The following is a 71,732-nucleotide window of genomic DNA, read 5'->3' as shown; positions in this document are numbered from 1 at the left end:
AATAAGGAAGTTCCAACAGCGTCATGGAGACTAGTATGGCACAGAGCCAGACAGTAGGATTGAAGCACATCTCTCTGGGCTGCCTCAGTTTTATCACCTGTAAGATGAAAGTGAAATGATCTACATTTCTAGAGTGCTGTAAAGTCAGGAATATCATTGGCAGCTGGACATAATCCGAGTTGTAGTGATTTTAAATCTGTTTGCTGGAGGAAAGACAGCCAGTGTTCTCTAATCAGTACAGGACAAAGTATGTATTTGTAGCCTTATTTGAGGTTGACTCCTCATCCTGTTTCCTCACAAGGACCCAATGCTAAGGAGTGGCCTCGGCATCAGATGAGGAGACTGATGAGAGCCAACAGGTTCCTCATAGTCTGTTCTCCAGGCTGAGAGACCCAAAGCTGAAGAAGAGGAAAGGCCTAGGCTGTCGGTTTGGATATGGCCCTTAATAACTACACGGGATCCTTTGGACATAAAGAGAGCCTGGGAAGTTCAGAGGTGTGGATAGGACAGAAAGTAAGTCCCTGGCAGAGCTAAGACAGAAAGGTCTTTCTCCCTGGGGTCTGCCACCCCCTGGGTCCTTCCAGGGCTAGGCTTTGACCAGTTCAGTAATGGTTCCAGCTGGCAGGACCTGGATATGTTTCTGTGGAAGTTGGGGGCACACAAAAGAAGGAAGGGAAGGAGGCCAAGCCCAAACTAAATTAGCCACATCAGCAAGAGCCTGTTTTCCCATAAACTGTATCAAGTGAGCAGTCCAGGCAGGCTGGACCTTCTACATGCCAGGAATGGAACCTCATCATGGCGCTGAAGCTGCCACATCAGTGTTCAGTTGCTCTTATGGTTGCATAAATCCAACTGCATCCTGGCAGACATGTGTAGTGGCCACATGAACCAGAATGCATAGTATAGTCATTGCCTGTATGCAGCCCGTGAAAGCCTGAGCCTTCAGTCTCTAGGTCTTTTCATGCTATCAAATGTGAAAACCTTGGACAGTCCCTCTCTTCTTTGCATGAAAGCAAATGTGCCCCTGCCTGTTGGCCCCTCAAATTGTACTACGCCTTTTTTTCTGTCTTATTTTCTGTAAGGCACCTCAGGGACATACTCCTTTCCAAGACCCCAGGGACTGTGGCCACTGATTTCCACAAAGGAATTGGGCAAACAGGTGAAGTTCATCCCCACTATAGCAGCCATATCCATGCTAGCATCAAACCCAGAACTTGTCAGTTTTCCCCTTGATAAATCTGATAGCCATGTTGTCTAGAAGTTTCTTAACATATTAGAACCACTTCTCAAATTAAGTCACTCCCCAAGCAAAGAACTGGGGCTGGTGTTTCCTTGTAACCAGCTTTCCCTCAGATCTGACTACATCTCAGAAATCCAATTCCCCTTCTAATAACAGTAAACCTGAGAGGGCCTAGGAATGTAGTGCAGTTGGATCAGTACTTGTTGAGCATCTGCAAGGCCCTGGGTTCCATTCTCACCACTATGTAAATTCCTGTATTCTTAGCACAGGGGAGGTGGTGGCAGTAGGATCAGAAGTGCAAGGTCATCTTTGGCAACGCAGCAAGTTCAAGTCCAGCCTGGGTTATTTGAGATTCTCTATTGAGAAACAACAAAGAAAAAGACCACTGCTGAAATAGAATGAAGACTAGGGCAGCTCACGGGAAGAGCAAGGCTAAGATACCCCAGATTTGCTCATAGTCTTAGAAACTGAAGTTGGTACTAGATGTTAATAGAGATTAACTGGGAGTGAGAAAGAAGCAAAGCCTTTAACATTATATTGTTTTCATTCATTCATTCATTCATTCTCCCAGGCTGGCATCCATCCATCCATCCATCCATCCATCCATCCATCCATCCATTTTCCCAGGCTTGTGGCCTTAACTCACTATTTAGCCAAGTATGACAGCTTTTTTTCTGTCCACTTGCCTACATTTCCCAAGAGCTTCAATGTAGACAAGCACTCCACCAACTAAGAAAAAAATCAATAATTATTTTAGTGCAGTGAGACAATGAGAGGCTGCTTAAGGAGATAGGTGATGGGGTTTGTTTCCATGTTTGTGTGCTAGGCACTGGTCTGAGTGCAAATAAGAGTGCAAGAGGTAGGAGGGAGAAGAGCTTCATTCCTAAAGACAAACTGTGATACTTCATGCCTAGGAGCGGAGAGGAAGCCCAACTCCACTTCTCCAAGCATGCAGACCCTTTACAGGGACTAATCTCTGGCTTTGTCAACAGGGGCCCTGAGAGCAGCCAGGTTTACAAATCATACTACAGTTCTGTTTCCTAGTACAGAGTCCATATTTCAGCCCTGGATGGACTCTCTAGCTATGAAAAAACTAGCAGGATAGAGGAAGAGCATGTGACCCAGTGGCTAAATGCAGATGGATCAAGTGACATCTATATGAATCCAATTAAGGCTGGTATTCCCACAGTAGGTGCCCAATGTCAGCCTGACATGGGGACATCTTATAGAAAAGATTTGCCTACAAACATTTTTGTGTTGTTTGGAGGCAAAGGCTCCACCTGCTCTCACAGAGGGAGACGCTTGGTCATAAGGATAGCAGTAAAGTAGTGCTAAGCTCCAGTCTCCCAGAAACTTGCTGTCAAAGATGGATGAAAGCAGCCAATGCTAATCTCTTAGATGGGCACTGCTTGGAGTCAGGAGCAGTCTTAGAGATTCAGTTGGTCTGTGGGAAGAATAATGCATCCTCAAACTACCTCAATCACCCTGGGTAAACCCTCCTCCCCACATAGCACCTTGCTCTCTCCCCACCATGTATGGGTGCAGGACCAAACTTGAAAAAAATCAAAATCTGCAAGGGAAACAGACCCCTGATGCTATAGCTGTCCTCTATGGCTGCCCTGCAAGAGCTTGGTTTGGGCTCTACAGTTCTGAGTATCTAAACTTCCTGAGTCCCAGAGCTGGCCTAGTCAGATTAAGGAGCTCCTTGGCCAGAGTACTTCCACCCGTCCCTTCTCGCCCAATCCAACCTATGCCAACAGACAAAGGATGGCCTTAGGGAAGCCATGTTCTCAAAATGCACCTGAAATCTTGTATATTTTTCCCCCCTGGGGAAAGCAGAGGCTTTAGAGCAGCTTCTCTTCTCATCAATGGAGCCCAAGACTCCAAGCTTGCTGCTTTGTATGTGGTAGAAGGCCAGCATGTTATTGAAAATCTTGGCTGTGGCAGTCTCCCTCTAGAGGCTGCAGAGGGAAGTGCAAGGATTCGCAGGTATACTTGACAGGAGTATGAGGGGCTAAGAAATGCTAAAATTCAGGAAACACGACCTCAACACCCCTCCCCCACCACACACACACATTCAGCATACTTAGCTGTGCTTGTCCAATCCCTTCTCAAGGAATGCACTTGGCCCACAAACTGGACCTAGGCTGACCTAAACTACCACTCAAGCTGCCAACTTCATTTTCCAGGCCAAAAGGACTGGAATGATGAAATGTTCCATCTGTGAAAGAGGTTTTCCATGGCCAGGTTTTGTAACCCTGGGCATTCAGATTCCCACTGTCCTGCACTGGAGTCTCAGCATCAGTCAGCAAATGGATTGCTTTCCAACTGTAAGGAGCTAGCAGAGACACTACTGTCGCTGGTCCACGAGGTGCGGAGATCTAGTTGCAAGTGATTTAGAGACCTTAGACAGAGTTGGCTCTGACAGAGCAAAGGCTGAGCAACAGCTGGCTCTACTCTGAGCTCCTGAGTCTGCTGCTCAGTTTACAGGTCCCAGGAATTGAAGGCTGGGCCCCTCTGGCAGGAGTGTGGCCTGTCTGCAATGCTGGAGCTCCAGCCTGCAAGCCAACAAGGCAGCAGGAAGGAGGTATACTATGTGGAAAAAAAAGTTGGAAGAGACTTGGGTTGCAGAGGGAAAAATGTAATATGGAAAAAAGCAAGCATGGTGGGAGGGGTAGTATTTGTAAATGTGCTTTACAGGTAAATGGCTTCTGCATGAAAGTCTGGAATTTCACCTCCCATCATCCCATCCCCAAACCCCAGATTCTAGACTTCTTGACATCTATGCTAGAGGAATCCTGGGAGGAAGATATCTGAGGCAGGCCAGGTCCTTTTCAATGGGGTAGGGAGCTGAAACCCCAAGGAGGAAGGGGTACTCTTAGCTGTCTGCCATTCCTAAAACCCTAGAATCCCCCGATTATCATGTATCCATTTTTTGGCTCTCAGAGGGATGTATTAAAAAATGTTTGAAGATGCTGGACAAATCCAGGGGTGCCTACAGGACCACTAACGGTGGTGGGGAAGGGCTCTTAGAGATGCCTTTGAGGTATCTGGGTGAGGTAGCCTGCTGAGGATAGTGGAAACCATCTTATTTCCCATATGAGCTATTTTTATTGTTACTATTGTTACCTCTGCAGCTATCCTGCAAGAAAGGGCACAGAGGAACTCCACAGTCCTAGGCACCACTCTCATATCTTTACATCACAATGGTTATTTCTACAACCTGAAATCCAAGGTCTCAAGCCAGCCCTACCTACTCTCTCAGAGATGCTATCTCCATCTGCACATGGACATGTCACGAGGTCAAAGGGGCCGGGGATCCTGGAACCAACATCCCTCCATCCTTCATGAGTATCCCTAGTCCTCACAGCTGCCACCTGCTCGTCCTTTTCCAGAGCACACATGATGAAAGGAACTCAGCCCCACTTGTTCCTAACTTTGGCCAAAATGCTTTTCTCCATCTTGAAAGTGATCCTCTACTGAGGATGAAAAAAGAACTACCCACCAGGCCCTCTAGCACCCAAAAATGTTTCTATTTACAGCCTTCTCCCCACCAAGCCCTCTATACTCTCTCTTTTACTTTCTTGTCCATCTCAAGCCCAAAGTCTCCTTCACTTCACCCTTGATTCTACAACTATGTCCCATTTGGGGATAAGCCAGGAGAGGAGAATGCATTTGCCCAAGGTCACATTTTCTTTTCTGCAGCAAGCGCCTATAGAAAGGTACTGATCAGGCTAGGTACTGGGGAGATAGACAAGAGTCAGAGGAAGACAGACAGGCCCCGTGGGCTCTGCCAGAGTGCTGCATTTCCCAAGTGGGCACCCTTGGATCAGGTCCTAAACTATAAAAGAATGAGTAGGAGCTGAGTGTGTGCATGATCAGAAATGGTGAAGCAAGGTCTGCCTTTTGGGTTTTGTGGGTTTTTTCTCTCTTTATAGGCTAAACCAGGCAATGCCTGGTGTCAGCATTTTCAACCTGAATCCCCATTCGTGTGACTGGAATCCTGGTGCCTCCTCTCTCCATAGCAACCTTCTGCCACATCAAGCTCTCTGGGAAAGTGACTTAGTCATCAGAAAGTAGTATTCTGAGCCAACCACCACAGGGATCAGCCCAAGGGGGCTGAACCTCATGCCTGGGGTGTGCCCACAGATGAAACTAAAGACAGGGACCACCAACAGCTACCACCAGTAGCTTGGGTTTGCTCACCACTGGCCCCAGGGGCCAAGGCTTCTCTGACTCTTGGGTGTGTCTCCAGCACTCCACAGCCTCCTCAGGCCACCAGCAGTAACCTCAAGGGCAGCTGTGCAAGAAGAGTGGCTACAAAGCAGGCATTAACAAGTAGGTAAAAAACTGCTGTATGTACTCCTCAAATTCCCAGCTTGCCGTCAAAACTTGCCCACAGGAAAAGACCAGAGAGTGTTTCTGAGAGCAGCCCTTTAGTTTTTTCAGCAGATACATTCCCCAGGGACATCTGCTTAAGCTGTAGATTCCTTCCACTCTCCTCACCTCTGAGTTTGAGTTTGCACATCAGCCCTGGAGAACAACACGCACAGCGCCTCTAGGTCTTGCATTTTCCAGCTTCTTTTCTACCCAGACCCCCCCTTCCCTGCCCACACCCTCTTGCTTTGATCATTCTAGCAGGGGCAGTGAGCTGAAAGACCTGCCAAATGTTTCCACGTGGATCCACAGGAGAGGGTAAAGGGCCTCCATTCTGAGTCTCAGTTTGTCTTTGGGAAAAATCATGGAGAACCAGCTGATATTAGGGCTAGGGCAGTATGCTAAGGGGACTGACAGCAAATCAGATGGACTAACTATCCAACATATCACCTGTAGCAGGGTGTATGATCAGTAAAGACAGTGACCACACTGAGTTCAAAGACCAGCTCAGCAACCATCTACTTGGACAGACCTGAACATACCACCCAACCTCTTATGGCTTTGATTTCCCACCTTGTATTTAAGCAGCTTGATACAAGGAGAGTGTTTAACTTAGGATGGTATTTTCCTCCTCAACTGTCATGGGAGCAAGAGGTGAAGTGGGGCCTACTTTTGGAGAAAGAAGCCAGACAAGTTGTCTGCACCCAGGCCCAGTACCAACCATGGGTGCCCAAAGTCTGTAGTGTAATAGAAGTTTCTCCAAGCACCACATCCCTAAAGAGTAGCTCCCCCAGACCATGAGTAATGATCCTGTTCCATGTCACTATAGGGCTGGCAATGACGGAGGCCTCAGGGTTTGGCAAGCAGAAAGAAAATCAGTGTTATGTGTGACCAGCATGATATAGGCTATGACTTGAGGCAACATCTAAACTAAAGGGATCAGTCACATATGGGGTCTTCAATGAGAAGGGAGAAAGGCAGGCTTCTGTCTTTCATCAAACAGAATTCTACATCAAAGCCAGAATTGGGGGTGTTTTTTTGGCACACAGCTGAAGACAATTCAGGGAACATGTGCCAATGCCCGCCTTAGCCAGGTCTCGAGGACTAGGAAACCAGAGTCCCTGCCCTATCAGGCCTTAGAAGGCCTGAGGCAGTTTGAGGAAGGACTTTGCTACATTCTAGTTGTTCCTGGGACCACTACTCTCAAGTTGGGAGGGTTTGTCCTGTTATGATCCAGATGGCAGCTCCTTCTGGAATAGCCTATCTCTCTAGAAACTTCTTGGTAAAATGTATGGCTGATTTCTCTCCTATCCCTCTTGACTTGCTCAACTTTCAAAGTTTCCCTCCTCCAGGGAGCCTTCCTAGTCTTTCCAGCTTGGGTTACATCCCTGATCCAGGTTATTAATGCCTTTTGCTCTCAAAGCTTCAGCACCCTCTATGGTCATGAGCCATGTTTGTCACTGTCTCATGAGTGCCCAGAGGAGGAAAATGAACAGATTTTGAGCATCTGTTGTATGCTTGGCTTTGACCTAGGCACCTGCCATCAGTTCTGCTCCACTGAGTGCGAGCAGGTCAGTTGGGATCGTTCTGCTCCTTCCAGTCTTATAGTGAGTGGGCTGAGGGTGGTGAACAGCACATTCTATAAAGCCCTCCAGCAAGTTGTACTTGGTGTGTGCACCTGTGCCCTGGAGACTTGTTGGCACCCAAGCTGGCACTGTTTGTGCAGAAGAGCCAGTTGAGGTCGTGGGAAGATAAGAACTTCATAAACCTCCTACTGCAGCTCTCCGATTCAGAGCCCCTCACCACTATTGAGGTTTATCAGCCTGTGGAAAGCCTGCCCCAGTCTAAGCAGGATGACTAGAAATCCAAAGAACCATGAAATCAAGACATGACCAAGAGCAGGTGTCACCACCTGCCTTAATGTCAATACTCAGTACAAATGGCTTGTGGAGAACCCAATTCCCAACACACTTTATAGACTTGGAGGGGAAGGTGGGTCTGGTAGGCTTCTCCTTTTCATCAGTGGCACTGCCAGGTGCCACAGTGCAGAAGGAAGTGGCAGAGTCGACAGGAGGGTCTGAGTTTTCAGCCTTTCTCAGAGGCCAAGTTATCACTAAGCAGTTCCAAAGAGGATGAGGCTCTTGGCTCCCCCTACCCCCACACAAACAATCCAGTCACAGAGACTGTGCAGGGCAGATCCTGCTGATAACACCAAAGTGACACTTGATTCGGCGCCTTCCGTCTGAGTATGAACAGCTCCCTCCCAGCCCTGAGGTCACCCAGTGCTCGATACACGTCTATCACAAAGCACCATCAAGTCCCACTGCTCAGGCCAGTGAGGGGATTCTTGAGTAAGCTTGCCTCTGTATCTCAGTTTTCTCATCTACAAAATGGGCACATTTTACTAAGGATGTGGGATTCTGTGATGCCTGCAACAGACCAACTCTATGATCACCCTGCCCCCTCCCCGCTGGCAGTCTACTAACAATTGGTCTCATCCGCAAATGTGTAGGTCAGAGGGACTAGGCCAGCCAGAGAGCCACCTGCTTTTGTTGGTCACTCTGAGAAACATTGCCTGTTTCTTCACTCGCGGTGAAAAGCAGAAACCGAGGGTACTACCTCCCTGACGGGAATCCCAAGAGGGATGCTTGGAGCGAGTATGAATTATTGGTAGGGAAACTGAGGCCCTGGTTTGTGTCCAGAAGGACACAAACTGGGTGCTCCTTGTTGCCTCCCGATGGTCCTGCCACTTCTTTAGGACGGCGACTAAACAACCCTACCTGGTACAGGTGCCCAGCTTGTGTGATGGACAGAGGGTCGGGCAGGCGTGGTGCGCGGGCTCCCTCGGGTGGGCAGCGCTGGACCCAGCCGGGCCGCGTCAGCGGGCGCAGGGAGCGGGGGCGCAGCGGGAAGCGCGCGGGGGAAAAGAGGAGACACCGACTGGGCTCCGCCCGCCCGAGAACAAACAGGTTTTCTCCGGCTGCCCGGAGCCTCGCCCCTCGCCCCTCCCCTTGACCGGCCCCCTTCCTCTGCCCTCTCCTGGGGTAGGTAGATGCGCCTGGCACATTCCGCACATTCTCCCGCCAGTGTCCTCGGTCCTCCCACCCCTTCCCTGCTCCGCCCTATGGAGCTGCTGGAGAAATCAAGGCTGGGCTCCCCTCACCCGGCTCAGAGCGAGCGCCAAAAAGTTTTGCCGCCATGGAAAACTTCCAGGCTAATTCCTCTGGGCTCCCAGCCCTGGGGCCAGGAGGACTCCACCAAGTGAAGGGCCGCCGCTGACTATTGGCGTCCCTGCCTGCGCCTGGAGAGATCTGGCACAGACTCTGGGCCAACGACTTCAGCAGATGCTGGCGGGTCAGTTCTGTCGAGAACTACTGTGCCTAGATCCATTTTACAGATGGAGATCCCAGACAGGGGCGGGGAAAGGACCAGGCTGGGGTGGGGGGTGCCGACTGATAGCTGAGATCATGCAGGAAGTCAGGCATAGGAGAAAAAAGTGAGCGAGAAGCTTCTATCTGGTGACTGGGAAAACTTGCACCCTAGAAGGTCATTCTTGGAGCCAGTGAGGCAAAATAGGACCACCTCTCAGGGCAGGCCAGAAGACTCACACATTCAGTTTGATAAATGACATTCATTTATGTTTTTTGGATACTTATATGGTGAATGTGTGCAAGGCACTAAGTGTGAGGATGTTGTAGGGTGTCAAACTTAAGAATTGGACATCCAACTAAAGGCTCCTAACTCTCACTGTGAGGTCAGGGAAGTCCTTCCAATGGAGGAGATAGTTAATCCAGCATAAGCAAAAACCTATCAGGATAATAGGCTAACAAAGAGAGAAAGGAAGAAAGAAAGGAAGAAAGAAAGAAAAAAAAGAAAAGAAAAAAGGGGGGGGAGTCCTGTTACTGATTTTACAGCAGTCGCCCTCAACTCTCCCCACTGCTGTCCTTGCCTGTACTTATCCTCCTTCCCATTCCAGCCAGCACACAGGAAGCACCTTCACTGGGTATATGACTGGATGCTAGCTGCTTAGAGCTCTTTCCTATAGCTTCCTGTTGCTCTTGGAGTGAAAGCAGATGCTGTGAGAAGGCCTAATGTTTGTGTTCAACCTCCAAATGTAACCCCAGCACTCCACTGTAAGCTCCCTGGCTTCTCTGTGTCCTCTGAGTACATCTGTGCCCTCACACCTCAGACCTTTGTTCCTGCACTCATACCCTATGCAGTACTCTCCCTATATCCCTCTGCCACTGAACTCCCAGGTGGTGAGTTCTGTCTGATTATCTCTGGATCACAGAGACCAACCCAGAAGATCTGAGGGCATTTACAAAAGGAAGGTATAGAACAGGGATTGCAACTCTGAAACGAGGGCTCTTTGTGGGTATATCAGACAGAAAGGAAGTGCCTTGTGTGTTCTGGAGGAGGGGTTAATCTTTGTCTCCTGCCAACAGGTGTTTTTTTCCTTCCAATTTTGTTAGTCCCAGGCCAGTGGCCAGCATTAGATAGTGCTTCTTCCCCTTCCCCCACCAAGGCTACTGATGGCCTTCCATTTGGCTTGGCATCCTAGCTCCCAAACATACTAACTGTATGGCCTAGGATGGATCACAAGAGCCCTTTGGACCTAGCCCCCTAGAGACAGAATGTAAAACACAAAGTGATACACTATGGGTGGGAGGGAGTAAGGTGGTAGCAGTTGTCTCCCAAGGCCCTCCAGAAAACAGAAAGCTCTGCTGAAGAGCCTTGAATCAGGATGGGCCAGCTGTAGAGCATGAACAAGAGTGGTGTCCAATAATACAACTGGCCATTAAGAGCTACACAAGACTTCAAGCTCTTTCCTTGTCCAAAGTGACTCAGGATCTGCCTATGACAGATCCCTCATGGCAGCTCTAGCCAAAGAGACCAGCTTTGGACTCCTCCCTCCTAGGCCCTAGGCTCCTGCCAGGCCCTGCAGCAGATCTTGCCTGCAAACGGGTTTGACTCGAATGGTAGGTACTGTGCCCTGCCCTGCCCTGCCCACCTATTCACTGCCCCAACAGAATCTTCCAATGATGCTTTCCACCCCCACCTCTTCCAGGGCTACCTCCAGTCACCCTAACCAGGCACAATTTGGGGGAGGAGAGAGAAGAGTGCTATATAGCCCATGTTGGCCTCAGATTCACAACAATCCTCTTGCCTCAGTCCCCTAAGTGCTAGGATACAGGTATGTACAAGTGCTATGCATTCAGATAAACCAAGCCCCTTTGTTTGAGATGACATCTCTCTCTAGGGATATTCGGTTATCTTGTATCTATTTTCAGCTGCCAAGTTGTTGTCTCCATGAACCTTTCCTTGGATTCCCCTTAAGTTCTACCCCAGGGTTTTTGGTGGATACTGTCTCTTAGACACAACTGTACCTGTGCCTGACCTGAGCCTGTCCCTGTCCCTCCTTTCCACTATTGTGCCTTAGCCCCTGACTCAGCTTTAAGACTAGCCAAGAAGCTAACCCTTTTCAGAGTTTCAATCTTCCCCTCCACCCTTTCCTTCTGGCTCTGGCACCCTTCCAGTTTGGGTAGTAGTGCCCAAGAGGACTGGGCAGCAGCCCCCAGGAATGCCACCAACAAGGCATTGCTTTGAAAGCAAAGAAGCTGGTTCTAAGTGTAGAAGGCTTGAGGAGCAGGCTAGACTACCAGGAACCAGGCATGGCATGGGAGGTGGTATTCCTGTTCAGAGGGACCACAGCTCAGGAGTAGGTAACCAAAACAGCTTCTCTGGCAGGCCAGACTGAAGCAAACAGATGGGCCAGAGGACAAGTGGCTGTCTGAGAGAATGGGCCAGCGGGATTACCAGACTCCCCGGGGTAGCCCTTTCTCATCTGCAACGCTAGAAGCAGAGTTCAGACAGGCTTATTAAGCTGAAGAGTTCCCAGGCTTGGAAAGGAACAACAGGAGGTACGCTGAAAGCTAACAAGACCTAGAGGTGGAGCAGGCAGGATTCCTCTACCAGAAATGGAAGCAGGGAGAGGGACTGTACCTAAGGATCCCACAAATAGTCTGCTGTAGGACTCCAGAGGCTCCGGGTAGACTGTGTGTCCAACTAGCAGAAACTGGGGTGCTCTGGGTTTAGGGAGTGCCAGATTCTTGCTTGTACCCTAATGCCCTGCTTCCCCTCCCTCCTCAGGTTCCGCCCTGCTGCCTCATCCTGCTAAGCTCTTCAACCAGTTTACACTTGCTGGGTGACTGCTGACTCTCAACAGGGTGGGCCCCCTGGGGCTAGGGGTCCCCAAGCTAAGCAGAGCCACACCCAGGAATGGAGCCCTGAGTTTCTGATCCTAGGTTTCTGTGTTTGTAATCAGCTCACCTGACAGGAGGAGGCCCGGATTCTCAGCATTTGGGAGTGAGTTCCTTACCTATAAACTTTTGCCTTCAGTGACCCCCAACAACTCCACTATGAAGTTGTGCGTCTTCTCCAACATGGACAAACACTCATACTTGTCAAGAGCTTCCACTATACTGCTACTTGTATCTTGCCTAGGAAAAGGTAGCTCCAAGTCTTGTGGCCAAGGCAGAACAATCCCTTTCTGAGGAGCAACTTCTGTGCCTAGGAATTGTTTGCTCCAAAGGTTGCAAACCTGCTGGGAGTCTTGAGCTTAGGTTCCTGTGGTGGGACTGGAATGGCAAGTGCCTCCTGAAATGAGCCACTTTCACATGCCCTCCAGTCCTGTACTTGGGCCTGTGCTGTCCTGCAAATACACTGCTTTGAATAAGCAGGACACTTTATACCAGCAGTCTCTGTCTGCAGGACCTGATGCCCCAGAACAGACTCTGCCTTTTCTCTCTGGCTCTGAAGCTGCCCCAGTCAGGCCTCCTGAGCACGAGTGCACAAGCTGAGCCAAGGGCTTGCTGGCAGATAATCCCCACATGCCCTGAAGAATAGCCGTTTGCTGCTTTAAGAATCATCCACAAATTGGAAAAAGAATGTTCTAATTGGAAAACCTCCCCGCCATGGTTTTCCGGAGTTTTAGTACAGTTGGACAGCAAGGAGGCTCCTGGGATGAGGAGGAAGGAAAGTCATGAGGAGACAGTGGGCTTCTTGCCCAGCGCCCCCTCATCTCCTGAGCTCACTCAGCCACTGCTGCCCAGCATGGGGCCATGCTGAGTGCTTGGGCTTGTCAGCCTTGGGAGTCCAGAGCTGTCTGGCTTTAGCTGAGAGCTTCTTCCCGGAGGCTACCCCAAGCCAGCTCCCAGGAGGCCCCATTATTGCCCCAGAAGTGTTTTGGTCTCTTAGGACCCTATCATAGGAGTGATGCCTATTGGGTATTGGGAACCAGTGCCTGGAAGAGGAAATATCTGGCTACCTGCTCAGAAACAGGAAGAAGGTATACTCCATACTGGGTTCTGTGGGGCCCCTGCTATTAATGGGCCCTGCACTAGGAGGCCTGGCAGCCTGAACTTGAACTTCTGAATGGCACCATCTCTTGCAGGAAGCAGAGGAAGAGGGACCTCAGACTCTGGGCTGACAGAGCTGTGGCCACAGCTACTAGAGGTGCTCTCATGTACTCAAGCTGTGGGTTTGCTCTGTTAGGTTGAGCAAATCTACAGCTTCTTGTACTTGTAGAGCACAACCTGGAAAGGGAAATGCAGCACACCCCTGAGGCCACAGTGTCTCTTCTGCATCCAGGAGGGGGCAGGTTATTGTGGCTTACTTCTTGTAGGCTATAGAGTTTCTGATCTTTCTCAGAAACCTCCCTGGATGCTTAACTGCTTTGACTTCCCAGGGAGTTGGGAGGAGTAACATTTGGGAGAAGAGAAGGAAGAAGTGTAGGGTTTTGCTCCTTATCCATCTGAGCAGAATTATTACTCCACCACCCCATCTTTCAATTGAGATGAGTATCTTTTTTCTTCTTGTCCAAGTTGGTCCTGGCCAGATTCCTGGCCACTACATGGAAAAGCAGGCTCGGGGCAAGGGACTGGCTCTCATCATAAAGTATCAGACAGACCTAGCTGGGTATGCCCTTGACTCCTGTTCATGGCAGATAGTTTAGTAACCTGTATCTGTGGATCATGAACTGAGCATACGGCTCTAGGCTGATATTGTACCTTTATGCTTCCTCTTGTCCCATCCTAGGCCTGGGGGTCTGTGATGATGGAACTTGAAACAAGTTCTATCTATAGAGCTGTAGTGACTAAAATAGGCATCATTGGCCATTAGGGGCAGCGGTGTCCATGTGATGATCCCTGACCAGACAGAAGTCCTGGGTTGGGAGACCCAGCAGAGAGCTACAGAGTGCTCACAAATGCTCATTTCTAAGTGGCTGTATCTGTCTTTTAAGGGGCAGCAGCTTGGACTCAGGGGTCCTTCTATTAAAGTTTAAATGAGTCACAGTGAAATACTCTTGGAAATTCTGTTCTTCTGTCATCTGGCCACATTTCAAATGGGATTGGTGGCTGCTGTGTTAGAAAGCACAGACAGAAGCTACAGCCAGCATTAACGATGCTGCTCTAAGTGCCCTCCCCTCCTTGGAAGGATCTCTCTACTTCATTCTCAGCTAAAGCCTTTTCTTTTTTCTCTTTTTTACTTTTTTCTTTTCTATATTCTTTGTTTACATTCCAAATGATTTTCCCTTTGCTGGTTTCCCCCTCCCCAAAAGTCCCATAAGCCCTCTTCCCTCCACCTGGTCTCTGATCAGCCCCCTCCCACTTCTCTGTCCTGGTACTCCCCTACAATGCTGGATCAAGCCTTCCCAGGACCAGGGCCCTCTCCTTACTTCTTCTTGGGGATCATTTGATATGTTAATTGTGTCTTGGGTATTCAGAGCTTCTGGGCTAATATCCACTTATCAGTGATTGCATTCCATGTGCATTCTTTTGTGATTGGGTTACCTCACTTAGGATGATATTTTCCAGTTCCAACCATTTGCCTAAAAATTTCATGACTTCATTGTTTTTAATAGCTGAGTAGTATTCCATTGTGTAAATGTACCACATTTTCTGTATCCATTCCTCCATGAAGTCTTTTCCAAGAGAAGCTCCCCACACTCATCTTTCTTGAGATGGGCTAGACTGTTCTGGAATGAAAACTTAGGTCTGCTTTGTTTTGTAGAAAGTGGGGGAAATAACTAGAGAGCAACCGTAGGCTAATAAATATGGGACACCAGTCACTCATATCTGGGAACTGGCTATCCCTAACCTGCAGGCTCCCAATTTTCCCTACCTCTATGTTTCCAAAGGCTCTGTCAAATTCACTTCAAACACCTGGCATGGTGTCCAACTGCTAGAATCTCTAATACAGGCCTTTATTTTTACAACTTCCTCTCTTTCTAAGGGTTTGTTCAGTTGGTTCAGGACTAATATCCATGAAGCTTTGCAGAACTCCAAACTTGATTTCTCTCTTGCTTTCATTCATTAGCATTTCCTTCTTTGTCTCCCAATCTAATGAAGTCCACAGTCTGTGTCCTTTCAGCCACAGTGTCTCTTTTTTTGTTTGTTTTTTGTTTTGAGACATGGTTTCTCTGTGTAGCCCTGGCTGTCCAGGAACTCACTCTGTAGACCAAGCTGGCTTCGAACTCAGAAGCCTGCCAGCCTCTTCCTCCCAAGCACTGGGATTGCAGGTGTGCGCCACCACCGCCAGGCTCAGCCACAGTGTCTTACAACATCCTAATCCTTCTCTGTTGCCTCTACCACCCCTGTATCAGCATCAAATATGTGCAAAGTAAAACACCTGCATTTTTTGCAGTCAAACGCTCTACCACTGAGCCATACCCCCCACCTGCATCTTTGAAATACTTGTTCCAAGTCAATGAACAGGGCTGGCAAAGGTCATACACCTGTGTAGAACAGTGTCTTTTCAAAGACTTTTAAAGGCTCTCTGTTTGTTTGTTTGTTTGTTTGTTATTTATTTATTAAGACTGGGTCTCACTATGTAGCTGTGGCTGGTCTGGAACTTGCTATATAGACCAGGCTGGCCTTGTGTTCACAGTGATCTTCCTGCCTCTGCTCTAGAGTTCTAGAATTAACGGTATCACTATACTTGGCCGTTTTATTTTTTGAAACAAGACTAATAACTAAACCTGAAGCTTGTTGGATCAGCTAGACTAGCTGGCCAATGAGTGCCAGGACTGTCCCCTCCTGTCCCCACAACTCCAGTGCTGAGATTACAGGTGTATATAGAGGCACCTGCTTTTTAAAAAAAATTTTTAAAATATAACAGAGGTTATAGGGCTAGAACTTAGGTACTCATGCTTATATGGCAAACAGCTTGCTGACAGAACTACCTCCTTACCCCCATAGCCATCTTCTTTTCTTTTGTACTATAACAATGTTTCACTGGGAATGCAGTTCAGTGGTAGAATGCCCACTTAGCATATGCAAGGCCATGAGCTCAATCCCTAGCACTTCAAAAGTATCACCCATTTTATCTGGAGTATTTCTCATCAACATTATCATCATCATCATCATCATCATCATCATCATCATCAATCAGTGAACCCCAGTGCCACCTCTACTTCCTTTTCTGGACTGATTGCCTCTACTTCTCCCATGCTTTCACAATCTCATTCCCATGAGGATTTCAACCCTACCACTTGCTTAAAAATCACTCTTGTCAGCAATTCATATTGCCAAACTCACCATTCATACCCCTGCCCTTCATTAGGTACAATTGACTGTTCCTTCCTTCTAAAAAGACTTGTTTTGTGTGGCTTCTCTGACAATCCACTTATCAGGAGATATGAAAGTTATATTCACTTTCTCTGGAACCAGATGATGGGAGTACAAACACTGGATATGCAAATTAGTCATTTGGCTAAGACAGAGCCTCAGCATTCTTTGTTATTTACTCTTGGGAGGGAGGGGCCTAGTAATCTGGTGAGATTTTGGGACTTCCTGAAGCTGTTTCAGTTGTTTACTTTCTGTTTTAAGGAGGTTTCCTAGGAGATAGGATGCTTCAATCTGAGATTAAACTTCTCAGAGAGTGCCCTGTTGCCCTCCAAAGCAATCTTTTCTCCCTCACTTCATTATCAGAATGGCTCCTCTACATTCAAACAATCAGCAAGCCCTGCTACAGCTCTACCTTCCAGGGCTTCTGATTCAGAACTGGTGCAAGCTACAGCTACAGCCACTTGCTCACTGGGTTCATACTGGATTTCTGCTTGTTCACTTCCAAGACTTATCCTATCTCCAAGCTTTAGTGCTGACTGACGTCTCCCTCACTTGCCTTATTACCACTCTCAGGTTTCAAGGCAAGTTCATTGCTTCTAGCAAGAAGTTGTTCTTTTTTTTTTAATTGATTATTTTATTTGCATTTAAAATGTTATCCCCTTTCCACATTTCCCCTCCAAAAACCCCCTTTCCCATCCCCCTGCTTCTATGAGGGTGCTCCCCCACCCACCTACTCCCACTTCTCTGTCCTCGTATTCCCCTATATTGGGGCATCAAACCTTCTCAGGACCAAGGGCCTCTCCTCCCTTTGCAACAAGACCATCATCTGCTACATATGCAGTTGGAGCCATGGGTAACTCCATGTGTACTCTTTGGTTGGTGGTTTAGTCCCTGGGAGCTCTGGGGGGTCTGGTTGGTTGATATTGTTGTTCTTCCTATGGGGTTGCAAACCCCTTCACCTCCTTGGGTCCTTTGCCTAGCTCTACCTTTGACGTCCCCGTGCTCAGTCTGATGGTTGGCTGAGAACATCCCCCTCTGTATTTGTCATGCTCTGGCAGAGTCTCTCGAGAGACAGCTGTATCAGGCTCCTGTCAGCAATAGTGTCTTCGTTTGGTGTCTGCATGTGCGATGGATCTCCAGGTGGGGCAGTCTCTGGATGGTCTTTCCTTCAGTCTCTGATCCAATCTTTGTATCCATATTTCCTTTAGACAGGAGCAATTCTGGGTTAAAATGCTTTGAGATGGATGGGTAGTCCCATTCTTCAATTGGGGGCATGCCTAACCTCTGGATTTGGTCTCTACAGGTTCTCTGTCCCCTTTGTGGGGTATTTCAGCTAATGTCATCCCCGTGGGGTCCTGGGAGGCTCTTGCTTTCCTGGCATCTGGGACTTTCTGGTGGCTACTCCCAGTTCCCCATCCCCCATTGCTACACACCTCTGTTCAATTTCCTGACACTCTGTATATCTCCCTGTCTCCTCCCACACCTGATCCTACCCCCCCTTTCCTCTCCCCTCCTTTTCTCCTCCCAAGTCCCTCCCACCATCTCCACCCTCTACCTCCCACCACAGGAAGTTGTTCCTAACCACTAAGATCCAGGGAAAGATGTCTTCCATCTGCTTTGTCATAGTACTTACTACTTGGCATGGTCACTGTCTTTCTCCACTATTTCCCCTTCACCCGTGCCCTTTGACCGAGTGAGACCTTGGTATACCATACCAGAGTGAGCACACAGGAACATCCAGCAAATAAGAAGGAAGGAAGGAAGGAAGGAAGAAAGGAAGGAAGGAAGGAAGGAAGAAAGGAAGAAAGGAAGGAAAGGTTCATTTCAAATGTAGGTTATGACCAAAGTAGCACTTCAAATCAGTGCATTAAAAGTATTATCATCCAAGAAATCATGTTGGAACAGCAAGCTGGGTTTCCCACTTCATACTACACATGAAAATAAACTCCAGATGGCTCGGAGATTTAATGCAAAAAATGAAACCATAAACGCACTAGAAGGAATCTTGGGGTGGGGACAGCCTTTCTAAGTATGTCATGAAAACCAAAAACCATAACTGAGATGGAGAAATGAAATGAAATGATGGAGAAATGAAAAACTTCTGTACAGCGAAACCCACCATAACTGTCATTACAGAAATGACAGATGAGCAAGATTTGTTTGCTCTATATGAGAGCACAAGCTCTCATCTTCTTAAAATTAACCCAACAGGAAAATAGGTCAGGAAAGAATGAGACAGATGATAGGAAAAAAGAAGTCATCAATTGCCAATTAACACATAATGTAAAATACCCAGGAGTACTACCATGTAGAGATTCCTTTTAGTATGTGATATAATATATACACATTTATATATTATATAAAACATGATGTGTATAAATATCTATTCATGCCAGTAGCACTAGCTAGGGACTTCAGCCTCTGTTCTGGAGCTTGGGTATGACCTGTCCTGACTCAGATGAAAGGTCTCTTTATTGGCTGTACATCCCATTTCCTGCCACATAATACACATCTTCCTTTCTCTTTGGTTAGCAACTAGCCCCTCTTAAACAGGCCATTCTGAGAGTGTTCTGAAATTCTCACAAAGGAAGCCAGTTTTCTCTTGATCCCTATCTTCCCTTCAGGCAATCATCTACATTTCCTGCTTCTTTTCTTTTTTTTCTTATTTCTCCATCTATGGTGATTGAGAGTTTTTCTGGGTATAGTAGTCTTGGCTGACATTTGTGTTCTCTTAGAGTCTGCATGAGATCTGCCCAGGATCTTCTAGCTTTCATAGTCTCTGGTGAGAAGTCTGGTGTGATTCTGGTAGGTCTTCCTTTATAAGTTACTTGACCTTTTCCCCCTTACTGCTTTTAATATTCTTTCTTTGTTTAGTGCATTTGGGGTTTTAATTATTATGTGACGAGAGGTGTTTCTGTTCTGGTCCAGTCTGTTTGGAGTTCTGAAGGCTTCTTTTATGTTCATGGGCATCACTTTCTTTAGGTTAGGGAAGGTTTTTTCTATAATTTTGTTGAAGTTATTTACTGGCCTTTTAAGTTGGGAGTCTTTGCTCTCTTCTATACCTATCCTTAGATTTGGTCTTCTCATTGTGTCTTGGATTTCCTGGATGTTTTGGGTCAGGAGCTTTTTGCATTTTCTTTGACTGTTGTGTCAATGTTTTCTATGGTATCTTCGGCACCTGAGATTCTCTCTTCTATCTCTTGTATTCTGTTGGTGATGCTTGCATCTATGACTCCTGATCTCTTTCCTAAGTTTTCTGTCTTTACTGTTGTTTCCCTTTGTGATTTCCTTATTGTTTATATTTCCATTTTTAGATCCTGGATAATTTTGTTTAATTCCTTTACCTGTTTGGTTGTATTTTCCTGTAATTCTTTAAAGGATTTTTGTGTTTCCTCTTTTAGAGTTTCTATTTGTTTACCTGTGTTCTCCTGTTGTATTTCTTTAAGGGAGGTTTTTTTTTTTTTTTTTTTTTTTTTTTTTTTTTTTTTGTCTTTAATTTTATCTTGGATTTCTTTTCTTTTTTTTTTTTTACACAAAATATATATGCATATATTTTTTATTTACATTGCAAATGATTTCCCCTTTTCTGTGTCCCCACTCCCCGCAAGTCCCATAAGCCCTCTTCCGTCTCCCTATTCTTCCATCCACCCCTTCCCACTTCCCTGTTCTGGAATTCCCCTATACTCTTGCACTGAGTCTTTCCAGAATCAGGGGCCACTCCTCCATTCTTTTTGGACATCATTTAATTTGTGGATTATGTCCTGGGTCTTCAAAGTTTCTAGGCTAATATCCACTTATCAGTGAGTGCATACCATGATTGATCTTTTGAGACTGGGTTACCTCACTTAGTATGTATGATGTTCTCCAGCTCCATCCATTTGTCTAAGAATTTCATGAATTCATTGTTTCTAATGGCTGAATAGTACTCCATTGTGTAAATATACCACATTTTTTTTTGAGATGGATGCTTTGAGATGGATTCCTCCGTTGAAGGACATCTAGGTTCTTTCCAGCTTCTGGCTACTACAAATAGGGCTGCTATGAACATAGTGGAGCATGTGTCCTTATTGCATGCTGAAGAATCCTCTGGATATATGTCCAGTAGTGGTATAACAGGGTCCTCAGGAAGTGACATGCCCAGTTTTCTGAGGAACCGCCTTCACAATAGCTACAAACAGCATAAAGTATCTTGGGGTGACTCTAACCAAACAAGTGAAAGACCTATATGACAAGAACTTCAGATCTCTGAAGAAGGAAATCAAAGAAGATCTCAGAAAATGGAAAAACCTTCCATGCTCGTGGATTGGCAGGATTAATATAGTTAAAATAGCCATCTTGCCAAAGGCAATCTACAGATTCAATGCTATCCCCATAAAAATCCCAACACAGTTCTTCATAGAGCTAGAAAGAGCAATTCTCAAATTCATCTGGAATAACAAAAAACCCAGGATAGCTAAAACTATTCTCAACAGTAAAAGAACTTCAGGGGGATTCAATATCCCAGACTTTAAACTCTACTACAGAGCAATAGTGATAAAAACTGCATGGTATTGGTACAATATCAGGCAAGCGGATCAATGGAATAGGATTGAAGACCCAGAAATGAACCAACACACCTGTGGTCACTTGGTCTTTGACAAAGGAGCTGAAAGCATCCAGTGGAAAAAAGATAGTCTTTTCAACAAATGGTGCTGGTTCAACTGGAGGTCAGCATGCAGAAGAATGCGCATCGATCCATTCTTATCTTCTTGTACCAAGCTCAACTCCAAATGGATCAAGGACCTCCACATAAAACCTGACACACTGAAACTAGTTGAAAAGAAACTGGGGAAGACCCTGGAGGACATGGACACAGGGGAAAAGTTCCTGAATAGAACACCAATAGCTTACGCTCTAAGATCAAGAATTGACAAATGGGACCGCATAAAACTACAAAGTTTCTGTAAGGCAAAGGACACTGTCAAAAGGACAAAAACGTCAACTAACAGATTGGGAAAGGATCTTCACCAACCCTAAATCTGACAGAGGGCTAATATCTAATATATACAGAGAACTCAAGAAGGTAGAACCCAGAGAACCAAATAACCCCATTAAAAAGTGGGGTACGGAGCTAAACAAAGAATTTTCACATGAAGAACTTCGGAGAGCTGAGAAACACCTTAAGAAATGTTCAACATCATTAATCATTAGGGAAATGCAAATCAAAACAATCCTGAGATTTCACCTCACATCAGTCAGAATGGCTAAGGTCAAAAACTCAGGAGACAGCAGGTGTTGGCGAGGATGTGGAGAAAGAGGAACACTCCTCCACTGCTGGTGGGATTGCAAGATGGTGCAACCACTTTGGAAGGGAGTTATTTATAAATAGTCCTTCCAAGTTCTCTCTCAGAATCATGAGATGTGATTTTAAATCCAACTATTGCTTTTCTGGTGTGTTGGGGTATCTGGGATTTGCTGTGGTGGGAGAACTGTGTTCTGATGTTGCTAAGTAGCCTTGGTTTCTGTTGTTAGGGTTCTTGTCCTTGCCTTTCGCCATCTGGTTATCTCTGGTGTTAGCTGGTTTTGCTGTCTCTGACTGGAGCTTGTCCCTCCTGTGGGCCGGTGAGCTGGGATCTTAGGTGTGTCTGCACTCCTGGGGAGACCAGCTCTCTCCTGGGTAGGATTTGGGTACAGAGGGCTGTGGGACAGCCTTAGTTCCGGGGTGCAGATGGAGACCAGAAGGATCCTGTCCCCATCTGCTCTGTGGTTCCCGTGCCCTGTGTGCTCCTGGCAGGTCCCTCTTTGGTCAGTTATTTGAGTTGAAGTGTGTGTGTGTGTGTATGTGTGTGTGTGTGTGTGTATACCAGATGTGTAAAGTGCCCATGGAGTCCTCCTAGAACTGGGGTTATGTGGATTGTCATGTGGATGCTGAAGAATCAAACCTGGGTCCTCTGGAAGAACAACCACTACTCTTAACTACTGAGCCATCTCTCTACCCCTTCCATTTAAAAAAAAATTCATTCCTGTAATTCTAGTACTTCATAGGTAGACAAAGAAAGATCTGGAACTCAAGGGCATCCTCAGCTACCTATAGAGTTCAACATCCAGCTGGCCTGGTCTCCATGAAACTTTGTCTCAAAAACAAAACAAAAATGAACACCTCTCTATCAGTTATTAGCCAAAGAAGTCTCAATAGCTCCCCAAATCCTACAGGATACAGCAATTGCTCTTGGTTGCCCATTAGGACTAGAGGGTAAGTACCTATTGGTTAAGAAACCACCCATTTTCAAGATGAAACTGATTTGGAAGTTTCTTTCCTGGATTGCATAGTGCCAGGATGTTATGTGCAGGCTGCTATGGAAGAGTACTCATTAGTGGTTTTACGCAGCTGTGGATCCTGTATGCTGACCTGCCAGGCAACATATGATCACTGGTGCAATTATCATATGACAGTTTGGAGGGTAATCTCTTTCTGATTAGATTTGAGGCCTGGTCTATAATGGGCAATATGTGTAAAACTGATCAAAAGGGAAAATCGAATACCTTAGGGGACAACATACTATTGATGCTTTGTTTTTTTTTTTTTAAGATTTTCATTTATTTATTATATGTAAGTACACTGTAGCTGTCTTCAGACACCCCAGAAGAGGAGGTCAGATCTTGTTACAGATGGTTGTGAGCCACCATGTGGTTGCTGGGATTTGAACTCAGAACCTTCGGAAGAGCAGTCAGTGCTCTTAACCTCTGAGCCATGCCTCCAGCCCCCCTATTGATGCTTTGTTAATTGGGCATGTAGCCAAATTTCATTCTAAGTACTCATGATTATACCTACAGACTAGCATTACTCTCCACTATGGGCAGAGAAGTATCTTTTTCTAATGGGTGGTGGTTAGTGCAGAGACTCATGACTGGTTAAAGTGCTGAGAATAAGTGACAGTTGAGTTCTCAGCCCTTAACATGACACCCATATCACTCTTTCCAGGGCCCAGGTAACATTGTGGAAGAGGGAGCAGAGAGAATATAAAAGCTTCCAAACGGAGAGGAGTGATATGCAATGTTTTCTTCTTGTACAAATAGGAGAAACTAGGTTTGAATCCTTAGAACCCTTGCAAAAATCAGGGCCTGGATGTGCCTGTAACCTCAGCATTGTGGAGTACAGAAAGGCATATTCAGGAAGCATACTTGCAGCTAGCCTAGGTGAAGCAGTGATTCAGTGAGAGACTCCATCAAAAGGGGAAAGACAAAGAGAGCAATAGAAGACACCCTAGGTGCTTCTCTGGCCTCCACATACATACATGAACCTGAACATTCACTCATGTGTATGCAGAATGTACTGATGAATAAATGTTAAGCTGGGTAAGAGCATTGATGAACTTTCTTCCCCATCAGCCTGCATATAACCTTCTGGCAGAAAGCTAGTTACCAGCAAGGATCAATTACAATATTATTTCTATACATCCCACAACCATTCTGCCATCTTCTCCAGTTGCTCTGTGTTCATGACTGCAATGACCATGTCATAGCCAGAAGACAGTAATTCACAGCTTTCTTCTTCATTCTCAGGCCCTTATATTCTTTCTACCCCTTTTTCTATGGCCCCACATACCCCATATGAATACCACATACTCACCCCACACACATACCCTCCACACACATAGCACATACGTATACACCAAAAGGAAGAAGAACAAGAGGCAGAGGAGGAAGAGGAGGAGGAAGAGAAGACACTTATCCATGCCTGTTCAAGATGTATACAAAATTAGGCCCTTTGATATTCCAACATGGATCAGGGAGGCCCTACCCCTCCCTGGGGAACTGTTGTCAGTTAATGGTTCTGGGGGAGGTGTGTCACTTTCATCTGTGGTCTACCTACTTTCTAATAAAAAAAAAACCTCTAAGCAATGCTCATGCAAGTGATCTTATTAAACCTAGTGATTTCAAAAGATATAAAGGTAAGAGGGACAAGTTGGGAAGAGGGAATCAGCAGGAGTGGGGGAGTAGGAGATGGGATGAGTATGAGCCCAGTACATCCTGTGCATGTGTGTGTGTTTGCATGCACACATACACACAGTTGCTAAACATGATGCTAAGAGTCTTTAAAAAAAAAACAAGTTCCAAAAATCTGTTTATCTCATATTTCCACATACAAAGTATCTAGAATTTTTTACACACACACACACACACACACACACACACACACAAAATGATTATAGTGGCTGCTTCTGGAAGTAGGTTTGTGTGGGCAGAGTAAGAGGACATTTAAATTTCTTTATTCCCTTCTGTGTTCTTTGATTTTTTTATGACAGTACACTACTTTCATAATAAAATCAACTAATAAAAACAAAAAAGAAAGCTGTTCTTAGCATCCAGGCTAGCTTTACTAGTCTCAGAAACTTTAGATCCAGCTTGAACAGTGACTCTGATGCCTCCAAGTACTTTACAAGGAGCCAACTCAAGCCATGCCAAAGCACTCTTTCCAGGGAGCATGTGAGACCTAGAGCCAATGGCCGTTTTTTGCTTCTGAGTAGTGCCTTAAGCCAGAAACCATAGTGTCACTGGAAGGAGAAGTCATCCCCCAGAGACTCAGCACCACATCTACTAGAAATAGCAGTGCACACCTATAATCCCAGCCCTTCCCTCCCTGTAAAGTCTGGATTCTATGTAAAGGGCAATAAATGTGGAGTCACATGTGTCCATCCTCTATTAGCTCACCCTGTGGCCACTTTGATGTAGGTTTCTTGGAGCAGCAGAATGTTCCTGTGTGGCTGGTACACACTTGTTTTTTTTTTTTAAAGGGAAGTAGAAACACTTTATAATAAAATTAAAGATTTACATGGAAAATATTTCAGATAAACACGTTAAAATTGACAATTTTCATGGAAAATTAAAGAGTAAAGTGGTAGACATGTAAAACATTGCTAAATTAATTGAAATATGGGATAGAAACATTTTATGATAGAATTGAAGATTTACCTGGAAAATATTTCTGATAAAATTGTAGAAAAATATAAAAAAACATGTTAGAATGGAAGATTATCATGGAAAATTTTATATTGGCACACACTTTCATGTCCTCGTTCCCAACTCTACTTCCCAACTTTGACCAGGGAGGCTTGGGGTTCAGAGCCTGTTTGTATTGGCTACTTTCACCAATCATCTACTTAGAAATCAGAAATGCCATGTGAGACAATTTAGGGAAACTGTCTGGTCTTCAGGACTAAATGGCCCCGAGGGGTAGGTATTCATAGTAGGGTTGAGGGGCTTATGTGACAACCTAGAGAAGATGAAGTTGACATGCAATGATATGATTGGGACCCAGAGAGACCTAATTATGTAGGGATGAAGGCAGCTTGCTTTGGCCCCTTGAAGCTCCTGGTGGATATAGCATAAGAAAGAGTGAATATCTCAAGATGGCCAGAGAAGACCAGAAAGGAACCACACTTTCATGAGAGGATTTCCATAAGGAAGAAGTTTGATAAAAGGCCTCAGAAGTCACCTTGGTTGAGATTTACCTGCATGGCAAGGGTAGACCTCCTCTTCCAGGAGGCTGCCCTGCATCAGGGAACAGTGACTATAAGCCTGCAATTGACAATTGATCAATCTGATCCAAATTTCTGTAACTACACAAGAGACCGGAGACTTCTAATCTCTCTCTGACATGACATTATTGGAAAGACAAGACAAGGCCACCATGATGAAGCTGGATCGAGGCAAGCGATAGTCTTGTGCATAGTCGGTTGATGTTTATTTAATACTTTTTATGTCAGAAATCATTTTATTCCAGCCTCATACCACTTTGTGATGTACTGGTAATTATTTACATTTTACACGGGGTGCCAAAATTGGTGAACCACTTCAAAGCTATATGGCTATATGCCCTCACTAATCTAATCCTCAGTATCTTCCTGTGAACCATATCCCAAAGGGAAGGTATGACCCTTTTCTAGCTGTTCATGGTGCCCGTCTCAACAGTTCGTAGGGAGCATAGGAATATATCGGCCAGGAGTGGTGCTCCTGATCTCAACAGTAAAGCTAATCTTTAAGAATGGTGCCAAATGCCTCTGCTAGGTGTCCTGAGAAATCCACCCTTGATACTTTGGATCCCTTCTTTCTGATACCTCCATAAAAAGGCTTTTCCCTTTGGTGAAAATTAAATTATTGACTGGGGATGGTGGCTTTTTATCTGTAGTCCTAGCATGCAGGTGTCTGAGGCAAGATTGCTTTGAGTCTGAGACCACCCTGGGGTACATACTGAGTTTGAGCCACCCAGAGCTACGTGCCAAGAGCCTGTCTCAAAAATGAACTCAAGAAGGAATTTGCATTTAAGCAAAAATGTGTGTAAAATGCCACATATGACAGAAGTCACATGATTGGCTTTTTAGTAGGGTATTTCTAGAAAGATCAAGAGGTAGCTTGTACTTGGAAATTTTAATGTAAATGTTCTTCTGTTTGTAGTGGGAGTGAAGGTTTCACCAGTCCCCAGCAGGGAATAGTCCATGACCATCTGGTTTTCTTTCAGGGGGGCTCTGACCTTAGTTGCCTGTTGCTGTGGCCCTTACTGAGAGTCTAAGCAGACAGATCTGATCCAGAATATATTTCTGTGCTCCCTACTAGCTGCTGTCATTGGGGTATGGTCCACAGGAAGACACTGAGGCTTAGAGTAGTGAGGGCATATAGTCAGAAAGCTTTGAAGTGGCTGAGCCCAGACCAATCCAAAGCTCCTGAAGCCCTTTAGAAAAGCAATTGTGCTGGATTAAATAACTTGCTCTAAGGACACAATTCACTTTTGTAGCAACCAATGCAGCAACTCAGGCTTCTCCATAGATTTGGGCAGCAGAGGAGAGTGATGCAGGACTTCAGTTGACCCAGGGCTCCTCTTCAACCTGGTGTCTGAGCTTTGGGCCCTGAGGCACGAAAGATGTTAAGAGGTAAAATAAGGCTATGGCATAATCAAAGCACATGGCCATTGTTGTCAAGTGTGCTTCTAAAAGTTTGATAGTTGACTTGCCAATTTTTGAACTGAATTCTGTCCTGCTATATATTGATGAGAGCTACCTAAGCAATTGTACCCCTGCATCTACACCAACTTGCTTTTGATACAAGACTATGTTCCATATACCTTAATTACCTATGACTGTTGAGGTGGTGAAGGTTTGTTTTTGCAATCTTTGTTTATGCTTGGATTGTTATTTTCTTATTTTCTGTTCCTTTTAGGGAATCTTCCTTTTCTAGATTTTGACAAATGATTCAGAGAATTCACTACCCATTTCCCTAAGTGTGAAGATTTTGTTGAGAGAATGAATTAGCTATCCATCCCAACAGAAAAATTCAGCAGCATATCCATCTTAATAATCCACTGAAAGGAAGTGGCACATGTGCTGGTGGGGGCTGCCTGGGGAGGTCTATATTTCTATATTTCAGAGCACAGCCATAAAGAATAGCGAGCTGGACCAATGCTGCAAACAACCACAACCAAGCTGTTTGGCTGAGGCTGACGGTCAGGATCATCTCCCTACTTTAGTGTTAATTCATGATGGACTTGGATCACTACTGTAGCGTATTTCACAGTAGCACCCAGATTAATGATTTATCGAATCACTAGGATCTTAACCATTTTGATTCATACTGATCCACCCAGTCCAAAAGTGTACGTGTTTGCTTCTGGCCAACAATTTATTCTATAAATCTCCAATACTAACTGCATGCTCTGCAATGAGATCCACTTTTGACACAAAACTACCTAGAGTTAGCCCACTTCCCACAGGCTTGCCTCCATTTCAAGTGCCAGTTCAAGTCCTAAGTTGCCATCTGTCCTTCCAGATGGCTGGCTATAAATCCAGGGTTCTTATCAGCCCTTCCTCAAGTTCAATAGTTTACTTGAATGGCTTACAGAACTTTGGAAATCACTTAACGTTCTATTATTGTTTATTAATAAAAATATAACTCAGGAAGCACTCAAAGAAAAAGCTACACAGGATGGAGTACAGAGAAAATGTTGACAGGATTTTATGTCCTCTTGGGCAGACTATGGTTGGTTTTGATGTTGAGTGTTCCTTAAAGGACCATGAGTTAAAGGCTTACTCCCCAGGGTGGTACTGCCCTTACATCACCAGGGTGATGAGAGTCTTTAGAAGATGTGTTTTCATGAGAGGTCTTTGTTATTGTGGAGAGGGCCTAGGAAAAGGACTATGGGTTCTACCAGCCTCTTTCTCTTTCTTTTGTATTCTAGTGACAAGGTGAATGGTTTTGTGTTGTCACAAACTCCCATCATGATGGCTGCTTCACCATAGGCCCAGACTAATGGAGCTAAACACTCATGGTCAAAAATCCCTAAAAATACAATAAAAAATCAAAGCATTTCCATGTCTGTGTGTTTTTACATGCCATGCTTGTGAGCAGTCACCGAGAAGGCAAGAATCTGATTGAGGTAGTTGTCTGCCGACTCCTCTGAGTTCTAAATTAAATAGATACTTTAATATAGAGTAAAAACAAGAAAACATGGTTTTGAGGTTTGAGTTGTTAAGTTTTCTTTCCTTTTGTAATATTAAGGATTGGAAGAAAATTCAGCAAGGATGGCCTTCATTTCTTTGCTTTTGAACAAAGACAGTCTTTCTATCACTAATGATGTTCAGGTTGATCTGTTGGGACACACAAGTGGAGTTTTCAGTAGATGGGGCCAAGAGAGGATCTGCCTGGTACAAAGTGATCCAGGCCGATGCATGTTGGATAAAGGGGTTATGGCTTCAAGTCTGGGCAGCCTAGGGCTGGGTGGCTGCTGTCATCAGGTTAACTAGTGGCAGAGTTAAAGGTAGTACTCTGACCTCAGTTTCCTGACCACCAATGATTCTGACATGGTGGGGACAGCCCCCACTCCTCATCAGGGCCCATGGGCATTGATCTGAGTCTCCTCTACCTACATCTTCTTTAACTAATTTTGGCCTAGAATACCTCTGGCTTCCAGCAGACTTTTGCCTCCAGGCCTTGCAAGCAGCTACTTATCCACTTTAGAAATTCTTACCTGCTGAGATTCAGAACACAAACACCAGAGGGATTCTTCTTCTTTTGTTTCTATTAGGTAAGAGGCATACAGGTCCTCAGGGCCACAGGGCCACAGGGCCACAGGGCTTGGACTCACAGTGTAGAATAAATGAAAGGATATATGTTTTTGTAGGTGAAGCACTAGCAATATCTTGATGATGTGTTGCAAGTGTAGTCCCTGTCATCCTCACTCACAGAAACCATCTGTGTGCCTATGCTGACTATACACATAACTGGCCATCTTTAAGTATGTGGAACTGAGATGAATAGAGCCCCCCCCACCAGCCATGTTCTGTGGGATAGCTGGGAAAGACTCAACATGTTACCACAAGACAAGACTCAGAGCCCAACAGTCACCAGAATGTGCTTGTGAGTAGATCTGGGCACAGGATGGAGATGATGTCACTAGAGCTTCACATTATTTCACCTAATTAAGTGAGAGTTAATTAGTATTCCCAAGGTGCTTTGAAGGGGAGGAGAACTGTTTATTCACTGTTGGAGTGGCAGTGAGAGGATCACTCACTTAGAAGACATTCAACACTTAGACCTCTGCAGACATGTGGGTAAGGTTAGTGTGCCGGGGCTGCTGGGAAAAAGAACCACAAACCAGGGTGCTTAAGATGATGGAGTGGCTTCTCTCTCAGTTCTGATGGTCAAAAGTCTGAAGTCGAAATGTTGGCAGTGAACCTCTAAGATGGTTCTTCTTGTGTTCTCCAGTATTAGTAGTCCCAGGTGTTCCTCAGCCTGTGACCACATGGCTCCCATCTGTTTCTTTTTCCAAATGGCCATCTTCATTCATAGTATGTGACTCTCTTCTCTTCTCTGAGGACACCATATTTGAATTCAGGATCCTGTAATCTTAACTTGATTTTATCTACACAGACTATTTACTAAAAAGGCCACCTCACAGGAATGAGGACTTGGACATGGAACCAAGGCCATGGAATCAGGCTTTATAGTGTCTCTCTGACTGTGTATTTTCTTGCCTTGCTGTTCCTCCCTTCATTTGAACAGCCTACAGTGATTTTTGGCACCTCGGGTCTTACTGCTGTCATTGGTGCAGGGCCCAAGTTTTGCGGTCTTCTTCGAACAGTTACATAATCACATCTTGGAAACCCCTTCATTGGTATATGAGTAGCTGGCTGCTGGCTAAAAGCCTTTAGCTCAGCCTGTCAGCTCCCTTTTCAGACATGCTAATCACAGCACTACAGAAAGCACAAAAGTGGTATGTCCAAGTCTCTGAGTCCCATACTTGCTGGAGAGCCAGAGACCCAGCCCAATTAGCAGATGTTCCAGTCCAGAGCTTGGAGCAGTGTTAAGCAAGCACTTGCTCGCCCTAGACCACTGGATTCTCAGGAGAATCCACCTACTTCTTTCTCAGCAGCACCCTCTTGGTGACCTCTATGTAGGTTTTGTACTCATTAGTGACAAACCAGTCAAGGAAATGATCTGAATGGTTCTGGTTCAGGGCTGAAGGTCTTGGGCCCAGTGGAATCCCAGCAGGTGCTTTGTGGGGCAAGAAGGAGAATTAAGCAGTTTCTTCTCTGAGCCAACTTGCCTGGCTGCCCCACCCCAGATTTGTGGCCACTGAACCTGTTAGGACTTGCCTGTCCTTTGACCTCTCTTCCAGGTGGAACTTAGCTTCTAAACTGAGTTCTAGCATGTTTTATGCCTCAGCAGGTGGCTTGGTATCTTTTCTTTGTGCTTCTCCGAGGTTTCAGGGCTTTAGACTCAAGGCTACCTGGTCCCACTCACTTAAGTTGTTTCCGTCTCTACCTTTGTACAGTTTTGCTGGATTGGTTGTGGTATGCAAAGATTAGAGGATCAGGACACTTCTGCCCTGCAACCCCACTAGCCAGAGTTGATCAAGGGCCTTAAAATGAAGAGATGATAATCCTGGATTATATCAGTGCTCATAAGGATGATCTTACCTATTTTCATAAGAGTAAGTGAGGAATAAAATAGCATAAACAGAGACTAAAGTAATATGCTTTGAAGACAAGGGGCCACAAGCCAACAAAACAGATGATCACTAGATGCTGAAAACAAAAAAAAGGCAAAATGGCAACTCAACTTGTATCTGCTCCTACCACCTCTTCCCCTCTGCTAGTACAATGTCTGGTCTGTCCTGTCAAAGAACAGCCGGGACACCCTGTTAATCACAGATTAGCCTGGGCAGCCTGGGTTTGAAATGGACGCAGCTTTTTTGTTGTTGTTGTTGTTGTTGCTGTTGTTTTGTTTTTTTTTCTTCTGTGTCTGACAGCCAAGCAGGCTTGCAGCACTTCACAGCTTCAGGCAGCTGGAGGGCCTGCCACTCCAGGTAAGGGAATGTGTAGGCACGCAGGGGAGGGGGGAGGAGGCAGGAGTGGAGGAGGTGGGATTGCCATGGAGACCTGTGTCTGCTTCTCTACCTGTGGTCCTCCCCCCCCATCTGCAGGGGATAGGGGAGGCAGGAGTGGCTGTCAGTGGTGGGATTGTCATGGCAACCTGTGTCCATTCCTCCCTGCTTCTACTCCATCACGGAGCAGCCAGTGCAGTATGAATTTTAAAATGCCCACAGCTTTTGTCCTCAGAAAAACAAGATTCTCTCTCTCTCTCTCTCTCTCTCTCTCTCTCTCTCTCTCTCTCTCTCTCTCTCTCTCTCTCCCTCCCTCCCCCCTCTCTCTCCCTCTCTCTCAATTATTAGCAAAAGGTTGAGTTGGGGGCTGCCAGCCTTGGGTCAAGGTTCAGCTGTACCCTAACAAGTTGTACTTATAAGAAAGTCTGCTTTTCCTCTCTGAGGCTTCAAGATTCCTTGAACAAAGTGGGGATAATAATAGACCTTGTTGGGAAAATCAGAGGAGAGCATGGTCATTTGTCCTGAATATTTGGGAGTGGATGGACCTGTTGTCTATAGCCCCAATTTCTTATTCACACCCTCATATCCTTGACCACCTTCTCCCTATATTCCTTTAGTTTTGTTTCATCTATTAATTTTCAAGGTTCATCATCCTCTTAGCTCCTGCAGCTTCAAGTAATAACAAGCCAAGGTGCTGAAGCTATATCTCTTGTCTTCTAGACTGTTATATCTAGAAACTCTGAGGTTCAGCAAACTTGGCAAGGCTTGAATTTGATCTCTTCCTCGCCACTGCCCAAATCTCCTTCACCAGCACGTTGGGGGCAACATTCTACTCAATATCACTGCTATTTTACATATAAGTAGAACCATAGGTGACTTGTCCTTTTGTGACTATCTATTTCACTCAACATAGTGTCCCACAGTTTGTCTGTATCATAACATGCCTCAATTTTCTTCTTTTAAAGGCTACCCATCATTGTATTGCATACATACAATATTTTGTTTATTCATTCTTCTATTGATGGACACTTGGACTATTTCCACTTCAGGGCTATTTTAATTAATGTTGCTATGAACCTGGGTCTACAAATGTCTCTTTAAGATTTTGCTTTCAATTTTCTTGGGTATATATCTAGAGGTGGTGTTGGATTATATTATAATTCAGCAGTGTATAAAGATTCCACAAGCTCACAAATATATTTCTGCATGTGTACATGTCTCTCTGTGTGTAGGTACACATGTATGTGGGGTATATTCATGTAATATCCTCTGGCTTGCATAAAAATGTACATATATAGTATGATTATTCTATTGCTGTCCATCTCAGTTTTTTTTTCAGAAGGGGTCTCTCATTGGCCTGCAGCTCACCAATCAGGCTAGACTAGCTGGCCAGTGACTCCCAGGAATCCACCTGTCTCTAACTCATCAGATCTAGGGAAACAGTATGTCAGCATACTTGGCTAGTTTTTTTAAGGTGTGCATTCTTAAACTTGAACTCCTATCTTCATGCTTGAAACACAAATACTGAACTATCACTCTTGTCCACTTAAAAAAATATAAGCAGCCCTTATCCATGTGAGCTAATGATGATTTAAACAATGGAGTTGAATGTCTGTTTTTAGTTTTTAGCTATAATTTTTTCATGTATTTTGATTGTTTTCCCCTCTCCTAACTCCTCTCAGATCCTTCCAACTCTGCCTCTCATTGAGTGTCCTTTCAAGTGTCTTTTATCCTGTCAGTCTTAATTAAGCAACAGTTTATAAATCTTTACTGTGAAAGGGAGACCAAAAATATCTTAGGTTTTCTTGGGCAAAACTCAATTCCACCATTGTAGCAACAGGTGCCTATATGATATATAAGTGAATAACTGCAGTTGTGTACCAATAAAATGCTATAAAAGCAGGTGTCAAGCAATAATTGAGCCCAGGTTTATAGTTAGCCCATCCTTGACTTTAAGAGGAGGAATGCTTGGGCTAACTTTGGCATTTCATGTCTTTGGTGGGACTGTGGATTAATTGAGGGCAAGGGCTGTATTACTACTCCCAGTTTCCTCTTCTCTTCCTACGAAGAACAAAGCTGGTGATTTGTGTGTTCCCTAGGTCCTGCTATGGAAAAGCATCTCAAAGAGGTCAATGGGAGATAGGCTGCCTTCACCTTCTTCCCTCCTTTACATCTCTGCTCAGGACATGCTGAAAATTTTCTCTACAGAAATTCACAGACCTCAGTGCGATAACCGGCACCGTTTTCCTGGAGATGAGCATGGAGGAGGGATACCTGGCAAAGGGAAACCTCTATTTTGGCCATGGTTGATGGCTAAGCAATGCTGAAGAGAGGAGTATATAAGAATGGGGGATTCTAATGTCTTTTCCTTTTCACAGTTCCTATTTGTGTTAATGTGTGTGTGTGTATACACACATGTTCAGGTATACACTCCTGTGAGTGTATGTGTGAAGGCCAGAAGAGGACATCAAGCATCTTCCTCTCTTGTATATCTGCCTCAATAGATTTCCACTTTATTTTACTGACACAAGGTCTCTCAGTGAACCTAAAATTCATTGTTTTTGGCTAGGCTGGCAGCTAGCAACTCCCAGCAATCCTCCTGTCTCCATTCCCTACTCCAAGTGCTAGGATTACAGGCACATATACCCATGCCCAGCTTTTTATGTGGGGATTTGAACTCAGGTCCTGATGCTTGTACAATAACCATTCTTATTCATTGAGCCATCCCCCCCCCCCAGGTCCTATTTGTGCTTTTTGAAACATTCAGGTTACAAACATATCAGATTGAAGCCTGCTATCCTGTAGGTTTAGGAACTCTTAGCTAGATTAGGCTGGCAGAATATGTGAAAGGTGGTGCTTATTGGCCAAAACAGTGGTCTCCATTCTGTTTCTGAAAAGATCTTTAGGGCTCCCTCAGGTGGCTAATGTGGGAATTGTTGGCTTTCTTTTTCATAAGTCCTTATGTGGCATACTTAGTGGGTACCTTCCCTGGAATAGGTAAGGATTAGAAAGCCCTTGACCTCTAAGGAGCTAGGAAGTCAGTCTATAAGGGAGAGTGGGCAGTTGTGCCAATGGCTAATATATGATTGAGGACATAATTAGATGGACATGCAAAAAGTGAGGGGAACGTAAGGAACAAATTATGCTGGAGATAGACTTTGAAAGAGAATCAGGGGGACTAGAGAGATGGCTCAGTGGTTAAGAGCACCGACTGCTCTTCCAGAGGTCCTGAGTTCAAATCCCAGCAACCACATGGTGACTCACAACCATCTGTAATGGGATCCGATGCCCTCTTCTGGTGTGTCTGAAGACAGCTATAGTGTACTCACATATAATAATAAATATATCTTTAAAAAAAAAAGAATCAGGTGCTGCCTCCCCCACAGTGAGCTGGAGGTTGGTATAGGATGCTGCTGCTGAGGAAGTGGGTGGAGGGATGGCACAAGCTGCACTCTTGGGGATAGACGAGTAGAGTTGGGGGGGGCAGTGTGAAAGGGGGACCAGCATGTGCTGCTTTACAACAGACCTGGAACCTTTGAAGGGCAAGAGACCATTTCTGCCCTTTGCATGGGTTCCATGGCTTTCATTTTGAAGTCATGGACTCCACAGTGGAACAGCTAGTTCAGAGACTTGCAGACAGAGATGCCACTGCCCTTTGCCTTATCTCTTTTGTATTTCTTTTCAAAACATATTTCCCTACAGCTGCTGAGCCCCAATTCTCTAGCTTCCAATTTTTATTAGGTCACAGTCTTACCATGTGGGTACTGGGAACTGAACCTGGGGCCTCTGGAAGAACAGTCAATGCTTTTAACTGCTATCTTTCCAGCTCCTACTTTTCCCTTAAAAATGATTTTACTTTTATGCATGTTATGCCTGCCTGCCTGCATGTATGTATGTGTATCACATGCATGCTTGGTACCCATGGAAGCCAAAATGGGCACTGAACCCCAGGAATTAGAGTTACACATAGCTGTGAGCTACCCTATGGGTACTTGGAACTGAACTGGGTCTTATGTAAGAGCAGTAAGTGCTCTTTACCACTGAGCCATATTTTTAGCTCCAATTTTTCCATTTTTGAATTTTGAACATTTTTCAGTTATATATTAGTTGTGTGACCCTACGGCAATGCCCATGCCAAACAGATCTATGTTGTACTCATTGCAGAAGCTCAGAGAAGCACCTGGTGCAAATGTGTGGACTACACAAGTAAGCAAAAGCCATAGTTTGAACCTTGGATACACCCTTCAGGCCTAAATGTCAAAGGTTTGGACTCTATCCCATGGAAGCAGTAGATCCTTTAACAGGTGTGGCCTAGTGGGAGGAAGTTCTTTGAGGTTATACCCTTGAATGTGATAGGGCACCACAGTTCCAACAGAGCCAACAAACTGTAGTCAAGTTCTTTAAAGAACATTTCCTTTTCTCAAGCTGTTAATGTCAGGTATTTTGTTATAGTGACAGAAGGCTTACAAAGGAGAAGGAAGGGACAACTGAGCTTGACAAGAGTCATTTTTGGCCCAAGTGCTGTTAATTACTTTCTGGTCTCCCATGTAGAGTAGTCAGGAAGATTTTCTTGATCTCTCATCTCCATTGAGAAAATCTTTAATTGTATGAACCATCACAGGTTGTCTATACCTACAGACTAAAAGTCATTTCCTGCCTCCCTCTTTAGCCTGACCACCACTTGTGTCCTCTACTGAAGTGAAGTTGTATACATCCAAGAAGCACATGCTGCTGACTATTAGACTGATGTCTTTAGTCAGAAATGCACTCAGTGACCATCTCACCATCCTTCAAGGTCCAACCTCCAGAACAAGGTGCATCATCTGTTCTGAAGAAACTATGTCACTTCAATTTGTCTTATGTAAGTGCATAAACAATCACTGTTTTTTTTTTTATCATACTTCAGGGGTTTCTGATTATAACTCCATTACTGCAAGCAAACATGGTATCTTAATTACATTTATATCAGAATAATTTGGCAGCTTATCATGGCCTCTCCCCAGGCAGAGTTAATAAGCCAACAACACGAACTGTATGGCTTTTATTTCTTTATTGTATTTTCCTCCAATCATCTTTTTTACTCTTGAACAGTGATGAAGAAGAACTTAGAGTTTTTCAAGAATAAATTTCAATGAGTTCAGAGAACAGAAATGGCTCGATTGTTAGAGGCCTGTACCCTTTGGAAGGTGGGATGTTAATTTTCTGCGAAGTGAGCTGTAACGATGTCTCACCATCTCATGGAGGAGTTTCTCCTCAAACATCATTGCAATGAAGGAGGCCATTCTTTTTGGCTTATTACCAAGCAGCTCAAAATCTCCTATTTATTAGAAGCTGACCAGCTAACACAGCACACACTGTACCATTGCATTGTATCACCACTGAGCAACAAAGACCACACCAGATTCTGTGAATAAATGGAAATGCTTTATGGAAAATCAAGGCAGACACTGCAAACATCTTTGAAAGAGACCTTAACAGTATGTGAGGGAGCAAAGAATCAGCACTGGATTTATCCTCAGGGATTGGGGATCGGGGATTACACTCATCAATACTTCTAACTATTGTTCTGTGATCATATAAAATGTATGTCCGAAGTCTTACTGTGTTTGCAATTTCTGGTTTTGCTTTAATTTTTAAGACCCTGAACAAAGCCTTCACTTTAGTGCTTCTTTCTGATAATGAACCCAGGAGTCAGAAGTGGGGGTGGGGAGAGAGAAAGATCAAAGAGGTGGACTATGAATCTACCTGAGAAGTACAATGTTATCCTGGGAGAAATGTCTTTTTTTGTCACCTCCAATGTCATGGAGGGAGTCGGGTATGCTACCATTTAACCAGCAAGGGGCACACAGCTCAGAAGAAACTCACTTAAGGATATTTATTCTTCAAAACAGAGAGGAAAAAGTTACTGGTGAGGGCACTGGGGAGCTTCACTTGTCCTTCCGCAGGTGGTAGAAACTCTGCACAGTCCTTTCCACAGCGTCATCCAAGGTGACCAGTGGCCGGTACCCAATGAGCTTTTTGGCTTTCTCACAACTGTAATAGTGGAATGTTCCAGCCAATGCTACCCGAATTGGTGTAAAAGTTGGCTGGATTTGGATGAGAGGGCTGACCACCATCACCAGTAGAGATAGCAGGAAAGCAAGGTAGTAGGCCACCCAGTAGGGGATGTGGTACTTGGGGGCCTCATAATTAAGGCCTACCAGAATGCGGGACAGGAACGTCCAGAAAGGGATTGGTTCATCGTTGGTGATGTGAAATGCCTGGTAAAAGAACGTGAAGTTAGAGAGTCCTGCACAGCTGGTCCAGTGAATGGGCCACACATGGGTCCCCAAGCTCAACTTGCTGGCTCCACTTCCAACTCTTTCTGTGGGAAAGCAAAGGCATACTGTCCTGCCTGCCCCATTTCTTTTACAGGAGCACTAAATGGTGAGGTTATGTTATCAGGCATCACATGCCTAGCTGCGGCAGTGTGTCTATCTTAGACTCTCAGAATAGGCAGTGTTTAAGGGCAAAGAGGGGAGGTGATACAAATTCTACAAAAAGACTACGACTTTAAGTGAAGTTTAGCTTGTGCTTAGAAAGTTAAATTTGGTTTTATCTTTCCATGTAAGATCTATATTAGATCTTTTAAACCAAAATCAATAAGCACCCCATTTCCAACCACCCCCAAAGTGGGAAAATGGAAAATGTTCAAGGGGAGAAAAGAGTACTGAGTACTCAGGAGGAATTACAGAGTTAGCATCGAGACATAGGAGGCAAGCGGAGTAGATTCTCTTAACTGCTGACTTCTGGATAGCAAATGTCAAAGTTTATATGCATCACTTGCTAGAGAAGTATCAGCCTGAGCAATATGAGCCATGTGTGGGTGGGGAGGGAGGATGAGGATCTGGACTATAAGGAGGAAAAAAACGAGGAGCAGGCATCTGCCCCATGTGCATGTGGCCAGGCCTGGAGTGAGCATGGGAGCTCTAGAGACAGAAAGCCTTGAGGTTTGGGTCCGTCCTGGCTGTCAGCTCCAAAGTAATGTGATGCTGCTATGGTACAGAACTTCCTAGTGAATCCTAAAGTACTGAAAGAAGCAAGTATCTTACCTTCCCACCAAGAGCTGCATCTCGGGAGAGGTGCTCAGCGGCTAAGATGTGTCCATGAACCACATTCTCCACAAAGGTGAAGTCCACCAGGTTCTTCCCATTTCTGTGGGGACAACGTACTTAAGTTGTGCTGAGTGTCTGGACGCTGGCCCTACAAAGTCCCAGCACTGAGACATTCAATAAAACAACCCACTTCTACTTCAACAGTGCCTACCTCTGGTACAGCTAAGTGATTGTAGCAGGTAAGGAAACAAGGCCATGTAGTACTGGGGCCCTTGGGAGCAGTGAAATATTGACTATGAGAGCATGGTGTCCTGCATGTCCCATGTATCTTAAATACTTGCCCCGCCAATAGACTTCCAGTTTTCTAGCACCGCCTGTGTAATCCCTCAAAGTTTTAAGTCAGAGGATCAGTGAGAGTTAATAAGTACGGGAAGACAAGACACAGGGATAAAGAGGAAAAAAGAAATGTAAAAGAAGAGGCACTGGGCACAGTGGTGTTTGTCTTTAATCCTAGCACTCAGGAGGCAGAAGCAGGAGGAACTCTAAGTTTGTGGCTAGTCTGGTGTATAGAACAAGCTCCAAGACAGTCAGGGCCACATAGAGAAACCCTGCCTCAAACAAAAGAAAAGAAAAAGCACAAGGATGTTTAGCAGTCAACTACAGCCGCTGTCACCCTTTACTTTTTAAACAGAAGAACTGCCTTCTATATGCAAAGAGTCAAGGGTCATGGCCTCCCTCCAGAGCTTTAGCTTCTTTAATTTCTAACCAGCATCAACATCTTTTCCCAGTGTACCTGCAGGAGTGCACAATGCTAAATGGTATCCTTTCAAAGCTTAGAGCAATCTGGAAATGATGGAGCGACTGTATATTGAAATGGGGTCTTTGCGGATGAAATCAGTTATGGTAACACAGAGCAGAAGTCGTAGTTCAATGCTGATGTCTTTATCAGAGCTATGAGCTAGGAGTGAGACAGTGCTATGTAAGGAGCAGCCAAGACAAGCCGAGTGGCCTGCGCGCTCCTCACAGCAGCCAACAGCTGCATTTTAGACTTCTGGTTTCTATAACTGAGAATCAATTTTTGTTGTTTTAAGAACTGGGAATTTGATATAGTACTTTCAGGAAATCAACATGGAGGACAACAGAGAAGCTCACATTTATGGTCTAAATGTTTGTGTTCCCTTGATATTCATGTTAGTATCTAATCCTCAATGTACTGGTGTTCTGAGGTGGAAACTTTACAGGGTAATTAGAATACAAGAGTGCTGTCCGTCCTCAGGAGTAGGAGTCACATAAAGATACACAGCAGGTCAGAGGAGTAAATAGTCCTTAGCAGACCTTGCTAAGACCTCTTAGCAGACACCAACTTCTCAGTCTCCAGAACTGTGAGCTGTGAGTTACTCCTGTTTGTGATGTTACCCAGACTATAATATTTTGTTAGACTCCTGAATAGAGTCAGACAGTTAGTTATACAATACTTTTTGGTACTCTCAAATTATTTTCTGCATGTGTGACCACACAGTCAGAAGGGGACAGAGAACAATGGGAGCTGCCTTACCCAATCATGAACTTCATTTTGCCCTTTCTAGCTGCATCAATCAGGATTGGGACCAATTGGGGGTCCCTTGGGCCGAAAATGCCATGAGGACGAATGGCTGTGGTTAAAAAATTCTTCTTAGGGTCGTTGGCATCCAGTACTGCCTGAAAGAGAGCAGGAGGGAAAGGAGCCACTGTAAGACTTTTCCTGAGCTAAGATAGTACCTTACTATGTGTGGAGTATTTCCCATTAGGAGGCAGACCAATGACATATCTGGTGTGTGTGCATGCCACTGGAGAGTTGTCTGCATTGGGATAGCATACTCTATCCCATCTGTCCATGAAAAATCAACAAAGTAGGAAAAAACTGGCTAACACCTGCTAGGAGGAAATCGGAAAGCTCAGGTTGGGTGTAATGGCTATTTACACATGAAGCCAGAAGGTGTATCCTGGCTTCTTCAATTGCTGGAAAGGGTCAAGTTACTGAGGTAGTCTTGAGCCTCCACAGCAAGGCTGCTACCACCAAAAGAACTCCTGAATACAGTGGCATGTGCAAAGCATCAAGCCTACTCACACACCATGTAACAAGTAGTTTAGTCAAGAGCAGACACAGAGTTGGGGAGCTGGCTCAGTCGGTAAAGCTTTCACTTTGCAAGCATAAGGATATTAATTTGATTCCCCAGAACCCATGTCAAAATATGCAGAGGTGCATGCTTATAAACCTATGGCTATGGAGACAGAAACATGAAGATACCTGAGGCTTACTAGACAATCATTTTAGTCTAACTGGTGAATTCCAGGTCAATGAATGACACTATCTCAAAGGAGGTAGACAACATTTCAGTAGACAATACCTGTCTCAATACAAGCATACACATGTCCATATACCTCTGGTATAATGTACACATATACATACAAAGACACATATTGGTGGTCTCATATGCTAGAGGACCTATAGCTGTCTGAGTTTTTCAGGTATACTCTATGTTCCCACAATGTTAAATCACCCAATGATGCATTTCTCTGGACATGTCTCCATCCTTATGATGCTTGACTATATGAAGAAACAGATTTTGCCTCATGAGTAATTTCCCAAATGATTTGTTAGTAAAAACAAGGTGGCAAAATATGTATGCAGGTGCTGAAGGGAAAGAACAAGCCTTCAAATGGCCTTTGCCACGGCTATCTCTAGTGCTAAAGAGAATGGAATTTGAAGTTTCTAGACTAATCCCAAAGATGACCTATTATTATTATTATTATTAAGAGGGTTTAAAGTGTTGATCTGGAAAACAAGATTAAGCTACTGTTGGAGTCACCTCCAGTTTTTATGATTTCCAGCTGAATACCCAAAAGTACATGCCAGTGACACATTCATAACTTGAGGCCAGGTTTCCTTCTGGAGGTCATGAGCTTACTCAGCTGCACAGGGCCTCTGAGGTAACTAATATCAGGAGGCTCATTGTAGGCTTTGGTCTTCCTTAAGCCTAGCTCCATGGAGCAGGAGCACATAGCATGGACATAGGACTTTAACATGTCAGAGGCCACATCAGGTTTAGGAAGTCTCTCTTAATTAGCTGAGGACAGGTTCTGCTGTGATTTCTATGTGACTGTGTCCTGTACTGAGCTGAATGTGAGGACAGGCAGAACAGTAAGACCCGTGCCAGTTCACTGTAGAGTTGCAGTTTATGAGTACCAGCTTGGAGAGTGAACTACAGTGTGTTCTGCTGCAAAGGCCCAAGAGATGGAAGTCCACAGCTGCCCAGTCTATAGTCTTGGATTCCTAGTGTCCTCACAACCTCAGTGCTCAACCCAATCACATGGGATCCCTGATGAAGACTCTGGATCGACGAATCAGGTTATTTTCCTGTAATTTGGAAATGATAAGAAAGAGTACCTACCATGTGAGATCATTTTGGAGTGTAAAAGAAGTAGTTCCCTGAAAATACTGAGGACAGTATCTGGCCACATTAAGGTATTTTGTCCTCTTGAATTTTTTTTTTTATTTGGTTTTTTTCAAGACAGGGTTTCTCTGTGTAGCCCTGGCTGTCCTGGAACTCACTCTGTAGACCAGGCTGGCCTCGAACTCAGAAATCTGCCTGCCTCTGCCTCCCAGAGTGCTAGGATTACAGGCATGTACCACCACTGCTTGGCTGTCCTCTTGAAATTTAACTTCACACATGAATTTACATCTCATGTTGGGTACTTAGGCCTCAAAATACTAACATTCCCATGTTCATGGATATTTTTTCTTATGAATGGAGACACTTGAGGTATCTGCTTATTTAACTGGCTTTAAAGTACATACTCTCTCCTGTAAGATCTTGGTCTCTGTGTAATAATCAATGGGCTTCATGGCATAAGGGAGGTCTTCAGTTCCATTTTTTATGTCAACACCCTCAAAGACAACACTGGCACTGCTGGTTAAAATGAGTTTCTGGAAGAAAAAAATCAAAGGAAACAAGTCTGAAATTAAATTGTATTCAAAGTGCATGAGCAAGTCCTATGTAAGGCATTTCCCAGTTACTTGCTGGAATGTCTTCTAAGATCACTGCCTTTGAAGTCATAAGAAATCTAGACACATTATGGTATTCCAATCTAAAAGAATAGATCTTATTTTTTTTCATCCTATCACATCTGAGGGAGACATCAAAACTAACACTAGTCATAATAGATCACTACAGGAGAGCATCTCCATGGAGGGAAGGATGGACCACCAACCTGTAGGGAAATTTCTGCTTGCAAAATTCTACTGGATGCTCTGCTACCAACCAATCTTGTCATGTAAACACATACATGTGCATGCACATATAACTTCAGTCATGATTTACATGCTTTGGTAGTAGAGCCAAAGATCTAGCATGTGTAAGGCCCTAGCTTCAGTCCACAGCAGCACTATGGAAAAAAAGATGGAAGGAGGAAAGAAAAGCATATATATATATATATATATATAAATACACACATATACATATACACACACACACACACACACACACACACATATATATATATATATACACACACACATATACATATTCTTTTTTATTATAAATCATTCTACAAGTCCTAACCATAGTGGTAGGAGAAGACAAAAACTAATTTATAATGTTTAAAAAACAAGAAACCAAATCAATCTCATCAGTGCACTGGTTATCAACCTTCCTAATGTTGTGACCTTTTAATATAGTTCCTCATCTTGTGGTGATCCCCAACCATAAAATTATTTCATTGCTACCTCATAACTGCAATTCCGCTACTGTTATAAATTGTAATATAAATATCTGACATGTAGGACATCTAATGTATGACCTTAAAGAGGTCATGTCCCAGAGGTTGAGAATGGCTGCATTATTAGATGGTGGAAATGAAAATAAAATGCTTATACAGAAAACATTGTCAAGCCTATAGAAAATATTAACAGTTTAGCAAACTAGCTAAATTCACAATAAATATAGGAAAATTAGGAGCTGGAGAGGTGACATCCAGTGGGTAAGAGTGCTTAGTGCTCTTGAAGAGAAACTGAGTTGGCTTCCCCACAACCATGTTGTATGGCTCACAACCTCATGTAACTCCAGTTCCAACAGGATTTGATGCCTTTGGCCTTTGAAAGCTCCTGCATGTGAGTGTGTGTGCATATGCATGTGTACACACACACACACACACACACACAAATAAAAATAACCCTAAAACTAAAACTACCATATATATGTGTATTATGAAAATTAGCCATATTTCTAAACATCAGTAGAAACTGAAAATACAGTATAAGTTACTAATTAACACATGATGGGGTACACATGAATAAATTCAACAAAAGATGTATAAAATCTTTGTGAAGAACAGTACAATATCTCTGAGTGGCATTACAGATGGGAAGATATTTCAAATTTATAGAAAAGAAGACTTACCAGGTGGTGGCACACGTCTTTAATCCCAGCATTTGGGAGGCAGAGGCAGGCAGATCTCTGAATCTGAGGCCAGCCTGGTCTACATAGTGAACTGTAGGACAGCCAGGACTATACAGAGAAACCCTGTTCCAAAAAACGAAATAGGAAAAAAAGAAGAAAAAAAGAGAAGAAAAGAAAAAAAGGGAAGACTAAATGGTAGAAAGAAATCAGTTCTTTAAAAAGTTTTCCAGAACACAAATGCAATTGCAGTAATAATCTTAGCAGCTCAGGAACTTAACAAGCTGATTATATAGTAGATTCTGAACAAAAGTCTCAGAGCAGCTAAGGGATCTTTGAAGAAGTTGGTCAAGGAGTGTGCCCTACCAAATGCTGATATGTATGCTAGAGCTGTGAGAACAGAGGTCAGTACAATAAACAGAAACCTAGAAACAGACTCTGGCAGGACAAGGTGCCCAAAGTATGGTGCAGGAGGCATGTTTGTACAACTGTCAAATGTTGGAGTAAACCATCAGCATGTTTAATTGCTTAACGTTTTGGCAAAAAAAAAAAAAAAAAAAAAAAATCAATCTTGACCCCGTTGCATATAACCATAGATTTCTGGTTAATTAGCCTTAAGTATGGGAAGTAGAATTTTAAAACTTTGAGATAAATGAATTATACTCTTATATCAATTTCTTTGCTCCTATACACCAAGCTGTCTACCCCCTCAGAGGATGAACAAGAGCTACATATATCAAGATATATGAAGCTCAAAAATTTAGTATTGGTGGAAAAAAGTTTCAGAAAGACATGTTCAGTGTGACACCATTGTGACAAGGTTCTCCCACATGCAAGCCAATACCCTACACCAGAGGTATGTGGAATGAATAACTCCTGGCTACCTAAGAAGAGAAAAAGTAGGTGACAAGTGCAGCAAGGTGAAGTGTCTTGTCAAGGGGAAAAGACAGCTGAGTATGACAGTTGATATATCTCTGGGTGTCTGTGTAGCACTTCCACAGAGGTTTCAATTATGGAAGAAAGCCACCATGCAGGGGATCATGGGCTGGGGTCCTGAACAGAAAGAAAGGATGAAGCTAACTGAATAATGGCATCCATCTCTCTCTACTTCCTGCTTATGCATTAATATAATTGGCAGATAGGAATTCTAACCATGGGAATACAGAGGAGCTTCCCTCACCTGTTCCTGCTGGGCCTGCTGGTTACTGGGATCTGTGGCATGGAACACTTACTGTAAGCAAGTGAGATGCTGGACCTAGAGTCTGCAGTTCCATTAGGATCATTCTTGGAAGCAGATTTCTAACAGTGTTGTAAGCTGATACAAGGCCACAACCTGTCTGTCCTTTGGCCTAAGTTGTGATAGGTTTCTGTCAGATATAAACAACAGTGCTTTCCTTTTTTTTTTTTTTTTTTAATATAAGCAAGGTTGTTAAGCAATGTGATGATTCTTTTAAAAAAGTTCTGCACAAAATTATCTTATAGTTCAGGAATCCCACCTCTGAGTACTGACCCAAAAGAGTCAAAAGCAAGGTCTGAAGCACTTGTAGTCCCCATTCATAGCAGCTCAAAGGTGAAAACATCACGAATGTCTATTGGTGGATGAATGAATAAATAATGGTCCAAGGCTAAGGGGAGTGTTAGCCTTGAAACATGAAAAATGAAAAGGAAATTCTGACATGCTGCACTGTGGACAGACCTTACAGATACTATATTATGACAATAAAAGGATAAAAACATGGTTTGAATGGCTCACATGAGCTCCGTAAAGTAAGCAGAGAGATGGACAGAGGACAGTGGCTGCCATGAGGTAGGGAGGGGCACAAGGATGGAGTCCTGCTGCTTACTGCATGACTAGGGATGGACAGCGGCAATGGTTGGGCAATGACGTGAATATAGTTAGTATCACTGAATGCATTAATGAAAGGGTTACAGGGTAAAACATTGAAAACATTAAGTACATGCTCTTTCAACAGAGAAAATAAGCAATGTTCAAATTTCATAGTTCATTAAGCAAAGACAAATAGGCCTTAGTCTACTTGAGCATTCAGATGGTCTATCTTTATTAGAAGAGTATAACCCCAATTGGTCCTCTGTGACATCTGGTGCCCAGGGCTTAAGTTTTAGTATCTTCTCAATGTGTAAAAGGCAATCCTGGATAGGCCCAGGAAGACAGTAACAAGAACTCCTCCCCCTCCCCTCCCTCTGCAAAAGCAAGCACATGCTCCTGATACTCGTCACTGCAGCATTCCCCTTACCTGAACTCCAGCCTCTTTGCAGGTTTCAATGACAGTTTTGGTGCCAATGAAATTCACTCTATAAAAGAGCTCCTTGTTGTTACTGTATGGTGGGGGTGACGCACAGTGGAAAACTGTGCTTACACCTTTGAGAGCTGGGTACAGGTCCTGGAAAAGCACACAAAGACAAAAGAATCATTCCAGTTTAGGGCAGGTCCACAGCCTTCTCACATTCTATCATCTGTGGCCCGTAGGTCTTTTGGCTTTTTATCATTATATAAGCAACACAAAAACATAGTCTTTGTAAAAGACTCAAACTACACAAAAGCATGTTGGATAAAAACAAGTTTTCTTTTAATTGTTCCCTTCTTGTTACCTCGTCCTGATAAAATGGGAGTACTAGAAGCCAAACAATACTGTGACAGGAAGGAGATTTATAAAGTGAGCAGGTTTCACTTACTTCTAGAAGGAACTGCCTAAGACAAACCGTTGGCTGCAGATCTGGGGCACTAAACATACTATACGAACCAGGAATCAGTAAGGCTCTCTAAGCCTACTAGAAACTAAAAAGACTCAAAAACAAACACACAGAGACTCCTACTGGCCAAAGAAGAGGCAGTTTGGTCATCAGTAAGAATAAGAGTTATTAGTAAAAATAGAAAATAGAAAGGAATAAACTAATTTACTCTTGAGGAAAAAGACACCTTGTTGTTTGAGGTACGTTAGCTGGTCAACAAGCTCCTGAAAGTCACCCATCTCTACCTCCCTAATGCTTGGTTTGCAGGCCTGCATGACTACACATAGCTTTTTATTATTTGTGGGTTCTGGGGATTTGAAGTCACTGAGCTATTTCCTCAGTCCTTAGGAACTCTTAAATAACAGTTACTCCATATTTAAACTTCCCTAATCATTCTGACAATATTTGGGGGTTTGGGATCCAAACATGGACCATGCATATGTGATCTTTTTGTTCCTCCCATTTACTTAAATCTGGAGCAGTTCCCTGAATTTTGCTTTCTGCCTTCTGCAACACTAATATTTCACAGGATCAGAGAGGTTATTTTATGGACTTCTCAATTGGTGCTTTTCTGTTCATTCATGATTGCATTCAGGCTTAATGGTCTTGGCTATCATTCCACAGCACATCAGTGCTGGTGGATCCTTATCAGGATGCTGCTGGTAATGCCAAGTTGGATCATTCAATGAAGGTGATAGCTGCCTGCCAGTTTCTTTCCAAATCTGTGCGGGTGATGCTTACAACACCCACTGATGTTTCTGTCCTGGAGCATTTCTCAGCAAACGGTGACATTCTCATTTGACTGCACCCTAAACATTTATTGAGCTGACATTCCTCTGCCAAGTAGGCCTCTATCCACCTGAACTTCCTTTTTAGGAACTATGAATGTACAGATTCCTTTAATAATGTGTTAGACAAAAAAGAATCTATGTACCCATAGTTACTACACTCCCAGATTCCCTTTATAGCTTTGTTTAACTTGTGCAAGAGGCTAACAGAATTCAGGTAAACACATTTACTGACTCACTATAAAGGAATTACAAAGGGTACAGGTGAAGAGATGCACAGGGTAAGCTATTGAGGAAGTGGTGTGGAGCTTACATGCCCACCCTGGGTGCACAAACTTCCAGTCTCATGACACAAGAACAGCTGAAGCAGAAGCAGAAGCACAGTTAATAAGAAAATCCTGCAAGGTCTGTCTGGCCAGATTCTTTTTGGCTGCTCTGTGTAGCATTCCTTCCTCCTGGGTATGGGTATGGATCCCTCTGACACTGGGTGGGGAGAAGCACATATGACTCATCTTTCGAAAGATGACGAGTAGTAGTTTCTTTAATCTGCCATCAAGAAGCAGCAGTAAACTAGGAAATGTGGATGAAGACAAATACTCTCTTCTCTAATGTATTTAATATGTCTAAAATCTCTTTCTAGTGTGGTGTAGGGGTTTGTAGTCATGATGCACCAGGATTGGGGGGACCAGAACCACATCAAGTTTTTGCTTCATACTTATTTGGGAAGCAAAAGGATTACTGTGAGTTTGGGGCTAGTATCCTTGATATAGTGAGTTCCAACCTAGCCTACACTAAAAAGCAAAATCCTGTCTCTAAAAAAGTGTGTGTGTATAAACCTATCAAAGTCTAGATTTTGTAGTACCTGGACATAATCAATATGAAATTATTGAGCTACTTAATGATTTTGTACTTAGTCTCTGAATTTCAATATGTATTTTAAAGTGCCTCTTACTGCTGACTTATCTTAATTGAAGTGCTTGGTGGCCCATGGGTGCCTTACTGACAATGGATCTAGTAGTTTACAGAAAACAGCAGATGGCACAGGGACATTCTGATTACCTGGAGATGCAATTAGCAAATTCCAGACCCTGGGATATGCTACCTGATAATGAACAAGCTAAACACCACTAAGTCAACATATTTACTAACGCATCTTAGGAACTAAGAGATTGTCAAATTTATCAAATACACAGTGAAATCTTGACTGTGCTTAACTCTTTATTTGGGAAAGCAATTATGCATTAAGGAAGTATTTATGGTGCTTCTGAGAAAATATTGTGTGATATTTTTTATTAAAAATGATTTTTATGTTTTAGAGACAAATCCTGAAATGTTTATAGATAGACTGATATGTTGAAGATTGGCTTGAAAGTAATTGGGGGGGGGGGTCAGGAAACAGAAATGCTAAAAAGGTGGCTAGGCCCTTAGGACTCATGTTAAAAACAAAATCAGGCAATTTGCTCTAGGGAGCCGGGCAACTCTAGAGCCTTCTGTGCGTAGCCCACCTGAAGAGAGTGATCTCCCAGCAGCACTTTCACTTCTGAGCGTGGAGGTGAGATCTCCACCTTCTCTCTGGAGGGGACCAGCTAGGAGCACACAGGGCCTAAGATCAGTGGAGCAGCTAGGACGGAAGTTTTCCCGACGCCATTTGCACCAGGGAGCCAGGGAAACTCCACAGCCTTCTGTGCACAGACCCTGACAGAAGAGATTGGTCTCCCAGGAGTACACACACAGGGTTACAGGCCCACAGGAGGGACAAACTCCAGCCAGAGACAGCAAGATCAACTAGCACCAGAGATAACCAGATGGTGAAAGGCAAGCACAAGAACCCTACTAACAGAAACCAAGGCCACATGGCAACATCAGAACCCAGTTCTCCCACCATAGCAAGTCCTGGGTACCCCAACACACCAGAAAAGCAAGAGTTGGATTTAAAATCATACTCATGATGCTGATAGAGGGCTTCAAGAAAGATATAAATAACTCCCTTAAAGAAATACAGAAGAACATGGGTCAACAGTTAAAAGCCCTTAAAGCCCTTAAAGAGATAACACAAAAATCCTTTAAAGAATTACAGGACAACACAAACAATCAAGTGAAGGAACTGAACAAAACCATCCATGATCTAAAAATGGAAGTAGAAACAATGAAGAAATAAAAAAGGGAAACAACTCTGGAGATAGAAAACCTTGGAAAGAATTCAGAAGTCATAGATGCAAGCATCAACAACAGAATACAAGAGATAGAAGAGAGAATCTCAGGTGCTGAAGATACCATAGAAAACATTGACTCCACGGTCAAACAAAATGCAAAATGCAAAAAGCTTGTAACTTAAAACATCCAGGAAGTCCAGGACACAATGAAAAGACTAAACCTAAGGATTATAGGTTTAGAAGAGTGAAGATTTCCAGCTTAAAGGGCCAGTAAATATATTCAACAAAATTATAGAAGAAAACTTCCCTAACCTAAAGAAAGAGATGCCCATGAACATACAAGAAGCCTTCAGAACTCCAAACAGACTGGACCAGAACAGAAATACTTCCCGTCACATAATAATCAAAACACCAAATGTACTAAACAAAGAAAGAATATTAAAAGCAGTAAGGGGAAAAGGTCAAGTAACTTATAAAGGAAGACCTATTAGAATTACAGCAGACTTCTCACCAGAGACCATGAAAGCTAGAAGATCCTGGGCAGATCTCATGCAGACCCTAAGAGAACACAAATGCCAGCCCAGGCTGCTATACCGAGTAAAACTCTCAATCACCATAGATGGAGAAACCAAGATATTCCGTGACAAAACCAAATTTACCCAATATCTTTCCACAAATCTAGTCCTACAAAGGATAATAAATGGAAAATGCCAACACAAGGCGGGAAACTACACCCTAGAAAAAAGCAAGAAAGTAATCTTTCAACAAACACACAAAAAAGTAACCACCCAAACATAAAAATAACAGGAAGTAACAATCACTATTCCTTAATATCTCTTAACATCAATGGACTCAACTCCCCCAAAAGAGACATAAACTAACAGAAATATTTTTCATGTAAATCTTCAGTGTTATCAGAAAATGTTTGTAATTCCTCTTTCAACTAATAATGTAATGTTTTTTTATGTCTACCATTTTATCTGTATTATTTTCCATGATAATCTTCAATTTTAGCATGGTTTTCTATATATTCGATTTTATCAGAAATATTTTTCATGTAAATCTTCTGCATAATTTTTCCATGAAATAGTTAATCTAAATGTGTTTTTCTATATATTTCTTCAATTTTATCAGAGATATTTTCCATGTAAATGTTCAATTTTATTAGAAAATGTTTATAATTTCTCATTCAATCAACTTAGAAATATTTTTATGCCTACCATTTTATCTGTGTAATTTTCCATGATAACCTTCAATTTTAACATGTTATTCTATATTTTTCTACAATTTTATCAGGTTTTCCACATAAATCTTCAATTCTATCATAAAATGTTTCTACTTCTTTTTTCAATTAATTTAGCAATGTTTTTTGTTTACCATTTTACTCTTTAATTTTCTATGAACATGTCAATTTTAATGTGTTTTTCTATATATTTATTCAATTTTGTCAGAAATATTTTCCATGTAAATCTTCAATTTTATCATAAAATGTTTTAATTCCTTTTTCAATAAAAAAGAATGGAAAAAAAACCAAGCTGTGCACAAAGGAATGCCTGCAACCCCAGGGCTGGTGGAGCAGAGACATGGAGATCCCTGGAGTCCTGGCCAGCTAGCCTAGCTGAGTCTACGAAATCTAGGTTCAGTGATCCTGTCTCAACAATGAGGTGGAAAGTGACTAAAGACACTTGATGTCTACCTCTGGCCTTTACAAGAATGTCGATCTGGTCACACCTTCATAAACACAGACAATAATGTGAGAGGGCATAGATGACATGGCCACGAGAAGCTATATAAAGGAGAGAATCTATGTAATAGCATAAAGAAAAAGAAAGAACATAGGACATAGGCTAAGATACAGGGAGACTATAATAAAAGACCAAAACTGAGGCCTGCATGCTTAAAAAACATCCTAACGCCATGAGTGGAAATGCCAGATGGCTTACAAAAACCAACAATCTGAAGTACAAAAGCTACAAAAGGCACCACAAGTTGTGGGTAGGGGGAGCAACTCTTTAAAAAGTGGGGTATGGGGCTAGAGAGATGGCTCAGTGTTTAAGAGCCCTGGTTGTTCTTCCAGAGGTCCTGGAATTGATTCCCAGCATCCACATACTTACTCACATTAGTCTGTAACTCAAGTTTCAGACAATCAGACACCTTCTTCTGTCCTTTGTAGGTGTAGTATATATGCAGGCAAAACACCCATATACATAAAATAAAAATAAAATCTTAAAAAATATCATAGAATTACTAGAATTACTTTGTTCCCCCTACCTCCTTTCAGTTGCTAAGTATCTTTTCCCATCTAGCTGTTTGGAAAGTAGAACCAGGAGCTAAAGAGAGTGCAATGAGAGGGGGTTCTTCAGCTGACATAAGTAGGTGCCTGTAGTTCCAGCACTGGGAGGCTGAGGCAAAAGGAAGTTTCCCCTGCCGTGGTCTTTAACTCTATCAATCCACCTTTCTTTGCTTAGCTTAGAATTTAGTCCTCGGACCATTTATCACATTTGTCTGTCAAACTCCTGCCCTGGCTAATGTTCACTGCTTGTACATGAGAGGCTGATTGTGACTCGAGAATATGCTGTGTTGGGAAAGTCTTCCTTTGGAATCAGATAGAGGCATGTGTGGGCTTGTGACCGTGAGGCTGGATGATACCAGGGGAGGGGGAGGGCTATGGTCTTGATAAAAGCAAGGAACAGTCAGAATTTACTCATTACCCAGAAGGAAAAGACAAATGGTTTTACCAGTGCTGTGGCTATAACCCAAAGGAGATTTTGGTGAATCACCTGGTCTATATCATATCTATTCCCCAGTGACTGCATCCAGAACTGGCTGTGAGGGAATAGTAATAATCAACTGGTTCAGACAAAATACTGTCCTTGAAACTCTTGTTGAAGAAGACCTTAAGAACAAACCAAGTTTCGATAAGAGCCAGGGGTCCTAATCAGGGCACCCTGTCAGTTCTGCCCAAGTTTTCTGTCTGTCCTGCCAACTTTATGCTTCCCCACCCTACAATCACATAAACTCATTGAATTTGATCTTGGTCTTTCTCTCCTTCCTAGCCTGTGCACTGCCCCTTCTCTTTCCCACTATGGATTGTTTTTCTGGAGAATCCTAGCTGACGAGTGGCAAGGAGAGACTGGGTTGGGGGATGAAATTTATACAGGAAAACAAAGGGACTATGGAGCCCAAGCTGATGAGGATACAGTAGAGAGAATGACAGTAAAATGCCCAGAGTTGGTCCCCCTGTAGTATAATTTTCCCAGAAATGCTGATAGGGCCACCTTCAGTAAGGAGCTGAAACCATTGTGGAATGAAGCAAGTCACTTGGGAACGGAAAGGGGTGGGTGTGGATGGTCACCATAAAGACACCCAAGAGCTTTGCTGAGCGACTTGACATTACCTACAATGATTCAAAATATCAATACTCTCCTTGAAAGCATTGTGTTAAAGGACATTTTCAGAACAACTGAAAGTGGAAGAGTGGTACCAAGGCCTGTGGGGAGAGTGGGAACTCAACAGGTACAGGAACTCCTTTGGAAGTGAAGATATTCTGGAAGTAGACAGCAGGGAATGACAGCACAGTTTTGAAGAGCTGCTGAAAATTATTTCAGGGTACATTTCAAAAATGTGAAGTTCAGGGCTGACGAGGTAGCTCAGCAGTTATGAACATGCACTGCTCTTCCAGAGGATCTGAGTTAAGTCCAAGTATCCATATCAGATGGTTTACAACCACCTTTAATTCTGGCTCTGATTGGAGAGGCTGGTGGTATCTAACATCTCTGGCTTCTGCAGACACCTGCACTCACATCATATATCAACATATACATAACTAAAACAATAAAATTTATTTTAAATATGAATGTTAAATATGTTGTATCTCAATTAAAAGGAATAAATACCATATGGCCTACCATCTGTATACTCTAGGGCAGCAGGTGGCATGTTACAACCTATAATATGTTTGATGAAATGTTTTGGTAAAGTTTTCTTGGCATACAGCCTTGACTATGACCCATGGCTGCTCCCATGTTCCTATGACACAACAAAATCCCTGTGACACTAGACAACAATCAGAATGTTGTTCATTCTGATTAATGACAACATGGTATGTGAGCTTGTTTCCTATAACTTTTACATTTTTCAAAATAGGATCTTTCAAGCTATAGTTATTCTGGCCTCTGAGCACTTGATTTCCCTTTGGGGTCCTATGAGAGACCAGTGAGGCTGAGTGGGTCCCTTACCTGTTGATTGCACAGGTCACCTATAAAGAACTGCACCCGGGGGTTATCAAAGCCTTGGTGGATATCAAATACATTGACAGCATAGCCTCGCGCCAGCAACTGCTCCACCATGTGCTGTCCCAGGAACCCGGAGCCTCCAATCACTGTGCACTTCTTAGCCTGCAGAATGAGAATGGCAAGAGGACAAAAGGTGTGAGGACAGGAAGTCAGGCTTACCTATCACAAGCCATTGCACTGACAGACACATGCACTGACATAATTAAGCTTGGTGGCATATTCAGGGCTTGTCAAAGACAGGTACCTTCTGCAGATTTACCTCTGTCTTAATCTGGGCGTTCATCCTGAAATGGCTCTGCATAATCTGTAGACACGATCAGTCTCATCATTACCCATCTTCCTTCCATCAGTTTCTACCTCAGTTACACTGTATTCACTTAGAGCCACACTGGTTTTTCTTGGTTTATTAGAAGTCTGGCCAGTCCTCACAGCTCCCACTGATGGCTGATGTTCTCTAGTTCTTAAGACTTCAGGGATTCTATATGGCTCATAGTCTAATAATTATTTTTAAATAAAACAACTTAGGGGCTGGTGAAATGACTTAGTAGTTAAGAGTGCTTGCTGTGAAAATGTATGACATGAGTCCAAATCCCTAAAATCAATGTGAAAAGCCAGGCATGGCTGCACATGCTTGTAACCCAGATTTAAGGAGCAGAGATAGGTAATCCTAAGAGCTTGCTGACCTACCATATTAGGCAAACCAGCAATCTCTAGTTTATAGAATGTAGTAGAGGCTTAAATAAGAATGTCCCCGTCATCTTGGACATATGAATACTTTGGTCTCAGTTGGTGATGTTGTTTAGATAGGTTTAGGAGCTATATTTTTGTCATTGGGGGCTTTGAAGTTTCAAAGTCTTCTGTTGTTCCTAGTGCTCTCTCTTGGCTTCATGATTATGGTTCAAGATGTGAGCTCTCAGCTTGTTGCTCTAGTCACTATGCTTGCCTACTGCCAAGCATCTATGCAGTGATGATGATGGAGACTTACCCTTCTGGAATCATAAGCTCAAATAAACCCTTTTCTTTAAGAGGTGCCTCTGTCATGGTATTATATCACATCAATGGAAAAATAATAAGGTGAGAGACTCTGTCTTAAAGAAACAAAGTGGAGTGCAACAATGACACCCAATGTCTTCCTCTAGCCTCTTTGTGTAAACATATTGGTGTGCACACCTGTACAATCACTTGCATGAACCACACGAATACATGCATGCACACACACACACCTACACCCACAAACCAAAACCATCAATCAGAAAAATAAATAACCTCATAATTTTGCTATTGTGTTCTCCAGTGAAATTTCATTTCTTGATTTTATAATATGTATGTATGTATGTATGTATGTATGTATGTATGCATGCATGTATGAAATCAGTATCTCTCTATATCCCTGGCTGGCCTTGAACATATAGACATATTGTACTGACACTGCTTAGGACAACTGAGACCATGGCTGGTCAGTAGAGTTTTATAGTGATGGAAATCAAACTAGACTCTGCTCAGAGTTGTTGAACAAGTAAAGGTTTATTAATGTCATTAATCATATGTCTAAGATTAAGTAACTAGGAGAGACCAGGTGAAACAATCACTAACTTTTGGTGGCCATACCAGACAAAAACATAGTAAGTACTGATAAAAATAAAATTTCAGGTAGTGAGACTCCAGGATGGATCAAATGGATAAAATGAATACCTTAGAGATGATAGTGCTAAGAAAAGGAGAGGAATGAGCTTGGAATGGGGTGTATAGCTCAGTGATAGAGCACATCTATTAAGCTATATGTTTGATTCCAATGACTACAAAAGAATTAAATTCAACTGTAATATAATTGCTGGGGCTTCTGGGTTTTCTTTTCTTTCTAGTTTTATTTTTTCTTCAGCAGGATGATTTTATTTTTAGAGCAGTCCTATGTAGACTATGCATATACGATAAAAAATATTCTTTCTTAGTAGCTTAAATTTAGGCATTTGTTTCTTAGAAAGTCACCCACTGGAAAACAGAGTGTATTTCAAAGCATTTAAAGAAGGTTCAAACTTGATTATAGTAGCAGTTTGTTATGTTTTTTATGGTTGCTGTTAACAATAAAATCTTAGTTTACACAAAAAGGAGAGCTAGTACAGTACTTCAATCAAAGGTGCCCGAATGAAAACTTATTTGAACTCTACACCAACACAAGAGGGATTTGGAGGCCCAGGATTATTTCGGAGAATATCTAATTTGGCTTGATAAGACACATCTTGGAAATGTGATGTTTATCAAAAGTGAACAACATGACAGTACACTTGAAGATCCATGGTGAAGAACCTTCAGAATGCTTGACAATGATGGGCAACAATTCCTTCAAGTATCATCTGAGACTCATGATACTATCTTAGGGACTACTGCCACCATCTGGGAAGGCTTCTACCATTCCACTAAGAAGTCTAAGCTAACATACTGGAGGCCATATGAAGACAAGCCAATGTGTCTAGCTGACAGCCAACATTCATTACCATCAATGCATTAGTCCACCAGTAAACATGCATGCTAGAGGTGCCTGCATGGTTGCAGCTACATGAACAAGCCCAGGGAAGACCAGTGTAAAATCTCCCAACCCAAACCACAGCCAGTATCCTCAGAATGTAGGAGAGGGGGATCCCTAGGACTGGAGTTACAGATAGTTGTAAGTCACCATGTGGCAACTGCACGCAAGTTCTCTGAAGAACAGCTGGTGCTGTTAACCACTAAGTCATGCTTCTGCTCTGACTATTGCTTTTTAATACTCTTGATTTTTTTGGTACAAAGTAACAAGTAACTGGCATATCTTAAATCAAGGTATACATACAGAAAAACATAACCAACCAGCACTGACTGAACAAATGGTTTAAGTACACAATGTACAGATAAAGCCTGATATGAGGGTTTGTGCTCATCTTAATGCAGCTTATCAGGCCACAATGTTTGCTTGATATTCCTGGGAGAGCTGCTCTTTTCTGAACGGAAACAGAGGAACAGTGGATCTGGGGAGATGGGAGTAGGGAGGAAGGATTCTGAGGAGAGGATGGAGGGGAAACTGTAGTTAAGATGTAATATATGAGAATAGAATAAATAAATTTAAGAATGCAGAGGTAAATATCAATAGCTTGACTTTCCCCTACTTTTCTAATGTTAGTACTTACTTTGGAAATGTCATTTGTCAAATGTGTTCCCGTGACCTGGCCCCGCTTTGGTTCACCACGAACAGCTTGTTTCATTATGGCTTAATGTATGGTTTTGTTTGCAGTCAACTCTTCTTCCTAAAGACATAATTAGAGAAAGACATTAATAGTATGTTAAGCAAAGCACCTTTAGCCATTATGGGTGAGTGTTCATAAATAGCTAAGCCATAGATAGCTATTACACATTGACCAGCCAAACTGCCCCGTTCTTGAGAGTGTATGACAAGTCTTTAACTTACAGAGCATTTGGATTAGAGTCAGGAGAGGAAGCAAGGTAAATGACCTCCTTTACTAGTCATATCAAAAGCCTTTGGGTAGTGGTTGGAAAATGATGGGGACCAAGAACTTTACAGTGGGAGACAGTAATCAAGTGCAATGATGCTTCTAAACAGAAAAAAGCAGTCCCAATGAGGGCCTCATCATGTATTCCCCTTTTCCTTTACCCACAATACAAAGTTGCAAACACAAATTAAAAAAATATATTATTTTGTATGTATAGAAGTTTCTGATGTAGTATTTATAAATGGAAAACTGTACCAGAAAGAAAAGAGCCTACCCATGAAAGAAAATACAAAGAACGTCCATCATTGGGGAAAGAAGTATCAAGCACCCAGTACTGACTGGGTCTTATGATGGCTTCAATCCAGTTTCCACAGCCTGAAACTTTCAAACAATGGGTACCATCATTATGTCTCTATGGGACTTGATTTGATGAGTTCATTGACTTTTGTGGTTATTGTAGGTACCCAAGGCCTGCAAAGCTTGTGACGCCATACAAGCGACAATTAAGACAATGTATAGGTCTGTTGCCAAGGCAACAGCTGCCGTTTACCCAGAATTCCATAGCCTACCTTTACCTGTAATTATGTCACCACCAGTATGTAACCGGACAGCACTTCTTTCCCCTTTCTCTTTTTCTCTTCTCTCTTTCTCCCCTTCCCTATCTTAAATAAAGTCCCACGTGGAACTGTTTGGCCTGGTGTATCTCATTGCGGCCCACGGCTCCACTGCATCCCGGCAGTGTGTGCGCGAGCGAGTGCTGCGAGCAGACAGGACATTTGCCCAGAAACCAACAGTTATATCAATGGCCCAAATGTCCTTGACACAGATATTAAAACCCTCAACGTTTGATGGATCACCTATAGGGAGATGTTCTGAATTCATAACGGAAATTATCAGTTATAATTACTCATATTGTTAAACTGACAGAATTTCTAGGAGACTTCAAGACATATCTGTGAGATCATTTCCAGAGAAGTTTAACTGAGATGCAAAGACATAAACTGAACATGGGTGGCGCTATTCCACAGGCTGGGAACCTGGAAGCAATGGAGAGGTGGCTCAGTGGTTAAGGGCAGTTGCTGCTTTTGCAGAGGAATTGTGTTTGGTTCCCAGCACCCTCACGGTGGCTTACAACTTCCCTTAACTTCAGTGCCTGGGGATCTGACCCTCTCTTCTTATCTTCGTGAACACTAGTCATGCTATACATACACAATGTACATATATACAGTGTAGGCAAAACACAAAATGGAACTTAGAAATCTTATTTTTTAAATAATATATGAGAAAGTTGCAGAACGAATAGGCACATCTTCTCCTATTGAGGGTGGACAAGGTAGCTCAGTTAGGGGAAAGGGTCCCAGAGACAGGCAACAGAGTCAGAGACAGCTCCTGTTCCCACTATTGACCATCTCACACCCATAGGCAACTATCAGAAGTCAGAAATCAGAAAATAAGTGTTAGTAAGGTCATGGAGAAAACTAGAATACTTATGTGAGGCTAATTGTCATAGAGAATAGTTTATTCACTGTGGAAATTTGGCAGTTCCTTACAGAATTAAACAAAATTACCATGTGATCCAGCAGTTTCATTTGAGAGTATAAACTTCCTAAATTGTATGCAAGGACCTGGAGTTGACTTTCCTACATCTGTATTCACAGAAGCATTGTTCACTGTAGGCAAAAGGTAAAAGTACCCTAAATTTCCACTGATACACGAGCTGACAAAATGTGGTCCATTTAAATTATACAGCAGGATATTATGCATGCATAAAGAGGAATGAATTCTGATACATGTAACCAACTGAATATATTCTGAGGATATTTTGCTAAGTGAAATGAGCCAGGCACAAAAGAATAGGCACTGTCTGATTGCATTACCACAAGGTACTTAAACTCACAGAAACTGAGAGTCGATGGTTTCTGGTAGTAGTTGTCAGTGGTGGGTGAGGAAGGGCTACTAATGAAGAGTTTCAGTTTTTGCAGAATTAATATCAAGCAGAGTTGGTGTCAGTTGCCCTGCAGTAGGAAAAGAGTGCAAAAATGGTCAAAATGTTGCATTTTTTGATACATATATTTGATCACACATTTACAGGGAAAAACAGAATTGCTCTGAACTACTGAAAAGTAGACTTCAAAGAGCAACATCCTAGGGACTAGTGGGTTGTGACCACTGCCATGCCAGAAGCCTCACGTCTGTTTCATTTAGAATGGTGGGGCTTTGAATCCATAAAAGCCAAGATGTACTGCCACATCATACATTGTGAACAATACAAAAAGGTAGGGACTGTTTGTGACCATTGATTGGTGAAGACAAAAGGAAAGGATGGTGTGTTCCAAACCCCACAAAGATGAAAGTGCCCCTCATTTTCTGAGTAGAAGCAAATGAACACACTCTGTAAAGGAACAGGATGTGAAGTTAGACTGTGGCTACCTTGAGTTCCTTATCTGAGGGTACACAGTGCTGATCAGTGTAAGAAATAGACTTCAAGGACAAAATGCACTTCCCAGACAAGTTAATCAGTGGAGTTAGGAATCCTAATATGGGCCCCTGAGTTCTCTCTCATCACCACTCACCCCAGGCTTAGCTAGCACACTGTACAAGACCTGCCTGATGAATGGAAAGAGAACGACTCCCAGGAAGCTGGCACTTACTTACTAAATGGATACATTACCTTGAATAAATACTGCAAAGCAGGGGTTCTGTAAAATACAAAGTAAGACCTCTCCCTGCAGAATTCAAAGACATGGCACAGGGTGAAAGTGTTTAGGAGGGCATTTATTTTCTGAGGTTGCAGATGAGCCATTATTTCCCTGGGGCCATCCAACCGGACTGTCTTTTCAGAGACCTGAGATGCCACATCTCTCTCACTTATTTCATATTTACTTACTTTTGAATTTGCTGTGGACCACTCAGGAGCCCCTTACCAAGCCCGAGCCTAGCTTCTATTGTTTCTTTCATATTTAAGGTAAATTCCCTCTTTATCCTTCTAATTTCCTCAGCACCTGTTGTCAATGCTTTCTTCCTGAGTTCAAGTGAGAATTACCCTGTTGTTGTTTTAGAAGCTGGATCTGAAAAACACTCACATTTCCTGCCTATCCCAGAGTTGCTATGGGGGCTCAAAGCAGGACTGAAAAGGGGGTTGCAACTGGTAAACCAACCCCTGGGTCTCACCTTGCTCACTCACTTATTCCCATATTCAAAGTTGCCAAATAGCAGTCACTGTCAGGAAGAAGCCAACTAAAACACAGTTCAGATCTTCAAAACAACCATCAGCTTGTGCGGAAAACAATAAGTTTCAAAGAACGATACAGCTGTGTTTGGATCCTAAAGAGGCCAAGCCCATGGGGAACTAATGTAGGATTCTTAGTCACATGAAATTATCTGAAAACTTGAATTCTAATGCCCTAGGAGAAGTGAGTTAAAGAGAGCATGTGAGAGTCTTAAAAGATAGATCACATCTTAAGGGTGGAAATAACATGCCCTAGTAACTGTGATAAGTTGCATCTATACAAGAACAAAGCAAAATTATGCTTAGACAGGTCAAAGAACCTGGCTAAGGTCACAGAATTAGCATATAACCCAGGAAGAAATTTGTGTGTCCTTTCTAGCCTGCTGGGCTGCCACCCCAAAGACTGACTGGGAAGCAGAACAGTCAGTCAGTTTTCTCATTACCAGAATAAACATCTATTCAATCATGTTAAAAGATGCAAGGTTTATGTCAGCTTATGGTTTTGGAAGTTTAGTCCATGTTACTTTGGGCCTGTGGTAGTATATCATAGAGAGAGTATGTGGTAGAGGATGTTGAAGACTGGTCACCTTTCAGTAGCAAGGGAGCAAAATAGAAAAATAAGAACCCTACAATCCACTTTCAAAGGCATGGCCCTGGTGACCTAGCAGCCTCCTAGTATATCCCATTTAGTACAAGTTCCATTACCTTCCAATAATATCACGGGTAGGAACTAAGCCTTCAAGACAGAGACTTTTGACTCACTTTAGCAAATACTATGGAGGGACATGAAGTCAAGGTTTCTGGGGATGAAAATGGGCAGCAGGCCTCAGTGGACTTTACTTTCTAAACCAAAGGGGACTGACGTAACCAGAGATGTTCATTGCAAGATTAATCTGGTGGAACATAAGCATAGGTTGGCAGAGGGGTGAATTATGGAAAACTAAGGGATACTTACGGGCTACCTGATAGACTAAGGTTCACTGAATACCTAACATGTAGTCTTTCCTTTTCCAGGTACTGGTGAACACAAATAAGATTTCTGTCCTCATGTGCCTACCTTCTAGTGGAGGCAACAAAGAAGAAAACGGGTTAGCTTTACAGTGGCTTAGGAGGAGTATACTATAAAAATATGGAGCAATATGGGGGGCCTGGGTACAGAGTAAAGAGAGTGAGTGCAGTAACCTTACAGAGAAGGTGACAATGGTGGAAGACCATTACTAGGCTTGCTGGTGCATTCCTTTTATCTAAGCACTCAGGAGACAGCTGCAGATGGAAGTTTGAGGGTGGCCTGGTGTACATAGCAAGTGGCAGGTCAACCAGAATTACATAGTAGGATGCTATGTCAAAACAGTGATGGCCAAAAAATTATATCTGTGAAATTTTCTCAAAGAATTAATCAAAATATCTCAAAATTTTAAAAGGTTCATGGGGCTGGGTAAGGTCAACACAGGAGCATATCAGCCACAAAAATATTGTCCTGGGTGGGAATGAGACAGAGGGGAGAACCGTGTGGGTATGATGGGAGGAGGAAGAGGAGTGTCACGGCAGGCTTTGCAGACTATGGTGAGAACTCCAGCTCATACCACTGAGGAAGGGCTGAGGAGGAACAGAGAGAACAGAAGACACTTCAAGGACAGAACTGTGAGAACTCAAGAGGCTGGATATGGGGGATTGTTGCTGCTGGGAACAAAGGAGTCAGATAGGACACAAAAGTTTTGAATCTGGTTCATGGCTTAAAGGAAAGAGGGCAAAAGGTCTATATTACATTTATGGGGAGCTGTTAGGTCTCAGGCCTTTCTCAGTTTGAGAGACTGATGCTGTGCCCTTAATGTCCCTAAACTTATTTTTAATGCTTTGAGGGGCATAGAACATAGCATCTGTTCGACCTGGACCTTCATTACTCCTGGCACAGCTCCATGTAACCCCGCCCTCTTGTGCACTTTGCCCTTTAATTCTCTTTACACTCCATATTTCCAAAACTGCTGCGGGTTTGCTTTCAAGGGAGTCTCATTTAGGAATTCTCTTTCCCATGTGACTTGAGTGTCTGCACGTCTAACAGGACACATTTTGATGAGTTTTCAAGATCCAAAAGTCCTCAGCTCATCCCCCCTGAGAGCTAAAGTGACTCTTAGTCACTTTAGTCAAAGATAAAGCTTCACGTGGATTGGGTTTCTAAGTCTCAGCCCTGTGAACTACGATACAATACTCGGCATGTCTACTCCACTTTCAAGGTCTCAGCTTCCCCAGGCACAGTTACCCCTTCAAACCGTTAGGTCATAACTTTGCTGGCCCCTCAGATGTGCTGTGTCCCCAACTTGGTTTTAGGACATTCCATCCATTCTCTCGCACTTCCTCCCGGCTCTGTCACCCACACGCAGCAGCCTCCAAGGGCAAGTCTGTAACTCTTACCCGGTTTAAACACTCAAACGATCGACTTCAGCCTGCAAGCAACCAGCAACCAGCGAACTCCAGCTGAACACCGGCCACCCTTTTCTATTGAGAGATATGAGCCCACGATCAGCAGAGCTTCCTTCATAATGTTGATTGGTCTAGCTCGGCTCTGGCGCAGCCAATTGACGCTCACCGCACGATTTTGCCCAATGAGGCCAGTCTTTGGCTGCCGAGACACCGCCCTCTCGCCCTTGGGTGAGCTTTGCCAGGGTAGCCCCACCTCTTCGTTTCCAAACCAATGGGAAGCGGGCTGCGCGCGCGGGGAGCAGTGGGAACGCCGCCGAGGCCTTTAGTACGCCGTTGCCTTAACAACCAGTGGCAGAGTCCGTTTGGTGATGGTAAGTGCTGGGGATTAGGTGGACTACACGCGGCATCCTTGGTCCTTTCCTAGGCCTCGGTGCAGCCTTGCAACCTTTCTTGCACGGTTCATGGCGTAGGCGCACTAGTTCTTCCTTGGAGCTGTGTGCCGGAAGGGTAGGAGAGAAAGTACAGCCGCCGGCAGCTTGCCTTGCCTGCGCTTACCCACTACCCCCTCTCCGCCCCAGTCACCTTCAGTTACCTCCCCCCCCCCCCCCCCCCCAACGTCTCTGGACCTCCGCTGGCTTTCAGGGAACAGCAGGGTTACCATTCTGTTGCTTCCATAAGTAAGCCTCAGTCAAACTCAGGCCTCCTGGCCTCTGCCAATCTGTTAAAGTTTAGGCATAGTGCTAAAGAGGCTTACTGTGTTCTGATGGTCGCAAACGCAGGTTCCAAATGGATTGATTTTTTATCACTTCGTACTGGCATAATATTTATCATAGTAAGTTTACATTTAGCGAAATTTAGGCATAACTTATTGGAGGAGCAGAGTTCATAGGAACCAGCACCACAAGTAGATGTTTTAAGTACATTTCTAGAACTGAGATTCCCGAAATCATGTACAATTGATCATCTATATCTGTAATTGGTAAAAGATCTAGCTCTCTTTCAGAATGAAGAATGAGAGATTTCCTGGCTTCTAAAATCAATAGTTAAAAAGAAAAAAAGAGGGAGAGGTTCATGGAAGGATTAATTGTTCTCAGTAAACCTTGTTATCTATCAATTTATTTGGCAGATCTTTAAAATTGGTTGGTATAAACTGTTTTTTTATTCATTAATTACTTAGTTGTTTGAGTTAGCAGTTGCATTAAAACAGGTATGATTTCCCTTTTCATCTTTGATAATGAAAACTGCCGCCATACCAGGTCATTGTAATTGATATGCATATGGAAATTTGTGACAGTCTATTTATAATAAAGTGATAAGCTTGTTCCTTACAAACAGACACAGCCTCATATTTGCTGTTTACTAACATTGGAAAAGAAGAAAATTCAAGCATGTTGAACTTTTAGGCATAAATGATACTGTCATTCAAAGAGCTTTTGATGTTGCTTCTTTATATTTAAAAATGACTTAGGAAATTGAATTTCCTAAAGTGTATGTCGATTAATGGTAAAATTGCATGAACTTTCTCTAGTATAAAGTTTTAGACAGTGGAGGTCAGAGTTATATCCTCTTATGAAGGCTATGTTAACACTAGAAATTCATATATATTACTCCGTGTTGAGCTATACAAGAACAAGGAGGAAAATGCTAATACACTATTTTAAAACAAAAATTCCCTTCTATTTGGTGACCCTCCAATGAAATATAGTTGGATTTAGTCACGTGAGACATCACATTAACACAAATTTACTGTTATATTAGGAAATAACCACATTATTGCCAATTTTTGTTTTTACAACTTAGTAAAAACATATATATATATATATATATATATATATATATATATAGTTTTAACTTGAGAGAAAGTTTTTTCTTCACAGAGGTTTCTGTTATTTCTATTTTAGAGTTGGGGTTATATTATTTTAGTTTTTACACTTATTCCTTGGGGGAGAAGTACATTGTAGCCTGAGTGGAGGTCAGAGAATAGTTTGGAAGAGTCGGTTCGCTCCTTTAACTATGTAAGCGTTGTTTCAATTTTCATCTTTGATAATGAAAACTGAAGCCTGGGTCCTGGTTCCCACTTAGGTTGTCAAGCTTGGCCCATGGACGTTTATGTAGTGACATATGTACATTACAAATGTTGGCACCTAAATGAAAAAGATATGTATGTTTGGAACTATCCTAAATAAAACAAGGACTATGGCTTGTAATACTGTTCTTCTGTGTTTGTATAATATGTGAAGGCCTCTAATTTTAAGAAGACAAACATGGCATCCAGTGCGCAGAGAAAAAGGATGAGCCCTAAGCCTGAACTTACTGAAGAACAGAAACAGGAAATCCGGGAAGCTTTTGATCTCTTTGATGCTGATGGAACTGGAACTATAGACATCAAGGAACTAAAGGCAAGCTGCACACACCTTTTTTTTTATACCTTGTGTTTCCCTGTTGCTTGTCTTTTACCTGTTACCTTTATTCTCCTTCCTGTAAAAAGTAACAGAAAAGCTTATCCTGTGCATATTTTACCTGAAACAGTGATCTAATTGATAAAGTTGATTGCAAATATCAATTAAATCAGCATTACAGTGTTCCCTAATCATTTTCATCATTTTATCAGGTGTTAGGGTAATATCCTGAATAGTCATTTTTGTTTCTACATCATTTACACATGTATTTAGATGATTCTGTTTTCGTTGTAGGTGGCAATGAGGGCCCTGGGCTTTGAACCCAAGAAAGAAGAAATCAAGAAAATGATAAATGAAATTGATAAAGAAGGAACAGGAAAAATGAACTTCAGTGACTTTTTGACAGTGATGACTCAGAAAATGGTAAGTTAGCTAAGATAATTAGCATACTTTCTACCCATAATGGTAGAAATATGAAATTTTGGACATAAAAAGAACTTTACCCAACAAAATCTATGTCATTCACATAGGAGAAGATTGTATTTTTAATTGAGAGGATCCGTAAGCTACATGTGGCTTTCTTTAAGCACTAATAGCACTACCTTGTTTCAAGTGGCCACATGATAATCACAAGTGGGAATACCTTTTAACACAGAGATTTTTCAAATGCTAGTCATTTTTGCTTTTTAATTTATTATTAATATTAAAAATTAAATTAGCATACAAATAAATTAGGTATCAATTTGACATATTTAGACAAATGGTTCACACTCAGGATTTGTTCCTAGATTGTTTTTCCTAGGGGCTTGCTCTAGTTGTACCTCCTGGCAAGAACCTTTCTGAAATATTTGAGATTTGAATTCTTTCAGAAATTTTACTCTTCTGTTGTAGTACTCAGGGCCCCAGTAATTCTTAAAGGCCATTTTGAAATTCCTCTGCCTTTATCAATATGTCTGTCTTTTATTACCATAAGCAATGTGTTTTCCCTGATTACAACCCTACTCATTTCTTCTATATATTAAAAATGAATCTAGTGTCCACTTCTTTTGTACAGTATTTTACAAACAATTATATTTCCTATGTAACCCGTGAATTTATGTTAACTTTACTGTGACCGAGAACATACATTATGGCAGCTATCACCAGGACCATATGATGATGTGGAATTAATCTAAGAAGATCGTTTTCCTTCAACTCCCTCCTTGGGATTAGAACTGGGCAGAGTTTTGTACAAGACAAAGCATAGGAGGGACAGTGTAGATACCTGGCAAGATCCAGGGTTGGATGTTAGAAAGATGAGCCCCAGCTTACTCCAGAGGCTCTTGTCTTCTACCTGTGAAAACAGTATATGACTATTCAACTCCAACAGGAACCTGTCCTTGCCGCATGATACTTTGCCCCCTGCCCCAAAACAAGTCCTCATGTCTATTTTTCAGGACTTCTTGACTTTTCCAAAAGCAGGCATCTTTTACTACTAAGTTCTGATTTGATTATGAAATAGATTATGGGATAGGAAGTAGGAAGGGAATACATGCCACCATGAATCAAAGGATCTGGCTTCCTAACATTGCTCAAGTCAGGTTTTTGGAGACGAAAGGATGACCAGGGAGTAGCAGAGTGGCTGGATATGAGTAACTTTCAGTTTTATGTCCTACTCCAGTCTGAGAAAGACACCAAAGAAGAAATCCTGAAAGCTTTTAAGTTGTTCGATGATGATGAGACTGGGAAAATATCATTCAAGAATCTTAAGCGCGTGGCCAAGGAGCTGGGTGAGAACCTGACAGATGAGGAGCTGCAGGTGAGAAGAGGGCTATGGCTCTCCTGGGTTCTATTTTCTCTGTTTTCCTTCTTTGAAGGAAAGCTAGTATCCCTCATACCTGTGGTGATAATTTCATACCCATGGAGCCTGTTTCTAGAATACACATGTACAACTGAAGTTCTTTCTATTGGGTTTCAGGTCAGGGTGACTTTCCAGCTTTTCAGTGGATGCATATGACAGTAATTGGGATTTGGTTTTCAAGTAACTATCACAGAAAGGGGCATACTCACATTGAATGGACCATAGTCATCTTTTCTCATAGCATTATTTGAAGTTTCTTATCTAATCCCTTTTTAGTTTAGTTTATGACTTAATCTAAGATGAACCCTTAACTCTGTGCAGGAAATGATTGATGAAGCTGATCGAGATGGAGATGGTGAGGTCAATGAGCAAGAGTTCCTGCGCATCATGAAGAAGACCAGCCTCTATTAAGATCAGTGTGTCTTTTTCTACTGCAAACTCATGTGACTAGATTTAGTGCCTGGCATTTTGTGAAAATGGCTTTTGAGAGCTCCCTCCCCCAACCTCTGGGGTAACTTTAGCCATGACCTTGAGTCTACTTTTTAACTTTTGGAAGTGTTCTTTGATATTAAGTTCTTTATACATTTACCTGCTGACTAAGTCAACAGGGCAGAACAAGAACACACAGAGTGTAGAAAAGGGTCTGAAAGTGTGACTGTGGCCACTCCACCTTCCATTACTTCACTTTGTTCATGCATATCCACACAGCTGAAAACATGCAGTGGCTTTTTAGTTGTCCATGTATCCATGTCACCATAAGCAGTGGTTGTTCTTAAAATGGTTTTGGTTTTCATTTGACACCACAGTACAGTTTTCTCTTTTATAAAACCCAATGAGTGCTTGCTGTGACATTTGGATGTGTGTTAATGCATTTGTTTTGTCTTTAAAAAAATAAAACCTTTCTTAATTTAAGCTCTCATTCTTTAAAGGATGAGTATTTTTAGCTTTAACTGTGGGTTTACCTTGTAAACAACTGTGTTGAGGGCAGCCTGGTACATATATAAAATTTGTCATCGGCCTATGGATAAAAAAAAGTAATAATTCTTTGTAACTTTTCTGCCATAAATATTTTTTTTTTTTTGCTTTCAGAACTTGTGGAGTTTTACAGCTAGTAGAATTTCCTTATGCTCTAAGTCTATAGAGTCTTATATGTAATTTTTGCTTGGACAAAACGAAGAGGGATGGGCAGTAGGTAATATTAAGGCAATCTTGTGAGATGATTTGTTTATACTATCTCATTGTGTAAGTGCCCTCTGGGCCTGCACAGAATTGCCTATGAGAGAATCCCAAGTATGTGGCATTAAAATCTAATCCAGGGTGAGGGTGGGAACAAGAAGAGCTGAAGGGAAATGGAAAATGAACAATGACTGAATATATACATGCAAACATATGTATACACACACACACACACACACACACACACACACACACAAAACCAACAATAAGAGCCAGGCAGGTGATCAAACTTGTAATCCCAGTAGATGAGGCAAGAAGCTTGCCATGACTTTTAGGCATGAATTTTAGGTCATTCTGAGTCACAAATTCTGACTGTCTCAAAGAAGAAAAACAAAACAATACTCCACACAACTAGATCAGTTTGAATCACATCATCAATGGGATATATATACATACATTTAAAATTTTGTAGATATATTTATTTTATGTGTATGATTATTTTGCCAGCATGTATATCTGCACATTATGTGTGTGCCTGGTGCCTACATTAGTTAGAAGAGGGTGAAAATTCTATATAACTAGGGTTAGGGACAGTTGTGAGTCACCACGTAGGTGATGGATGCTAGAAATCAAACCCAGGTCTATGCAAGAGCAACAAAGCAAGAAGTTTTCTTAACCACTAAATAAACTCTCCATCCTCTTCTCCATTCTCTCTGTCTCTGTGTCTCATTTGTCTGTCTCTCTCTGTCTCTCTTGTCTCTTTCTCTGTCTCTCTTTGTCTCTATCTCTTTCTCTGCCTCTATCTCTGTCTCTCTGTTTCTCTGTGTCTCTGTCTTTTTGTCTTTCTGTCTCTGTCTCTCTCTATGTGTGTGTAATAATAAAGGCCTCCCATTCCCTCTTGATCTAATATTCAATATACCAAGGCATTTTATATTTGGGGGCCTGTTAAAAAGTTGTGCTCCTGGACACACCCTTATATACTGCAGTCTTGAGGATCTAGATGTACTGTAGTAAGTGAGGGATTACTCCATGGAAAACAGGGAGACAAAAAAACAAGAGGCACCTCAGATTTAGGTTTATAACATGGGCTCACTTAGTTCCTGGATGAACCATTTGGGGCAAGCTGCTTCTCTTAGTGCCTTAGATTTCTTGTTCTATAATAAGGAGAACTGTTGAATGGAGATTCTGTGCAAACAATGAAAATTTCTCAGTAGGACCTTGCTTTATGGTGTTCAAGTATAAGAATTTTCAGAATGATCTCATTCCATGAAAGTTATGATCATTGTACCCAAAGTCAGTTGGCAGCCCCTTTTTGGCAGAGTATTTTTTAGGAAGGTAAAAGATAAATAGTTGGAAAAACTGGCCCTTCATACACTTTACTGTGAAGTATATAGCCCTATAAAATCAATGTATTAATAGGCAAGTAAAAGTTCCCTATATTTAGTGTATGTGCAATTATATTTTGAAATATGTCTACTTAAAATAGTGGAATCAAGCTAATCACCCTGAAAACATTCTCCTCCTGTTAATGTTTCTCACTCTGATAATAACTCTTTAGAATCTCTTGATAGAGGTGATAGTTGCATATCATCCCTAGTGACAAAAGCAAATATAAGGAAGTCACTATGTCCTGCAGTGATTCTCAGTACAGGAAACAGCCAGGGTGAGTCATCCAAGCAGGGAGGTGGGCCTAACCAAGGAGCTGTGAGAAGTAGGGACCAGAGCTGTGTAAGTTCAGTTCATGTGGAGTCAGGCAAGAGACACTGTAGGGATTAGGTATGTGGGATAGAGAAAGAACTGAGACAGATGAAGTGATAAATGAGATGGGTCTGGTTCCAGCATGACTGTACCAGAAACTTGGTCACTCAGGAGAGGGACAAGTTCAGCCAATTATATCAGTAGGGGTGTGTGTGTGTATGTAGAAGCATGGGCAAAGAATGGACCCAGAGACATTTTACAAAGTAGAAAGGGATCAGAAGTTGAAAGAACCAAGGTGAGTTCCGTTCATTCAGAACAGAACTCAGTGATAGGTGGTGGGGAAGTAGAGAGAGAGAGAGTGTGTGTAGAAGATAGTCCATGTGAGGCTGTAGCAGATAAATTTTTGTTAAGTGGGATTCAGTTATGACAGTAATGACTAGTTGCTGTGGGTTGGGTCAGTGTGATCTTAGGCATGTAGTGGCGATGGGGAGGGAGCACATATATGCATTGGAAAGAAGTTCTGGAGGAAAGAGGAGGCCCATTCACATTGGCCTTAAAGTAAGTATTCATGAAAGAATTTTTCAGTGGATGAGTTTTTCTGAAGACACATTGGTGTTGAGTTTAGAATCTATTTGAGAAAGCAGTTTAAAGAGTAAGGTAGTTGAATTGCAGTCCTTGGAAGACATAGACACAAAACATAGGCAATACATTGTAGAAGAGCTAAATGCTGACTGGCTTCTCTAGGCCATCTTGAAGTACTTTTATCTTCTACCAGGTCTTACATTCTTTGTGGACTATTTTGCTTCAGTCTCACATGAGCAGCTTCTGCTTTTTTTCTTCCTCATCTTGCTATGGTTTCTATGGTAGCTAAGGTAACAAGAGAACATGTGCTTGGTAACATGCCACTTTGGAAAGCCAAGTGGTTAGCCCACATGGCTATAAGCTCCTGGGCATGCCCACTGGAATCTACTAGGAATAACTTTCCTGAAGTTGAATGATTTCTGAAAGTGCTGACCTGGCAAACAGTGTCAAGTACAAGAATCTTGGGCTCCCCTCCAATTCTTCTCTTGAGCCCGCTCCTGCTTTAACTACACTGTGGGCCAGAGCCCACTTGGTTTCATTTTTGTATCCTTTCAAATACTAGCAATTCGGCAGCAGGGTTAAAGGAAGTAATAAAATCAAAACCACACTTGAATAGCAGTAGTGACTTAGTTACTACTTACTTAGTTAGTACTTATTTAGTTACCCCAGAAAACATGCAGTATTCAGTCTACTACACAAATAGGCATCCATCTGTTTAGCCAGCATTGCTTCCTGCCCTGATGGTATTTGTTTCTGAAGTCAAGACGCACCCCTAGCCCACCCCCACTGTCTAAT

At 42.9% G+C, this 71,732-nt stretch overlaps 3 protein-coding genes across 5 annotated transcripts in view; 1 reads left to right on the top strand and 2 right to left on the bottom strand.

Moving 5' to 3' along the window:
* The window catches only part of Znf185 (zinc finger protein 185 with LIM domain), a 47,958-nt gene extending 39,411 nt beyond the window's left edge, over positions 1–8,547 (bottom strand). For both annotated transcript variants that reach the window (XM_052171590.1, XM_052171591.1), the window contains exon 1: positions 8,398–8,547. The gene's annotated coding sequence lies outside the window, so the exon portion shown is untranslated. The remainder of the gene's footprint in view (positions 1–8,397) is intronic.
* Positions 8,548–37,011: 28,464 nt separating this feature from the next.
* Positions 37,012–63,359, bottom strand: Nsdhl (NAD(P) dependent steroid dehydrogenase-like). Of its 2 annotated transcripts, XM_052171441.1 has the most exons (9): positions 63,234–63,359; positions 59,493–59,610; positions 57,275–57,391; positions 54,060–54,218; positions 46,385–46,531; positions 42,533–42,661; positions 40,250–40,392; positions 38,692–38,794; positions 37,012–37,860 (listed from the first exon to the last, which is right to left on the bottom strand). In XM_052171441.1, the coding sequence occupies exons 3-9, from the start codon at positions 57,347–57,349 to the stop codon at positions 37,528–37,530; spliced, it is 1,089 nt and encodes a 362-aa protein (XP_052027401.1). In that variant the 5' UTR covers positions 57,350–57,391; positions 59,493–59,610; positions 63,234–63,359; the 3' UTR covers positions 37,012–37,527. The 2 variants fall into 2 exon arrangements, with proteins under 2 accessions (XP_052027401.1, XP_052027402.1); XM_052171442.1 differs by lacking the exon at positions 59,493–59,610.
* A 136-nt stretch (positions 63,360–63,495) lies between these two features.
* Positions 63,496–68,393, top strand: Cetn2 (centrin 2). Its single transcript, XM_052171563.1, has 5 exons — positions 63,496–63,613; positions 65,483–65,641; positions 65,936–66,064; positions 67,302–67,439; positions 67,803–68,393. Exons 1-5 carry the CDS (start codon positions 63,611–63,613, stop codon positions 67,890–67,892), a joined length of 519 nt encoding a protein of 172 aa, XP_052027523.1. The 5' UTR covers positions 63,496–63,610; the 3' UTR covers positions 67,893–68,393.
* The last annotated feature ends 3,339 nt before the right edge of the window (positions 68,394–71,732 follow it).

This window comes from Apodemus sylvaticus, chromosome X (assembly GCF_947179515.1).
Source record: "Apodemus sylvaticus chromosome X, mApoSyl1.1, whole genome shotgun sequence".
In the NCBI taxonomy this organism is placed as follows: domain Eukaryota; kingdom Metazoa; phylum Chordata; class Mammalia; order Rodentia; family Muridae; genus Apodemus; species Apodemus sylvaticus.
Note: the sequence above shows the minus strand (reverse complement) of the source record. Positions and strands in the feature narration are given on the sequence as shown.

Bases quoted from the DNA above. Each gene is read 5' to 3' on its own strand.
- Cetn2 (XM_052171563.1), top strand. The intron at 65,642-65,935 runs GCAAGCTGCACA...TTTTCGTTGTAG, and splicing joins TAGACATCAAGGAACTAAAG to GTGGCAATGAGGGCCCTGGG. The intron at 67,440-67,802 runs GTGAGAAGAGGG...AACTCTGTGCAG, and splicing joins TGACAGATGAGGAGCTGCAG to GAAATGATTGATGAAGCTGA.
- Nsdhl (XM_052171441.1), bottom strand. From the start codon at position 57,349: ATGAAACAAGCTGTTCGTGGTGAACCAAAGCGGGGCCAGGTCACGGGA. The intron at 46,532-54,059 runs GTAAGGGACCCA...GTGCTTTTCCAG, and splicing joins GTGACCTGTGCAATCAACAG to GACCTGTACCCAGCTCTCAA. The intron at 38,795-40,249 runs GTAAGGCAGCTC...TTGTCCCCACAG, and splicing joins AAAATGAAGTTCATGATTGG to AAATGGGAAGAACCTGGTGG.